Here is a 72089-nt window from a genome sequence, read left to right as displayed (position 1 = left end):
GTTGTGAAAGCATGGTAAAGTAAAGGAAATGGTGGAATGGCATGTGGAAGCATGGAAAGAAGATTCAAGTGTATGTTATGGCTTATGGAAGCCTATGTTGATGTGTTTGATTTATGAGATGTAATGTATTTCATTTTTGTAATATTTGATTTTATGTTGAAATGAGGCATTGGCTTAAGGCATGTTGAAGCCTAGGTTGGGTGAAAGCCTTATTGTTGGGTATGTTGTGGGAAGCAAACAAGATGTAAGTAAATGATTTTTGTTGGAAAAATTAGTGGGTGTTTGATGTATGTTGTGGAAGCATCAAGAATATTGTTTAAGTCTTAATTATGGAGAATAATAGGTTAAAATTGAAAGCATGTGAAGTATTTTTATTCTTTTTAATTTATGGAAATTTGGGGTTTTATAGCCCAAAGAAGAAAAAAAGAAAAAAAAGAAGTGAAGAGTCAGTTGGAGGTAGCTGAAGCAGGTAGTAGGAGGCTGCAGGCGCGCGCGCATGCGGCCCCGCGCGGGCGCGCGCTCGGGCGTGCGGCCCCGCGTGGGCATGCGGCCCCACGCCGCGGATGCGCGCGGGCGTGCGGCCCCGCCGGCCAAATTTTTTTAAAATTTGGAATTTTTGGGAGAAATTGGGGCATTTCTTAATTGATTTTGGGCCCCAGATAAATTTTCAAAATAAAGGGATTTTTTGGGCATTTTTGGAGAAAATGCCAAAATTTTGGAAATTTGAAAATGATGAGTTTTTCCTCCAAAATTGGTGATCCATCAATGGATTGGTTTAAATGGTGATTTTTGGAGCCCGGTAAAATTCTTGGTCGGAAAAGAGTTAAATTCAAATGAGAAAAATAATGATTGGGCGTCTTCGCAAGATTTCTTTTTAACCAAACGTGGTGTGGTTCAAAGCCCAATTCTGCTAGTAAATCCTGGGGTTTAAGGGAATGGAAGGACGAGCCTAGTTCCCACCTAGGGCGTTTCTTCTTGAAACATAGTCCGCCCTTCATCAAAGACCGGGCAGGTGGACAATCGTAAGTGGGAGTGGGGCGTTACACTTACGGACTACCAACACAAGCCAATTTCCAGCACCAACACCCCCGTGCATAAAGGAACCATGCAATGTAACATATAAGGAATGCAATGGCTCTTATGCATATGTTCACCTAACATACACAAGTCAGCACTCATAGGCCAATCGTGTCATGCTAATGCTCATGCTCCCATCACATACAAAGCATGACCCCCTCCCCCCCTCCCCAATGATTGTAACCCATGTTCCAGCATCAGAAAGTGAGGCAATATAGAAACACAATGCCATGCAACACCACCAATACAATGCTATAATAAATGGCATTCACACATCCTCACTTTGATTTCCCATTAGAGCTCTTGGCTCTTCCACACATTTCACATTGATTAAGGACAATTATTCATATAACGATGGTCATGCATCAAGCATGAGTTCCTTGGACATGCCAATCAAGATCAATTCTTATTAACTTCCAAAAGGATTATCATCATGCCTCCTCATGCAACTCAATTACATTCTTATCTTATGAACTCCACGAATATACATATAGGTGTCTTCCACCAAATTTTATCATTTTAGAGGATTGAGGGATACCAAAGGAAGCATTTAAAAACACTTTACATTAGCCATCTTACTTGAGTTGGAATAAGAAGAGCCTTAATGTAACGACCCATTAGAGGGTTTAGATTTTTATTTAGAAATTATTGAATTTCTTAATTAGTTTTGTTTGGAGAATTTTTGCCAATTAATTGTTAATGTGGCAATTTAGAGATTTAATTGAGAAAATAGCATTAATTATATTTAATTATTGAGAAGATTAAATGCAAGGACGTGTTGGTCATTTAAGGATTTGATATTAGAGTTTAATTGTTAAACAGAATTAGTGTGATTAAAGGATTAATGAATCCATACGTGAGAAGGATTCGGATTGGAAGACTCCTAGTTGTATAAGGAGATTGTGAAGGCTTTTTAGGGTTGTTTTCTCTTTATACATATATAAACTTCCATAAGCCACATGTTCTTCACGCCGCAAGAACAGAGAGCCAAGAAGCAATCAGTGAGTTCAAGGATTTGCATAGAAGGCTCTCGGGAGATCATTGAGTCGATTAAGGAGGTCGTAAGGCAAGTTATTCTCCCTGTAAACTTTTCTTACGAGATCATATATTAGCATTCGATCATCAGTTCCAGCAGTTCTTCGTTTAAGTTTCAGATTTATGTTACAGTCAGTGTATATATATATATAGGCACGAGCAGTGAGTTCAAGTCTTACATAGGAGGCTCTCGTGAGATCATTAAGTCGATCAAGAAGATCATAAGGCAAGTATCCTTTCCCTGTAATCCTTTCTTACAGGTTTTGATTGAGTTGGATATCAGATTTCCATAATTGAATCAGTTCCAGTGCATGTATATTCATATATGTGCGTTACAGTGAGTTATTTCAGTTCAGTGCATGTTTATATATGTATTTACATGCGTACAGTAAGTACCAGCCAGTTCATGTATATATTCCTTGCAATGTTTACATTAGTTATGATCAGTAAATCATCCCTCAAGTTGTTTATATATCAATTGGGATTGTTCTCCCAAGATTTCTTTTGGAATGGTGTAGTGAAGCTAAGTTTTGATTCAAGTTTTGATCTCTGTTATCGTAAGCTGTATATCTGATAAGAATCCAGTCATTCGAATAAGCCTTGAGTCATTCGAATGAATTTCAAAGCATCCGAATAAGTTTTAGTGTTATCGTAATGTTTTTCCTTGTAATGTATCAGTCATTCGAATGAGTGCCTTGTCATTCGAATGAGTCCTGAGATATCGTATCATTCGTATGAATTTTTGAGGTTTTTTTGACTGTCATTCGAATGAGCCTTGTTGTCATTCGAATGAGCCCTTGAAGATGTGAGTAAGTTGTTGCTTTGTATAGCTTAGCATTCGAATGAGCCTTCTTGTCATTCGAATGACCTTCAAATTGATTCGAATAAGGTTACTGTTGCATTCGAATGAGTCGAGTTTTGCCAGTTCAAATGTTGGAAATTTTCAAAATTCATTCGAATGAATTTGAGAGTCATTCGAATGAGTCCCAGATCAGATTCGAATAGCCTTTGAATATCATCAGTCATTCGAATGAGCCTTCTGTCATTCGAATGAGTTTTCTGCCATTCGAATGAGCTTGCTGAAATCCATTTTTTTTATTCGAATGAGCTGTTTTTCATTCAAATTTCCTCCTTAGACTTTCTCAATCATCCAAATAGTATCAAATGGCATCCAAATAGCTTCCAATAAATTCTTGATTCAAGTATTAAATTTAATATAAATATTCAATTATTCAAATATTGAATTTTTATGCCAAGATATGATAAAGCCTATACTTAGAAATTTCAGAATATTTGAATCTCAATATTTCTAGTAAAAATCATATACCATGTTTAGCAGTTCATTATGACATGGTCAGCATTATTTTGTGAGATTATGTGCATACACATTGTATGAGCATTGAGCATGACTTATGTGGAGCACTACATATCGTGTGCTAGCATTTATATGAGCATTGCATTATGCGCGCCAGGCGGCTTGTCCGCGGGGATCCCACTAGTATCAGTACAATTATATCTCAGTTATGAGATGCTCGCCTGATGTCGACCAGGGAGCTAGGGGCATATTGCCCAAAGTATGTGCTTACAGTTTTTATGTTTGCAGGACTCAGATCAGTCAGGTATGTGTTACAGTTACGTGGGCCTATGGGCCAAAGTTGCATACCTGCATTTAGTTTACAACTTATGTGCATTACATCTTATAAATGCCATCCAGTGATTATTATATCTCTCAGTACAAGTTCAGTAAGTATTTTTATCAGTATTGATATTCTTCGATTCAGCTTCAGTTATTCTTTCCAGTTTATTACTTGCTGAGCTTTGTAGCTCACCTTGTACTCTTCACCATTCCAAGTCCTAGTGGGGGAGTACCAGACGTGGGGCCTAGCAGCAGTGTCCAGTAGTGTGTGTACGTGGAGCCGCTCAAGACCAAAGATGTCTGGGAGTTATTAGTTATTAGTTATTAGTTGTTAGTTAGTGCTTGATCAGTTTAGATTCATTTTAATTTCCAGTTTAGGGAATTTCCCTTAAACGCAATTATGATTTCAGTTTTTGATGACTCAGAGTCTTATTACAATTAATTGATATATACAGTATTGGTATCAGAATTCAGTTATCAGTTGGTTTATTTTATTATCCCTAGTAACACCTCTTCTCGGGCAGTTCTAGGAGAGGGGGTGTTACACTTAACCCATTTAAATCATAACTAAAATATATTATATTGCATATCAAATCAAATCCCTCGAAGTCTAGTTTATGATGCTTCAAACGGATCGCAAATCTGAGTTCTACATCAAAATTTATGGTAGAAAAAGCGAAGCATGCGCAAAATAGTCAAAACCGTGGCCGAGTCGACTCGGGGAAAAATTGAGTCGACTTGGCCCGAGTCGACTCGTCCAAAATCGAGTCAACTCGGCCCTAGTCGACTTGACCTCCTGGGCGAGTCAACTTGGCCAAGAACGATGGAAAAAGGCCAAAAACCCCCTAAAACTCTCAAAATGGACACCAAACACTCCAAAACTTCCATTCTAGCTTCCTAACCCATCAAAGTCATTCCTTGAAGGAAGAATGGGGTGATCGAACCCCATCGAAACCATCAACAAGACTCAACGAAGGCTTGACATAACTTGAGATTTGAATGAAAATGAAAATAATATCATCCCTCAATATGAAAAATCATTTTAACATCAAAGGATGCAATACCAAGATATTTCTTTGACAATACAACCAAAAGCGATAAAGAACTTGCACAACATGGGGAAAAATAGTGCAAGAGGAACTTGCCTTGTTGAATAAAATTGTAGAGAAGAAAATCCTTTCGATGAAGCCAACCCCCCCACTTCTTGAAGCTCCAAACATGGAGATAAATGGAAGAAGAAAAATGAGAATAGAAGAAGAAGGAGGAAGAAGATGGAAAATGAAGAAGGATTCGCCAGTAGAAGGAGAAAATGAAGAAGAAGCATGAAGCCAACCACTCTTCCCATAGAAATTACCAAAACACCCTCATATACACACACAAATCACAAAATATCTCAAGCCCCTTTTTGTCATATTCTATTTTTCTTTCCCATTTTTTTTATTCCATCCCATTATGAAATTCCCTAATTACCCTCACCTTTTTCAATAAAGCAAGGATCATTTGGTCACTTTGCATTTTACATTTTCTTTCTTCTTTTCTTTTAATCCACATATTACACAAAATATATATATAATTCCATTTTTGTTTTTAAAACAACCATTATGCACATGGGCCTAAGCCCAAATCAATAGCACAACACATTCTTAGGCCCAATGGGCATTCTTTCAACTTGGGACACAACCCATTCCATTTCAATTCAATTAAACATATCACAATACACATGGGCTTAGGCTCAATTAAATAAAATTACCCACTTTCATTTTAGGCCCATGGGTTTTCTCTAACCCACCACTTTCATTTACTTTAAACACATCATAAAACATGTGGCTTAGGCCCAATCAAATCCTTTCCATTTAATTAAAACACAACCCAATCCATTAATTTAAATACATACATTCATTTACATACATTTGCCACATAAAATACTTCTCACATTTAATTTAATAGGGATAAAATTCCCAATGCTCATAAATAAAATATCAATAATTCCTAGACCCACTAACGGGTCGTTATATGTTGACTATTTATATCTGCATATTTAAAGATTAGGCGACTATCGATTTTCTTAAAACCCTAACATTTGTTTTATGGCCTAGTTGTTCTCTCTCTCTTTCTCTTCTTTGTTGCTCTCTCGACTATATCTCGCGGCTTCTCTTGCTCTCTTGATTGCATCTTTCTCATCACTCTCGATGGCACGAACGAAAAACTCAGGCAAGGATAAAGGCAAGGGGAAGGAACCGACCTCTTCAAGTCGCCCACCATCTCAACCTAGGCCTCAAATCCAATTTTTCAACTCCAAGGGTCAACAAGAAAGGTATTCCATTCTCTTTGAATCTTGAGAAGTCCTAGAAGGTCGTTACTTGGACTTAATGTTTCTAGAATCCACTGATTTTCCCTACATTCAAACATTTAAGGAATTTGGCTGGTGGGATTTCTTAACGATTCATAGATGTATATATGAAGATGTAGTTAGGGCTTTTTACTCAAATGCAGACAACACCTATCACAAGAGAAAGTCAGATAAAAAGTTTAAAATCAACATTAGAGATTCTCACATAGAAGTTATTTTGACATTAATTAACAATCATTTTGGAATTCCGTTAGATGGTGAGGATTATGCCTCCTAGACCCAAGACTATCTTCAGGCTAGTGAAGAAGTCATGGGAGATGACTCTATTACCTTTAAAATCATTGACATAACAGTATGGAGTTGAACACTAGACTTCTTCATCTCATTTGTTATCAGATGATCTATCCTAGGAGTGGCAATTTTTCTCTGGTTACTAGAATTGATTTATGGCTACTTCAATGTATTAAGGCTAAGAGAAGGCCAAATCTATGTCTACTGATGATCAACCTGATGATAGAATCATTCTTAGCCAAAACTAGGTCACTTCCCTATGGTATGGCAATCAATGAACTATTGGATAGTTTAATGGGCCAAATGGAAAGTGCCAGGAAAGTCTATCTTAGCCCCTCTCAGCACATTAATGATAAAACAACCATTAGGATTGGCTATGCATGTAAGGATGGGGAATGGGTCAAGGTTGATAAACCTGAGAATCCTAAGAAAAAGAAAGATCAAAAGGACCATCTTCATCTCAACCTGAGTCTCAAGATGAGTTAGTTGTTCAAGGAATGACAGACTTAAAATTGGATATATCAAGGGTTGAAGCAAGCTTGATTGAGTTCAGAGAAGAGGTCAGCTCAGATTTGCAGAATCACCATAGGCAGTAAGAAGATCTTTCATCTCATATGGGACGACTCATACATATGCTATCTTCTCAGTACCCTCCTTCTGCTTCATCACCATCTCTGCTATCAGCTTCTTCTCCTTCATCAGCTCAGTCTTCTCATCGTCCATTTCTCCTAATGTCTAGATGTTGCCCTCATCATACATTCTATTTTATTTTTTTATATATGTATGAACATTGCTTTTATTATGTGTTTTTGTTGAACTTCATTATCATTGTGTGGATGACTGCTTATTAGGTTCTGAAATATGGATATGTATTGACATTTTATTCTTGCCAATGAATGTTTTCATATGACTGCATGCTTCAATAGATGAATGATTTCTATGAGGATTTGGTTTAAGGGGGAGCCTCTTTTTATATGCTCTCAGTATGTTCCAAAAAGGGGGAGTATCAATCTTTTTGATTTTGACAAAAAGGGGGAGATAAAATGAATGAATTGATTTTCATATTTGTTTTTCCATCATTAAAAAAGGGGATATTGATATTTTACTCTTGGAAATTAAAATAGTTTTGATAATGACTCAATGTTATGAAAATCAATCTTTAAATCTATATAAATAAGTTTGAGTATTTAAATTCAATATCATAATTTTCAACTTGCGTGTTGAGTATTTGAAATTCAAAATCAATATCATTTTGATAATCTCAACTTTCTTTCAAAAGAAACAAAGTTAAAAGATGTTAAGTGTTTAGTTTTTCTAAGTGAATAGTCGACTATGTGTCTATTCTCTGTTAACTATACCTGTGAACAGTAGACTATGTGTCTATGCTCTGTCGACTATGCCTGTGAATAGTTGTAACGACCCGCTCCCACTTACGGGCGCCACCGGTAAATAATCGACCAGATTACTCACCCGACAACCACAACTGAAGGGTTGGACTATGTTTCAATAGGAAACGCCCTAGGTGGGAACTAGGCTTTGTCCTTCCCTTCGCTCCACTCAGGAATCGGTCCCAACTCAAATAAGAAAAATCCAGCGGACCAAGACCCGAAACCTGAGTGAGTTTCACCTCTCTTCAGCTCACCCCATAGCAAGCCAGAGGTGACCCAGGCACAAAGCTAGCATACAAACACTTCGCTGAGTATTGGGGATTTATGAGAACATACCTTGCTGATCTTAACTCGATCCGAAACTTGGCTTTACCAACTGTGCCACATTCAACAAGCAATCTCACAATCATCTATCACACTATGATGATTACACAATTGAATACATTTAAGCTCAAAAACACAGACATTTACTCACAAGGGTATACATACACCACGCCCCCCCTGGCTACATACAAGCAATATAAAAAATTACATAACTCGAGCAACACAGCTAGTTGCCACAACAGCCTCCTGGCGTCATCCCTGCTTGTATCCGGACTTGCATCATCTACACATGAGGTAAAACCTCATGAGTCATAAAGACTCAGTAAGGGTGCAATGCATGTAAATATGAATATAATCATGTTTATGTATGCCAAATGCATGCAAATGAGGCTAGGTTCACTCATCCTCACAACCCACTAAGGTTTGAGACATCAACCTATCAGCCCCCACCACACTAGTCCTCCATATGGCCATAGGTCCACTAGGTCTTGCATCACACAAGATATAACCACTACATGCCAATGCAACATAAAAACATTATCAAACACATTTATCAACTTGCAAGGCCACCTCCACATGGGGCCATCCCTTACCTGGCTCGAAGCCTTATCTCTGCCTCGGCGAGAACACCAGCCCGAATCCCGAGCTCTTTTAGGATCACCGCCTCCCCGGTCGAACCTAGATACAAATACACACAAACCCAACTCTATCAACATCCAGCATTAAACCAATGCCCTCAACTTCGCCACACACACCACCAAAACCATCCATCAACAATTTTCCAAACAACCCCGGCACAGGGTTTAATCTCGCAAATAACTATTTTACATTAACTCGCTTAATGCAATTAATTGGGGAAGAAAATATTAATTTACCTCGACTCATTTGGGGAGAAATTCAGAAACGCCCATGCGCGGCCACCCCCCTCACGCACCAGTTCGGCCAACCACGACGCTAGCCCTCGCTGGCTGCTCCCGCAGCCAGCCCCGTCGCTGTCGGCCGCCACCGAACCCAGCTTCTCCCGCACCTGAGCCGCTGCCAGCGTCGGCCTCCCCTGCGTGCCATGCTTCCATGGCCGACAGCACTTCATCAGGCCGCCCTTGGCATCACTTCAACAATGGCCGGCCACCATCTCAGGCGCTGCTTCAACTCTGCACGTCGTGACTGCCAACGGCCATCTACCTCGCTGTTAGAAGCACCGCCTGACGCTGTAGCCGCCATGCCCGCCTCTGCTAGCCTTCAATCAGCACGCGGCCACCGCCGCTTGGCCCTGCAATCGGCCACATCAGGCCAGCCCTCGGCCATCCTCTCTCGCGATCATCTCTCTCTCATAATCTCTTGATCAGTTTCCTCTCGAACTCATCTCGCTCTCTCAATCGCTCACTCTCCTCTGTTCGGCCATGCTCTCTCTCAGATTTCAAATATTCAGAGAACACATGAGGAAGCTTCAAGGAAGCTTCCTCCCCCTTTACACGCACACACCGAAATATATACATATATAAACATATAATTTACATATGAAACCCCCTTAATTTTTCATAATTTCACTTAAGGAAATATTAATTGCATTTGGGGAAATCTAATAATTATACTTTGACCCTCCTAGTATTTTAATTAATTTCCCACAAGCCACTAAAACATTAATTCTCCAAAATTAATAATTGATTTTTACTTGATAAAGCCAATTTCGCCCCTGCACCTGCACGGGACCTTAATTTGACCCGAAAACACTTAAGGGTTGCCTTACTCAGAAAACCGAACCACCCCCAGGGTCCCCTCAGCTTCCAGGAGGTCCTCTCCGACTATTCGGTATTGGCACCCACTCGGGCTTATACAAAATTTATTTCAAAAATTATTCCCGGTTGGACCGCTACCAGCGTCATTAATCTCATCTCGAGACGCTCATCAATCTTTTGCCCTCTTCCCTGGACATCCAAGTCCCGGGGCACTCCCTGCCGCCGACCCGGCAAACCTTAATGATTAATTACTCGAAACCGACTCTTGGGCTTCCCGGACCACACGAAGTCCTGTCCAAAATAATCAAAATTATTTATTTTCAATACCATGTAATACCGGGTATTACATTCCACCCTCCTTAAAGAATTTCATCCTCGAAATTCACTTTACCTTACTTTCTTGCCTAAGATGATCACATTTTGAGGCTACTCTCCTGCACGAGAATCTCGTAGCCGAACCATTTATCAGCTTTTACCTCGAGTTACACCCACCTCAAGGCTTCATTTAGGCATATGGTCCTCTACTTCTCGAGGACATTTACCAATCGAACACCGCTTTGGCCTCTCGCCAAACCGCACCACTGGTCGCTGGTCATGTTTACTGCAACAACATTCATCTCCAGATGAACTTTCTCTGCCTCAAAGCATCGCTTTGTAGGTTTATTTCCCATTTCCCCTTTTTTGCATCAACCGAAACAACTCTCACTAACATTGCATTACTGATCAGTCTACCACGATTTTACGCCGATCACACACGGCAACGTTTCCTACTGCTAATCACACATGGCCACGATTTTACGCTGGTCCAACCAGCAACGTCTTAGCACTGATCATCAGCCACAATGTTTCTTTTAGTGCCCACAAGACACTTAGACACCCATTTATCATGGCACACCGCCATTTATTACAAGCATGCAGAGTTTGAGTCGATCCTCATGGCAACCTCTCATTACCGATCAACTAACCATGCTAGCAATACATGGGAAGCACCCATTTAGCCCACCCTGCCAATTTCGACCATTTCATACATGGTCTACTACCTTGACCAGCCGACCCTCATTTATCGATACGATTACGCAAAATCGATATACCTAACACCATGTCAGGTAATTTCACATTTCAACCATACATGCATTACCCGAGTCCAACTCGAGCTTGGCGATGCACGCACTATTACAATCTCACCTCGAGCTTAATCATGCTCGGGCCACAACCATCTCCCAACCAGGAGTTCTTCGCATTAAGCACATAAGGATACTTACTAGCCGATATCGCACGCTAGTAGGGGTCTCTTACCCATACAAGGGAACTCTTCACTAAGCAACCCCTCTTCAATACTTCACCCAATTCAGCTTTCACAATCATACCCCATGCTAGGCCTTATCTTGGCTATTAAACCCTACCGCGAGTCAAGGATCCTACCATTGCGCTTAAGGTCGCGGAACCATTAATCAGCCCTCGTCATCACCCACGGTGCGTGGCACAAGTGATTGGCTTATTACCATCTGCACAATCACTTATTGCATCGCACTTGTAGGATGACTCGTGCCTTTGGTCCGCACCACAACAAGCTAACACGGTAACACCCCTACTCTTGTAGCGGTCTTTTAGCCAAATTTACTCGCCTAGCTTCAATTTCGTTAGGACTTTTTAAATCTCACATTTCTCAACAAAGCCTCTTACTCTTGAAGCATGGAACTTTTCGGCAATCCCAAAATCAGGTTCTTTCTCAATTTACGATAAACACCTGATTTAAACCATGCATAATGGTTCCCTTTGTCCTACTCGGCAGGGACAACGCCATGACAACAATGAATTCTCTTACAGCGACGATGACACCACCACGTCATCTCAAAAGACTCGCTGCTCCTTGAATCTTACTGGTCATCACAACAAACACGACCCCACCCTTAGGCCATTTTCCACAAATCACTTTGCTATACTTATAGCAGCTAGCTTATTCCTTGAGAGACTCTGGCTTCTCCCAGACTTCTTATAACTTTTGTTTCAATTAGCTCACACCTTAGTGAGCGACCACATTAGCCTTAACGCCAACATCATCAGCTAAGACGATCTCTTGCCATCGCTTAGCGCCACTTCCAACCGCAACCACGACTCAGGAGCCACCTATGCCACTGACTGATTACTTTCATGGCGCCACACGACCATGGCAGCCACTACTTGTCGCTGCCGATATCACCGGAAGATGCCTTCGGTCGCCACCGGCTACCCCTAGCCGGTCACCAATCGGCTCCACCGGCTGATTTCCTTTCACAACCGTTAACCTTTAGCCACGAGGTTAAATCCCATTAATTTCCCACATTCCAAGGCATCCCTCTAGCTGCATCACTCATAGCTTTCAGGTGATTTCATCACCTAAACACTATTCTTGGGATCCAATCTCATCCTATAAGCTCTTTCTTCGAGCTCTCTTTACCCATTGGCGACATTTTAAAGTCGCCCTCATCTTCCATTTAACCAACTTGATTAGCTCAAGTCGGGTCGCCCGACTCACAACCAACACATGCTTCCTCCAAGCATTACACTTGCAATCATTAACTATGACTTCAATTTAAAGTCCACCCACTGGAAATCACCCTTGCCAATCTTGTGGAACTCACACTTCCACTAGATGCCGTAGGACTCACATTCCTACTCAGGCACTTGCCATCACGCTGGCTTTCCCCGGGTGATGCATCCTGTTAGAGTGGTAGTGCCTTAGGAGGTCCATCTAGTGTTGTGGCCCCATGCCCAACTTTTCTTGGGAGAGCATCTCAAATTCTATCTAGGCCACATTTCAACACTACCCTCTATAACTCTCGCTACAGAGTAACACTCCTTCAAGCGGTACAACTTTGCCTTGACCAACCATCTTTTATCCCCTTGGATCTCTTTCTCAAAATTCGCCTGGTCTAACAACCAGGACCCGCTGAACCTTTATACTAGAGGCATACACAGCACCCAACAAGGCTTTACTTCACAGTCCTCGAGCCTCACGCTTTCACCATTGCCATCAGGTGCTACCACCTGGCAACTAATCCTGTGTCAACAACTGGAAACCCATCCAGTGCCACATGAAGATACTTCCTCAATTTCGCATCGACACATCAGGACTAATACTAGACCGTGCAATTGCAAGCCTTCACAAATTTCAAACCGTGCCTCAGCCACACGTTCAACCTACCACAACTCACATCACAGGATTAGAGATCCCCATACTTGAAACTTTTACACGCTTTAACATTCACATTCCATGGTTGGCTTCTAACTCGTAAGTCTCGCCCTTCACGACACTTACGTAACATCCTGGAGTCATTTATCGACTCCACCAATTGACCCATCTTCTTGCATCACCGTAAGGTCACACAGGGTCCATCATCTCAATTTATTCGATCAACTTCGATCAAATTCAATCACAACTGCGTTAGCATCCTTTAATAAGGAGCATCGCCACACGTCTTGTTTTCACACCACAAGATATCACTCAATCTATTCACAAACCTTCATGCTGCCAAGACAATAAAAGGCACTACGATGATTTTTTTTTTTTCAACCCTCACAGAAATTTAGGTCTGCCCCAGACATAACCTACAGCATACCCCAGGTCTTCACGTCTAATCATCTCCACCGCAGACAGGTTACTCCACATAGAGGGCTGCAGTCCCTCCCGTTAACTAACCGTCTATATCCAGTGGTCCTTAGCATTAGACCCGTCAACCGTAGGCATCAACTGTAGGGTTATTCCCACGCTAGACCCGTTTCTTTTCCTTGGGTTTCTTTCTCAAACATCTCGAAGCGCTACAACACCCAAACATTCCCTAAACCACTTCGACACTACTTATCGAAATAAAGGGCTTAACCCCTGACTCGGGTGCAATGCCCTAACCTCTCTTATTACTAGCGGCCGAGTTGTGGAACTGGCCACAACTTTCGTCACCCTACCGTATTTCACAAATCTTAGCCCCTGACCATCTGCATAATCACTGTGTTGCCCTGTGCTTTAGGCGAGCCAACACCTAGTCACCATCATCGTGTCACTCGCATACACTGGCTCAACACTGGTTCCCCATCGTGTTGCCCTATGCTTCAGAGAGTCAACACCCAATCATCATTACCGTGTGGCTCCCTTACACTGGCCCAACAACAGTTTCCAACAGCATGGTTCAGGCCCATCACTGATTTGCTTCGCACCTGTAGCTTCGCCCTACCAAGCTTCCTACTCGGCAACTAAACCATCAGAACGTTTTCGCATTCCACGATTTCTCCCTAGGACTACTCTAGATGTCCTATCCCTTGCAGGAGACTATCGATCTCACCTGACTAATTTTTCCTACGGTGCTGCTCCAGATCTTCAACATCCGACCGTCACCTGCAGTTCACTAAATCGCTCAGGCCTACGGGCCACTTGCCCTCAACGCGAGCCAACTCATTAGTCCTCTGCCACACAGTCCATAGCGTCGGATCCGTCACATCGAGCTTTGTACCCATAGCATCAAAGCTATTTAAAGCCTCCCGAGCTACGATGGTTCCACTACCATCTTACCCGAGCCATCTCACTTGGTTATCCTCGCCTTGATAACCTCAAGCTCGTACCATATGCCCCGCTTCTCAGGACTTTACATCTCTTATCACCTAAGAGACTCTCAGACCACTTCATAATTTGAGGCCTCATGATCTTACCCCACAAGATCATATTTCACGGCTCTTATTCAACATTTGGAAGCTCCAACTTTCCATGACAATGAACTCAAACCATCATGATTTATTTCATCACCTAGCTTATCCCAAAGCTTGGTTATCAATGATCTCTCAGTCCACAACCGACACGCTGAGCTTACCTCAAGCTCCTGCACCCATAACCACGGAGCGCCTTGCATTACCCTCTAGGTAAATTGAGACCTCTCGTCTCTCCATGCACACTCACATATGGATTTAGTCACTACGCCCGGTGTAATACCCTTAAAGAGTCATGATAATTTTTGTCATTTAAGAGAATTTTAGTCTATGAAAAATTCCAAAATTGCCCTTGAATTAAAGAAAATGCCATGAAATATTGGATGTCTTGTGAGGGGCAAAATGGTAATTTGGAATTTCATCCCAAAGGAAGATAAATTATTTTTGGAGAAATTATTTATATTGGAGAATAAATGTTGGAGAATTTAATTCTTGATTAAGTGCATGGATAATTAGGAATTAAATTGGAAAACCAAGTATGGCTAGATTGGTGACACTTGGCAAGTTCTTATGGAAGAGATTTAATTTAATTTGGAGAATAAAGATTTATTTAATTGAGAGAATTTGGTGACACATGGCATGATCTTGTGAACCAAGAGGGATATTTAATAAATGAAAAAGGAAAAAAGAAATTAGTCTCTCAAGCATTAATGAGAGCCATGATGGAGAAAATTAAAAAGAAAATCAATAATAAAAAGAAATTTGTCAAGCATTAATGTTGGAAAATGGTGGATTTAAATAAATGCTAAAGAAATTAGATTATGTCTTTCAAGAGCTTTTAAATTTAAATCAAAAAGAAATTATTTAAGTCTCCATTAAATGCTTGAAAAGTTGTGGATTTAAATTAAATGCAAATTTGGGAAATTAGTCAATCTTGGAAATTAGTCATGATTTAATTAAATGAAAAATGGGGAATTATGGAAAATTGGGATTGATCCAAGGGAGGAGATTTAGTCTCCAAAGAGAGATCAATGGAGGAGATTTAACAAGATAAGTCTCTTGGATTTGTGTTTCCTTTGTATCTAGGCAAGAGTTCTCCTAAAATCAAGGGTTAGGATTTAACTTGGGAGAAGCACAAGGATTGTGCTAATGTTCAAAGGTAGAGATTAGGTCTCTTGAAATAAGAAAAAAATCAATGGCTAGGATGTGATCTTGAGAATTGGCATGGATTAAGAAGAAAACTCTATAAATGGGAAGTGAGAAATTAGTTCCAAGCTTTTTCCCATTTGTGAAGTAGAGAAGCAAGAAGGCAAGTAAGAAGGCAAGGAAGTCTAGAGAAGGAAGAGAAAGTCTAGCAAAAGGTAATCTAGTTTTCTCTTTTGTTATAGTTTAAGGCATGTGTTTAAGAGCTAAAGTCTCTTTTATTATTTTTCTTTAAGGGTGAGTATTAGCTTGTGGAGGTGTTGAAGCTTCAAAGTCTAAGAGGGATTCTTGGCTTGTGAGAGTGTAAAGCTTCAAGGAAACAAGGTAAGGGATAGCCCCAAGTGGAGGGGTTTTGCTTGCATTTGTACATGTATGAATGAGTTGCATGTGATGGTTCTTTGCATGTTTTGTGCCCAAGTGTACCTATGGCCATAAGGAGGACTTGTGAGGGGAGTGAGGGGTTGGTTGGTGCCTTAACCTAAGTGGTTATGAAGGCATGGAGAACTACCCTTGATATGCATTGCATTGCATTACATGTTATGTTTCTCATACTTCATTTACATTTGCATAGCACCCTTACTGAGCATTGGCTCATAAGATCCTTTGACCTCAATGTAGGTGGAGAAACATCCAAGGGAAAGGGAGTTTTGCAAGGGTGAAGGTATTGAATCAAAGAGGAAAACTATGTGTAATGGTTATGTAGTTTGTATTTTTGTGTTGTATTATTTTGTTAAACTTGGATTGTATGTAAATGTGGTTAAAAGGGGGTAAACTTGAGTGTTTTGGAAGCCCCTTGATATGGAAATGTATTCTGGAAATTATGGTTTTATTTTTAAAAAAAAATATTTTTTTGGGAAAAAAAAAAATGGCCAGGCAGTGAGCTGGCCGGCCAAGGCGCGCCTGGGCGCGCTGGCGCGGCCGCGCGCGGGGCAGGCGCGGCCTGCGCGGCCAGCGCGCGCGGGGGGGGCGCGACTGCTGCTGCGCGCCCCCCCCTGTGGCTGCTGTGAAGTTCTTTTTTGTTTATTTTTTTTATATTTTTTGTGTTATTTAATTATTTCTGATAAATTGTGAAATTTTGAAATAATTTAAATAAATAAATAATTAAATGAGTATTTAGCCTCTAAATTAATTTTCTTAAATTAATGTAAATTTGAGGCAATTGTAGGAAAAATTTCTATATTTTGGGAAATTAAATAATGAGCTATTTTCCTTAAATTTTGAAATTGGATGAGGATGCTTGAGAATTGTATTTCAAAAATTATTTTCCTAATGATTGGAAAATTATGGAAATTTTGAAATAAATTAAAGGGAAAAATTAATGGAGCTTTAATGAGGAAAATTTTATTTAGATTTTTCTAAAGGAAGATTAATCCAAATATTTTCTAAAGGAATTGGAAATGAAATAAATGGGTTAATGGTTGGGGCAAAGATAAGAAAAACCTATTTTCTTATAATTAAGGCGTTATGACATAAATTATTTTAAGCTAGAGAGTTAGCTTAAATTCCTTTTCGATCCTGGTAAGTCACCCTTAGCCCTTCATTAAAGAGCTCAGGAAGGGGTGACGATTGCGAGGTTTCGGGTTTAATAGGTCGATCGATAATTCCCGGACCCTCGAGCGGAGCGAAGAGAGGGCAAAGCCTAGTTCCCACCTAGGTCGTTTCCAGTTGAAACGTAGCCGTCTCTTCATCTTTGCCCTAGCTTGTGAATAGTAAGTTGGCTATTCGTGAGTAACACCCGTAGGTGGGAGCGGGGCGTTACAGTATGGTATCAGAGCGTGATTCTAGTTTGAGATAGGATTTTCATGATTGTTGGGCATCATAGTTATGATGATATGATTGCTGTGGTGGTGATGTCTTTGGGTTGATACCTATGGTGTGGTGTTTTGTGCGTAGGTATGGAGAGACGAACCCCATTTCGTTCAGTGTGGCTAGTGCGAGACTACATCCGGAGGCTGAAGGCCCAGTGGACTTTAGCCATATCGGTGATGCGACCCGGAGAGTCCATCCAGCGCTACCTTAGCAGGGTGGAGGATGTCATTGCGGAGACCCCAGGCACAGCCTTACCTCCTGGATTGTTGGGTGAAGTGAAGGTGCACTATGTGAAAGAACTACTCCATGGCAAGTGGAGGCGGTACGCAAGAAGGATTGCAAGGCGACCAAGAGTATCCCAAAACTTCACCTTGTTCATTGAGATGATACGGGAGACAGACGCATGGCAGTCTAGAGAAGTCACCAGTGGGCATGCGGGACCAGACGAAGAAAGTGTGGGAAGCAATGAGACTATAGATGATTCAGAGGAAGACCTTAACAGGGAGGTAGACTCTCCCGAAGCCCCTTATGAGGACCCCTCGGAGGAGTCCGAGTCCCTGATTGGCATCTACTATAGCGACCTGGTTAGCCTAAAGCTTCGAGACGGGGTGATCCCAGGTAGGCCTCAAGGTAGCTATGTGGTTGATGGGCCTAGTGGCGAGGGTCATGATGTGGAGGCCATGGGTAGGGCTAAGTCATGCTAGGTGACTAGTGAGCTCTGGGGGTTGAATTTGTGGGGCTAATGGGGGAAAACTTGACGTATTTTGTTTTGTGTGGCTTTGGTTCATGATGACTATAAGCTTTTCCTCCTTTTGAATCATTTTGTAATGGGAAGCTCTTTGTAAGCCTATGTCTTGTTTATGCAAATAAATAAGCTATGTTGGAAACATCATCTTGTATGGCATTGCTCGGAACTTGTGTTATGTATGTATGTGTGGCTGTGGTGTAGTAGAAAAATGAATGTCGCTTGTGCCATTGTGCAGATGAGCCGTGAAGAATGACTTTGTAGGAGAAGGGGCCAGGCCCAGTCGTCGTCTCAAGACTTCCCAGAAGGAAGTGGCTCGGAAAGGCCAAGTGGTGATAGGTCGTTCGAAAGATTCGTCGAAATGATAATGAGTTCAATGAACAGACCAGAAACCCCTACTACAAATTGGCTGAAGATGTTTCGAGATTTACATCCGCCAAGCTTTAAGGGAGACCCAGAAATGGACCCAAGTGTAGGAGAATATTGGATGGAGCAAACTGAAAAATTATTGGAACACTTGGAGTGCCCCGAAGACCACTGGGTAAGGTGCGCTACATTTATGTTAGAGGAAGAAGCGGCTATCTGGTGGAAGTCGATGTCAGGAGTCCTAAGGACTCGAAATACCATCCAAGAAAACAAGGAGGTGCGAGTGACACCTATTACCTGGGAACAATTCAAGATTGCATTCAATGATAAGTACTTTCCTGAGTACTGGAGAGAGGTGAAGAAACAAGAGTTTTTGATGCTGACCCAATCGGAGGATATGTCCGTAGTGCAGTACGAGGCCAAGTTTTCCAAGCTGATAAAGTATGTACCTATGTACACTACGGATGAATTTGAGAAGGCCCAGAAGTTCTTTCAAGGACTTAGAAAGGAAGTGAAGCAAGTACTGTATGCGTGGAACATCCGTACTTTTGATGATGCAGTTGAGAAGGCTATTACTGTTGAGCGAAACATGATGGCTCAGGGAGAGCTGAAACTCCGAAGTGATGTGAAAAAGGAGGTGGAAAGTAAAGACAAATCAACAAACCCTCCAGTAGCACAATTCAAGAAGCCTGAAGGAGCCAAATTTAAGAGGGAAAGATATTGCAAGAAGTGCCAAAGGAGGCATGCTAACAACAAGTGTGGGACCAAAAGCAAAGGAGCGGGTTGCTTTGTGTGTGGAGAAGTTGGACATTTAGCAAGAGACTGCCCTTCGAGGAAGACATTGAAGATCGAGGAAGGGGCCAAAAGGGAAGTAACATGCTTCGCTTGCAAGCAACGGGGATACTATTCATGGAACTGCCCCCAATGAGACAAGGCTGACCCAAGGAAGAAGCCAGAGGGAAAACCAGGCCCACAACTAGCACGAGTATTTCAGCTAACAAAGGCGGAGGCTGATACTGACCCGAGCGTTGTGGAAGGTACGCTCTTCATCAATACTACTCCTGTACATGCATTGGTGGACCCTGGTGCCACCCATTCATTCATAGCAAATGAGTCTGCTAGGAGTTTGGGTCTTGCACCCTCAATAATAGGGCATGGAGTTAGAATTCAATCTCCAATCGGGGAGACTATGGAGACTAATCTAATGGTCCGAGATTGTGATGTGGATGTTGAGGATGAGAAATTTAAGATAGATCTTATACTTATGGAGATGCATGACTTCGATGTCATCCTAGGCATGGATTTCCTTTCTCGGTATTGCGCCAGTATGGACTGTTTGAAAAAGACAGTAGAATTGGGATGTCCGGGGGGAAAAGTAGTGAAGTTTAAAGGACCACGGTTTGGTAGGCCGTTAAAATTTGTATCGACCTTGAAGGCTTGCAAATGGTTGGAAAACGGAGCATATGGATTTATAGCTCACGTTATGGTCGTAGACAATAAATCAGAAATGAAGCCAGAAGAGGTAGAAGTAGTGAGGGAGTTCTTGGATGTTTTTCCAAAGGACTTGACAGAGCTACCTCCTGATCGAGAGGTAGAGTTTGCCATTGAACTGTTGCCGGGAACAACACCAATTTCTATACCCACTTATTGAATGGCCTCGGCTGAGTTGAAGGAGCTTAAGGTGCAACTTCAAGATTTGGTGGATAAGGGATTTATTCGACCAAGTATTTCCCCATGGGGAGCTCCAGTGTTGTTTGTAAAGAAGAAAGATGGCAGCTTACGATTGTGCATCGATTTTCGAGCACTCAATAAGGTGACTGTGAAAAATAAGTACCCATTGCTTAGAATTGGAGAGTTATTTGATCAATTGAAAGGTGCAAGAATATTTTCAAAAATTGATCTGCGCTCGGGGTACTACCAACTGAAAGTTAGAAATGAGGATATACCCAAGACGGCATTTCGGTGTCGATACGGACACTTCAAATTTTTGGTGATGCCATTCGGGTTAACCAATGCCCCTGCAACTTTTATGGATCTCATGAATAGAGTGTTTAAACCATTTCTAGACCAGTTTGTGATCGTCTTTATTGATGATATCTTGGTGTACTCAGCTAGTGAGGCAGAGCACCGTGAACATTTGAGGTTGGTGCTAGAAAGGTTGCGTAGCGAAAGGCTATATGCCAAATTTTCCAAATGCAGCTTTTGGCTAAGGGAGGTGGCGTTTCTTGGCCATGTAATTTCAAGTGACGGTGTATCAGTGGATCCATCCAAGATAGAGGCCGTTAAAAATTGGCACCGACCGAGTTCAGTGTTCGAGGTAAGAAGTTTTCTGGGGTTAGCTGGATACTATCGACAATTCGTTGAAGGATTTTCAAAAATTGCTTTGCCTCTGACACGTTTGACTCAGAAGAATGTGAGGTTCATATGGGATGACAAGTGTGAACGAAGTTTTGAGGAACTTAAGAAACGGTTGACCACAGCGCCGATTTTGACCCTACCTGAAGGTTCTGGAGGATTCGTGGTCTACAGTGATGCTTCAGGATCGGGATTAGGCTGCGTGCTGATGCAGCATGGTAAGGTGATTGCTTATGGGTCGCGTCAATTACGACCTCATGAGAAGAACTACCCAGTCCACGATTTGGAATTGGCTGCTGTTATCCACGCCCTGAAGATTTGGCGACATTATCTCTACGGTGAGAAGTTTGAGATCTACACCGATCATAAAAGCCTAAAGTATATCTTTTCCCAAAAGGAGCTGAATATGAGACAACGTCGATGGATGGAGTTCTTGAAGGACTACGACTGCACCATCCATTATCATCCGGGGTGGGCGAATGTTGTGGCGGATGCCCTTAGTCGTAGGGATCTTGCTGTCGCGGCCGGGATGATGATGCGGGAATGGCAGCTGATAGAGTTGTTCAGTAGCCTAACGGTGGGTGTAGCGCCTGGGAACGGTATATCCATGGTGGCTAGTCTGCGAATTCAGCCAGGTTGGTGGGAGGAGATACGTCAGGCTACCGGGGAAGATCGGAGGCTTCGCCAATGGGTGGATGAGAAAGGTGAGCCGGTGAAAACAGATTTTGAGTTCAGAGATGGAATCATGAGGATGAACGGGCGAATTTATATTCCCAGTAATGGAGAATTAAGGCAAAAGATTTTAGATGAAGCTCATCGATCAAAGTACACGGTACATCCAGGGGCGACCAAGATGTATAAAGACTTGAGAGAAGTTTATTGGTGGCCTGGAATGAAGCGAAGTGTGGCTCAGTATGTAGCCAAGTGTGATGCATGCCAGCGTATTAAGATCGAGCATCAGCGGCCGGCAGGATTGTTGCGACCGTTAGAGATACCAGAATGGAAGTGGGAGCACATTTCCATGGACTTCATTGTGGGATTGCCCAAGACAGGAAGGAAGAAAGACTCGATATGGGTGGTGGTCGACAGGCTAACAAAGTCGGCTCATTTCATACCTGTTCGGACTACTCAAGGTGTGGAAGAGCTGTCACGGATTTATGTTCAGGAAATCGTGCGGCTGCATGGAACCCCAGTCAGCATTGTGTCTGATAGAGATTCAAAATTTTTATCAAGATTTTGGACGTGTTTGCAAGAAGAATTGGGAACAAGGTTGAATTTTAGTACTGCATATCACCCCCAAACAGACGGCCAGACTGAGAGGGTGAACCAGGTTTTGGAAGACATGCTACGGGCATGTGTACTGGAATTTGGAGGAAATTGGGATGAGTACTTGCCGTTGGTGGAATTCTCATATAATAACGGCTATCAGAGTAGCATCGGCATGGCACCGTATGAAGCTTTGTATGGTAGGCGTTGTCGATCGCCTTCGTGTTGGCTTGAGGTGGGTGAAAAGCAGTTGGCCAAGACTGAATTAGTACAGCAAGCCTCTAAGAAGATTGATGTGGCAAGAAAGTGTATGAAGATTGCTCAAGATCGCCAAAAGTACTATGCGGATCACCGTGCGCGAGATTTGGAATTTCAAGAAGGGGATAGGGTATTTCTTCGGATCTCACCCCAAAGACCGTCAATGAGAAATCGGAAGCAAGGGAAGCTTAGTCCGAGGTTTATGGGACCGTATAGGATCATTGGGCGAGTAGGTCCTTTGGCCTATCGGTTGGCCTTGTCCAACGAATTAGCGGGATTTCATGACGTGTTCCATGTGTCTCAATTGCGAAAGTTCATACCGGATCCAAGAATGGAAGTTCCAGAGGAAGAGGTTGAGGTTCGTCAAAACCTAACCTATATTGAAAGGCCAGTAAAAATCTTGGACCGCAAGGAAAAGAAATTGAGAAGCAAATCAATTCCATTAGTTAAAGTTCAGTGGAACCATCACTCTGATCGGGAAGCAACATGGGAGCTAGAAGAGGATCTAAAGCGTTAATTTCCCGAATTATTTGTTGATGTAATGGAAGAGTAGCTTTGATGTATTAATACGTTGCATTAATGGAAATGAAATTTCGAGGACAAAATTCTTTTAAGAGAGGTGGATTGTAATACCCTTAAAGAGTCATGATAATTTTTGTCATTTAAGAGAATTTTAGTCTATGAAAAATTCCAAAATTGCCCTTGAATTAAAGAAAATGCCATGAAATATTGGATGTCTTGTGAGGGGCAAAATGGTAATTTGGAATTTCATCCCAAAGGAAGATAAATTATTTTTGGAGAAATTATTTATATTGGAGAATAAATGTTGGAGAATTTAATTCTTGATTAAGTGCATGGATAATTAGGAATTAAATTGGAAAACCAAGTATGGCTAGATTGGTGACACTTGGCAAGTTCTTATGGAAGAGATTTAATTTAATTTGGAGAATAAAGATTTATTTAATTGAGAGAATTTGGTGACACATGGCATGATCTTGTGAACCAAGAGGGATATTTAATAAATGAAAAAGGAAAAAAGAAATTAGTCTCTCAAGCATTAATGAGAGCCATGATGGAGAAAATTAAAAAGAAAATCAATAATAAAAAGAAATTTGTCAAGCATTAATGTTGGAAAATGGTGGATTTAAATAAATGCTAAAGAAATTAGATTATGTCTTTCAAGAGCTTTTAAATTTAAATCAAAAAGAAATTATTTAAGTCTCCATTAAATGCTTGAAAAGTTGTGGATTTAAATTAAATGCAAATTTGGGAAATTAGTCAATCTTGGAAATTAGTCATGATTTAATTAAATGAAAAATGGGGAATTATGGAAAATTGGGATTGATCCAAGGGAGGAGATTTAGTCTCCAAAGAGAGATCAATGGAGGAGATTTAACAAGATAAGTCTCTTGGATTTGTGTTTCCTTTGTATCTAGGCAAGAGTTCTCCTAAAATCAAGGGTTAGGATTTAACTTGGGAGAAGCACAAGGATTGTGCTAATGTTCAAAGGTAGAGATTAGGTCTCTTGAAATAAGAAAAAAATCAATGGCTAGGATGTGATCTTGAGAATTGGCATGGATTAAGAAGAAAACTCTATAAATGGGAAGTGAGAAATTAGTTCCAAGCTTTTTCCCATTTGTGAAGTAGAGAAGCAAGAAGGCAAGTAAGAAGGCAAGGAAGTCTAGAGAAGGAAGAGAAAGTCTAGCAAAAGGTAATCTAGTTTTCTCTTTTGTTATAGTTTAAGGCATGTGTTTAAGAGCTAAAGTCTCTTTTATTATTTTTCTTTAAGGGTGAGTATTAGCTTGTGGAGGTGTTGAAGCTTCAAAGTCTAAGAGGGATTCTTGGCTTGTGAGAGTGTAAAGCTTCAAGGAAACAAGGTAAGGGATAGCCCCAAGTGGAGGGGTTTTGCTTGCATTTGTACATGTATGAATGAGTTGCATGTGATGGTTCTTTGCATGTTTTGTGCCCAAGTGTACCTATGGCCATAAGGAGGACTTGTGAGGGGAGTGAGGGGTTGGTTGGTGCCTTAACCTAAGTGGTTATGAAGGCATGGAGAACTACCCTTGATATGCATTGCATTGCATTACATGTTATGTTTCTCATACTTCATTTACATTTGCATAGCACCCTTACTGAGCATTGGCTCATAAGATCCTTTGACCTCAATGTAGGTGGAGAAACATCCAAGGGAAAGGGAGTTTTGCAAGGGTGAAGGTATTGAATCAAAGAGGAAAACTATGTGTAATGGTTATGTAGTTTGTATTTTTGTGTTGTATTATTTTGTTAAACTTGGATTGTATGTAAATGTGGTTAAAAGGGGGTAAACTTGAGTGTTTTGGAAGCCCCTTGATATGGAAATGTATTCTGGAAATTATGGTTTTATTTTAAAAAAAAAAAATATTTTTTTGGGAAAAAAAAAAAATGGCCAGGCAGTGAGCTGGCCGGCCAAGGCGCGCCTGGGCGCGCTGGCGCGGCCGCGCGCGGCCGGCCAGTGCGCGCGCGGCCTGCGCGCGCGCGGGGCAGGCGCGGCCCGCGCGGCCCACGCGCGCGCGGCCTGCGCGGCCAGCGCGCGCGCTGGGGGGCGCGGCTGCTGCTGCGCGCCCCCCCCCCCCCCCCTGTGGCTGCTGTGAAGTTCTTTTTTGTTTATTTTTTTTATATTTTTTGTGTTATTTAATTATTTCTGATAAATTGTGAAATTTTGAAATAATTTAAATAAATAAATAATTAAATGAGTATTTAGCCTCTAAATTAATTTTCTTAAATTAATGTAAATTTGAGGCAATTGTAGGAAAAATTTCTATATTTTGGGAAATTAAATAATGAGCTATTTTCCTTAAATTTTGAAATTGGATGAGGATGCTTGAGAATTGTATTTCAAAAATTATTTTCCTAATGATTGGAAAATTATGGAAATTTTGAAATAAATTAAAGGGAAAAATTAATGGAGCTTTAATGAGGAAAATTTTATTTAGATTTTTCTAAAGGAAGATTAATCCAAATATTTTCTAAAGGAATTGGAAATGAAATAAATGGGTTAATGGTTGGGGCAAAGATAAGAAAAACCTATTTTCTTATAATTAAGGCGTTATGCCATAAATTATTTTAAGCTAGAGAGTTAGCTTAAATTCCTTTTTGATCCTGGTAAGTCACCCTTAGCCCTTCATTAAAGAGCTCAGGAAGGGGTGACGATTGCGAGGTTTCGGGTTTAATAGGTCGATCGATAATTCCCGGACCCTCGAGCGGAGCGAAGAGAGGGCAAAGCCTAGTTCCCACCTAGGTCGTTTCCAGTTGAAACGTAGTCGTCTCTTCATCTTTGCCCTAGCTTGTGAATAGTAAGTTGGCTATTCGTGAGTAACACCCGTAGGTGGGAGCGGGGCGTTACACCCGGCTTGGCCTTCCGCACGCCTCGATTGGGCTTCCTCCACTTGGAACTAAAATTCTCGGGCTTCCACATTGCTCACCATGCCCCTGCCCACTAGGCATCCAAAGTTGGCATTTCTTGTGCCCACATAGCCCACGGATGTCCTGTCGCCACAATTCACTACCTTCGGCCCACACACCGTTCATACCCTTCACTAGGTGACCTCCTCGTCTCCCATCAAGGGTTTCACAACCTTAGGCATCATCTCGACCCCAGGCATCATAATGAGGGTCTATTCACCTCTCATCTCCCGATCTTAGGCGTCTCGCCTGACCCCAAGCGTCAATGAGAGTTTTAATTGGCCCCTCATCCATCATTCACATGAACGGTCACTTGGCCTTACATAACTAGGACTTCTAATCCAATGGCTCTCACGCGCATATCAACACATGACCAACTCTTTAATCCCCAATCTGGATTCCCCTAGATTCCAGCTCGACTCACTTGGGACTTCCATCTCGTGCAAACACCCGCTAGGGTCCACTTGCCACACGCCTATCATCCCCACGGATAGACCTCGTCTCATCTAGAAGCCAACTAGGGTCCACTCATACCCTAGGCACATCCCCTCTGAGATCATCATAACAATACGATCACATCGCATCACATTTATCTAGCATCCCGACTCTCCTCAGAGTCCTTTCGGATTTTGGTTGATGTCAAGTCTTTTCCTTGAGCCTCGAGCTAACACCCACTTAGCTCATTTTATCTCAAGCGTACATGCCTTACTACACCACTTCCAAGGGACAACTCTATTCCCTCGAACATGCTCGGCAAATCCCTAACATAGGGACACTCCACTAATCCCCTCCCGGACTAGTCGTGCTTCGGCTTCGTGTCCCTACACGAGCCTCAACACTTCAATCTCAAGGAGTTCCCATCCCTAGAACACTTAATATCACCCAAAATTCCCAAATTCGGGTTTCTTGACATCGACACCCACACTCGGGTTTTCGGTTCCTCATTGCTCAACTCGTATACCTCTCACAGGTATATCTTCTCAATCCAGGGTATTTTCTCATCCCAAGAACAGGAATATCCAAACATGCCATTGCGGGCCTCAATGACTTGACCCAATCCCTTAGGGTCCTCGGTCTATATGTCCAACTTTCAAGGTTATCGGACCAACCGTACATTGAAATCTCAAAATTTCAAATCAATTGTTCTCAACCCCAACTCAGCAGACTCAGCAGTTAAGACATTTCGACTTACATTCAAATCATGCCAGACATCCTCTATTCCAAAACTCTAGCAATTTCTCACATTAATCACTTAATCGACCATATTTAACACTTAAGCACGCTAGCCTTCCTCACTTATATGCTAGCCATGCTCTGATACCAACTGTAACGACCCGCTCCCACTTACGGGCGCCACCGGTAAATAATCGACCAGATTACTCACCCGACAACCACAACTGAAGGGTTGGACTATGTTTCAACAGGAAACGCCCTAGGTGGGAACTAGGCTTCGTCCTTCCCTTCGCTCCACTCAGGAATCGGTCCCAACTCAAATAAGAAAAATCCAGCGGACCAAGACCCGAAACCTGAGTGAGTTTCACCTCTCTTCAGCTCACCCCATAGCAAGCCAGAGGTGACCCAGGCACAAAGCTAGCATACAAACACTTCGCTGAGTATTGGGGATTTATGAGAACATACCTTGCTGATCTTAACTCGGTCCGAAACTTGGCTTTACCAACTGTGCCACATTCAACAAGCAATCTCACAATCATCTATCACACTATGATGATTACACAATTGAATACATTTAAGCTCAAAAACACAGACATTTACTCACAAGGGTATACATACACCACGCCCCCCTGGCTACATACAAGCAATATAAAAAATTACATAACTCGGGCAACACAGCTAGTTGCCACAACAGCCTCCTGGCGCCATCCCTGCTTGTATCCGGACTTGCATCATCTACACATGAGATAAAACCTCATGAGTCATAAAGACTCAGTAAGGGTGCAATGCATGTAAATATGAATATAATCATGTTTATGTATGCCAAATGCATGCAAATGAGGCTAGGTTCACTCATCCTCACAACCCACTAAGGTTTGAGGCATCAACCTATCAGCCCCCACCACACTAGTCCTCCATATGGCCATAGGTCCACTAGGTCTTGCATCACACAAGATATAACCACTACATGCCAATGCAACATAAAAACATTATCAAACACATTTATCAACTTGCAAGGCCACCTCCACATGGGGCCATCCCTTACCTGGCTCGAAGCCTTATCTCTGCCTCGGCGAGAACACCAGCCCGAATCCCAAGCTCTTCTAGGATCACCGCCTCCCCGGTCGAACCTGTTGGAAATGTATGCCCTAAAGACACGTTTTGTTTAATTTATGGTAATGATGTTTCTTTTATTCAGTTTATGGCACATATATTATTTGCATTTAATTGTTGGAAAGGTGTCCATGCCATTAAGTAAGTGATTCATGTGATGGGTCGTTCTTCACAGTTAGGCATGAATCATGGGTACTTAATAAGCAAGAAAATATTACTCTTGATCTTTTGATAGAACTGGGCATTCTATCATGATAAGATCATTGTGCAATAGATCCTAATGGAGGATGGCTTGCCTTAGCCAGTAAACAGTCCGTTTACTCTAATTGTACAAGCGCATTTGGAATGCGTAGAGTGGACCTGTGATAGAAGCTAATGACAAAGTACTAATTATCATGGAGCTAGTCTATCACTGCTACTACGTGGACGAGTACTCTAATACTTGAGTATTAGTTGGTGGTCTAGTGAACCTAGAGCTATATTCTTAGATTCATTATAGGTGAGGTCTATCAAAGATCAATATCCTTTTGAGTTGGGAGTATGGTTTCTAATTAGCTAAGACAGACTAATACAAGATAGTTCTGTGATTCACCCCCTTGTGATTTTCCAAGAATAATCGAATAATCCAGGGCCCTGGGAACGTGACTTAAGAGTGTGTGCTTCTGGGTAGCTCCCAGTGATAAGCAAGTACATTCGAGTAGTCACGGATTATTGGACTAGTGATCTAAGGATGGTAGAAATCATTTAGAAAGGTGTTAGTACATTATTCCTTTCTAAATGATGGGTGTTACGCAGAGGGGTATTTTCGTCATTACACTAATAGGTCAAAGACATGGCATATGCAAAATTATTCGTGGGGTTAGTGTTACCATATGATGATAGTTGGAACACTTAGAATGACAAAATATAGCTACTAGGTAGCAGGGATATTTTGGTCATTTTAGTAGCCGTGAATAATTTGTCTTTTGGTCCCCGGGGTAGCTCGATGTAACTCATGTATTTTTTAATACATTTGGCTTGTTGGATTAATTACATTGAGAGAGAATTATTTTATTCAGAATGGTCCATAATTAATTGGGCTAGAATAAAATAATAGTTCATTAGGGTTTTAATTAATTAATTGGGCTAACCCAATTAGAAAATTAATTAAATGATCTTGGCCCATTAGGGTTTGGCCCACTAGGGTTTTAACCCTAGGGTTCTCCCTATATATTCTCTCATTATTTGTTTTTTCATCCAAGTCCTTTTTCATTCTTCTTCACCGAAGAGAGGCCACGAGTTCGAGTCATATTTCGGAAGATCGAAAGAGAGCCTCGAAGTTCTGATGCGAAGGAGCCGAAGGATAGCAGGACAGCCGTCGTCTCCACCACGCGAAGAAGCTACCGCGCATCCTACCCCTATCGCCCCATTCCGACCGGTAATCTGCCGTAAAAGTAAGTCTCCTAGATTCTAATCAATACGAGGAACGATTTTGATTTTAAACCGCTTCCGTTGCATGCTATGTTTCCTCGTTCATGATCCTTCAGAACCTAGATACAAATACACACAAACCCAACTCTATCAACATCCAGCATTAAACCAATGCCCTCAACTTCGCCACACACACCACCAAAACCATCCATCAACAATTTTCCAAACAACCCCGGCACAGGGTTTAATCCCGCAAATAACTATTTTACATTAACTCGCTTAATGCAATTAATTGGGGAAGAAAATATTAATTTACCTCGACTCATTTGGGGAGAAATTCAGAAACGCCCACACCGACGTTGCTTCACGAGTTGCCATTTGCGCCCAAAAATCTCATTTTTGAGCTTCCGACAAGCTCTTCAAGCCCCAAACTAATTTCCAGAACTTTCCCTCATTTTTCTGGAATTTTCCATATTTTCCATTTTTCTTTTTCTTTTTATTTTTTTTTTCTTTCCTTTCTTCATTCCCGCGCGTGCTGGCCCTGTTCATCATCTTCTTCACCATGCGCGGCCACCCCCCTCGCGCACCAGTTCGGCCAACCACGACGCTAGCCCTCGCTGGCTGCTCCCGCGGCCAGCCCCGTCGCTGTCGGCCGCCACCGAACCCAGCTTCTCCCGCACCTGAGCCGCTGCCAGCGTCGGCCTCCCCTGCGTGCCATGCTTCCATGGCCGACAGCACTTCATCAGGCCGCCCTTGGCATCACTTCAGCAATGGCCGGCCACCATCTCAGGCGCTGCTTCACCTCTACACGTCGTGACTGCCAACGGCCATCTACCTCGCTGTTAGAAGCACCGCCCGACGCTGTAGCCGCCATGCCCGCCTCTGCTAGCCTTCAATCAGCACGCGGCCACCGCCGCTTGGCCCTGCAATCGGCCACATCAGGCCAGCCCTCGGCCATCCTCTCTCGCGATCATCTCTCTCTCACAATCTCTTGATCAGCTTCCTCTCGAACTCATCTCGCTCTCTCAATCGCTCACTCTCCTCTGTTCGGCCATGCTCTCTCTCAGATTTCAAATATTCAGAGAACACATGAGGAAGCTTCAAGGAAGCTTCCTCCCCCTTTACACGCACACACCGAAATATATACATATATAAACATATAATTTACATATGAAACCCCCTTAATTTTTCATAATTTCACTTAAGGAAATATTAATTGCATTTGGGGAAATCTAATAATTATACTTGGACCCTCCTAGTATTTTAATTAATTTCCCACAAGCCACTAAAACATTAATTCTCCAAAATTAATAATTGATTTTTACTTGATAAATCCAATTTCGCCCCTGCACCTGCACGGGACCTTAATTTGACCCAAAAACACTTAAGGGTTGCCTTACTCAGAAAATCGAACCACCCCCAGGGTCCCCTCAGCTTCCAGGAGGTCCTCTCCGACTATTCGGTATTGGCACCCACTCGGGCTTATACAAAATTTATTTCGAAAATTATTCCCGGTCGGACCGCTACCAGCGTCATTAATCTCATCTCGAGACGCTCATCAATCTCTTGCCCTCTTCCCTGGACATCCAAGTCCCGGGGCACTCCCTGCCGCCGACTCGGCAAACCTTAATGATTAATTACTCAAAACCGACTCTTGGGCTTCCCGGACCACACGAAGTCCTGTCCAAAATAATCAAAATTATTTATTTTCAATACCATGTAATACCGGGTATTACAATAGTCGACTATGTGTGTATGCTTTGTCGACTATGCCCAAGCTTCTGTAGACTGTGTTTTGTTCTGTTGACTATTGTACAGGTTTTGTCGACTATGGAATTTCTTTTGTCGACTATTTATGTGTATGATGTTATAAATTTTCTTCATATTTTGGATGTGTCGACTATGTGAAAGTGTTTGTCGACTATCAGTAGATTTGGTTGGACATCTGTCAACTATGCTTACTTATCTGTCGACCATGCCTTAGTTTTATTTGAAAATATAGTCGACTAACCTATTTTATTTGTCGACAGTTTGTTTCTTAGAAATTTGTAACGACTAGTTTTTGGCGCATTTAATGCTCACTCAACTACCACAATGGTTAGATTTTTGTATTTATCTTCCATCAACTATAAATAGGGGTTGAGAGAATCGATTGAAGGCTGTTAGAAAACATTTAATATCTTCAACTACTGAGCATTCAAGTTTACATTGAGCGTTAAATTCTTTTCTCTCCGTATTTATATTTTTGAGGCTTTGTATCTACACTGTTACTTTCATTGTTAGCCTCGATTTTTTCAATTGGTAAGAGCTTGTAACTAAGAGTTGTACTCTTAGATTCTCATTCTCATTTATCTTGTATTTGACCTAGAGTAAGCTAAAGGGCCCATTATATTGGGAGGTTTGTAAGTTTTCCTAGTCACGGACTAGAGGACCTACTCGGGTTGAGTAGGGGGTTGATAGTGGATTTACTTCAAAATCCTTAGTGGGTAGCTAAGGTAGTGGACTAGGCTTGGAAAGCCAAACAACTATAAATCATTATCTCCTGTGCCTTCTGTTTTGTTTGTTCTTGTTAGCATTTTTATCCCTACTTAATTTGTTCTTTCATCTATAAGATTTCATATTCATTTTTCACAAAACGAGATTGTCTTTGCTTAGCGCGCCCCAGCACCCACGCGCCTGCTGCACCTGTGGGCCACCTGGTGGCCCTGCTGCTGCCTTCTTCACTCTTTCCCTTTTTTTTTTTTTCCTCTTGGGCTTCCTAACCCAAAATTTCCAGAATTTCAATACCCACTTTTAACATTCCAAAAAGCTTCATTTCACAAAAAAAAAAAAAATACTCATTACAACCACCCATGGAGCTTATTACAACATGAACCAAATTAACAAAAATAGGCTTTCATAAGCTATACAAAGATCTTGAATCTTCATTCCCATGCATCCACATACTATCCCATCTTTGCCTTGACTTTCCCATGCCTTAACAACCTATATGTGAGGGTAAAAACCTCATGACCTATACGCTCAATAAGGGTGCAATGCCAAGTAAATATGGACATAACAAGAATATATGATGCCAAATGCATGCAAGTGTGGCTAGGTCTCTTTGCCTTCACAACCCACTAAGGTTAGAGGCATCAATCCACCATTCCCACCATGTCCCAATCTACCCTATGGCCATAAGTCTCATGTACATAATAGAACATGCAAAATGCAACATACACATTTATGAATCATACTTAAAACCCATTGCAAGGCCACTTCCCCATGGGGCCATCCCTTACATCTTATCCTTTAAGCATTTCAACATCTTTAACTTTCAAGACTTTCTTGCTTTCCATCCCTCTTGAGACAAAATAGAAATTTTGATCATTGAAGCTTTCTTGAAAACTAGAAAAATAAGGAAACCATTTCTTTTTACTTGAAATTAACCAAATTAATAGCTGACCTCTTGCTCTATCTTTCTTCTTCTTCTTTTTATCTTTCTTTCTTTCTCTCTACAAATGGCCAAAGAAGACAAGTCTTCTTTACACTTGCCTACTTATATTAGCTCTCCCATCTTTCAAGAACCAATTCTAACCTTTGGATCTTTATGGATTTAAGAGAATAAATCCTAGCCCTTCACCAAAAGCACAATCCATGTGCTTTGTAAGAACAAATCTTGGCCATTCACTTTTCTTTAGCCTTTTAATCTCCACCACCCAAAATTATTCTTTAATTTAATTCATTATTATGTTGGCAATCCTTGCCAACTTTCAAGACTAAATGGTGGCCCTTAGATCACTTTCCAAACCCAAGAATAAATCTCATCCATTGAAATTTCATTTCTTTCTCATTTAAATTAATGAGACTATTTTCATCCATCATGCACATATATCTCTTGAAAGACATATTTCAATTTAATTTTTGGGAGACCAATTTCACCATGACACTTGAGAGACAATTATTTTTCATGGGCATTTATTTTATCTCTCCCATTTTCCACCATAAATGCATGACTAATTTCATTTTCTTTTTGTATTTTTCTTTATGCAACATAATGATTACACTCGCATGGACCAAAATGACCCATTTTTCCATTTTCTTTTTGATTTATATAAATCATTCTCCAACTCATAAATCCACATATATATATGCACCTATATTTCAAAATACATAATTTCTCTCAAATTTTCAAGATTTTGCCAAGTGTCACAATTCACCACTTACTTGGCTTTATCTCTTAAATCATGGCCATCCATTTATTTCTCCATAAATGATCACATCACTTATGATGAGGAGTTAATTTTTCTAAATCTTAATAAATTATATCCCTATTTGTTATCTTATATTAATGTTTAATTTGAATAATTATGCATATTATGTACTATTGTCAGGATGATATTAAGAAATTGACATTTGCCGAGTAATTGAAGATGTTAAAGAGTCAATCAGATGACCAACGTTACTACTCAAAATCTAGTGCAATTGGGTCAACTATTCAATGGAGTCCAACCAAGGAAGACCCAAGCATTTTAATTCCAAAGAAGGCCCAAGTATTTTAATTCCGAGGAAGGCCCAAATCCAACATAAAGAAGACCCGAAACCCAACTTTTAAAAATCTATTTTTTTATTTTTATTTTTAAATATTTATTTTATGAGTGTTTTTTTAGGTGTGTATCATTACAACAAAAACAGACATTAATGACCAAAATTTAGCGACGACATTAGTTTTGGTCGTTAATGTAGTACTATTAACGACTAAATATAAATCCCATCGTTATAAGATAACTTTTAACAAGAGGTAAAATAAGTCGTCGTTAATATACCATTTTCCCATCGTTAATGACTAAAATTTTTAATTCGAATCATAAAACAATAAAAATATTTATTAAAATTTAACTAATACTTATATAAGCAATTCTTAATATAATTATATTTTTCTATAAATGCACAAATATAATTATTAAATTATGATAATTGAGCATTAGTTATTTATTGATAATATAATATATTAAAAAAATATGAACATATTAAAAAGAATACAATTTATCAAACTAATTTATTATAATTATTAGATTTATTTATATTATAGTTATATTTTTAAATAAATATTAATTTGATGTAATAATTTAAATTATTTTATCAATTATTATAATCTTAAATTATTTTATTTTTATCAATTAAATAATTATTAATATTAATTTCATAAATTATTTTTCTATAAATGTATAAATATAATTATTAAATTATTATAATTGAACATTATTTATTTAATTTATTGATAATAAAATATATTAAAAATTTATGAACATATTAAAAATAATACAATATATCAAACGAATTTATTATAATTAATAGATTTATTTATAATATAATTTTATTTTTAAATAATTATTAATTTGATGCAATAATTTAACTTATTTTATAAGTTACCATAATGTTAAATTATTTTATTCTTATTAATTAAATAATTATTAATATTATTTTTATAAATTATTTTCATTTTTATTAATTAACAATTAAATATTTTTAAAAAAATCAAAATATTGGCAGACGCTGCCCGCCTTTTCCCCTCCAATTCCTATTCCCAAATTAGAATTCCCCCAAGCCCTAATCCCCCAAATCACAGCCAGACCCTCTATTCTCCCGGCCGCCTCCCTCTGCTGCCTCAACGTTGCTGCCGCTTCCAACTCCATCGCGGCCTCCTCGTTGCCACCTCCAACTCCATCGCCACCGCTAAATCTCCATCTCATAACGACTCATTCATCCACCTTCCTCCTCCACTGGATTCCCGCCAACAACGGACACCCCTAGACCTATGCCTTCGTCTTGCTCAACCCATGCCTCCCCCGATTCACTCCTCTACTTTGGAAGTATGGTACATCTTTCTTCTCTTTTGGTTCATTCGATATTGTCGTGTTTGTGCAATTTGGTTGTCTGATGCTACTGTCTCATTGTTCTTGTTGTTGTTGTCGGTGTAGAGCAGCATATCTTCATGTTTGGGCTAACGGTGGGGCCAATCGCGTCTACGACGAACTGCCCTAGCTTTTGCCTCACAAGGACGCCGTTGATGTTCGAAACAGGTTCTTTTCTTGTTCTGGATGTTTTTGTATATATATTTTGTGTGATATTTCTATACTTGTATATTACCGATTTAGGTTAGTTATATATGTTCCAGTAAATGTGCCCATCTGTTTGCAGAAGGGCAGCATCCAGTGTTTTATGCTACAGGTCCACCACCTGATTCATTTAGAGCCATGCCTTTTATGCCGCCAATATCACCCCCTGCAATGTTTTTCCCTATCCCAGACCCATAGTTGCCTATTAAAATATTGAATCTGATCGGTTATTATTTTAGGTATCTTATTAATGGCTTTCATTACTTTTCATTGGTAATCATTGCTAATTTGCTAGTTAATTATTTTTAGTTAGGAATTGAACGATCTATGCCTCTTATCTATTCCTTGCAGTAATGAGAATTTAATTAAAGATACATGTGGTAGAAGATGGATGACTAAGGTTGGGTTTCCATTAAATTAATAGCAACGTTCAAAAAAGTGAGTGTCGTTGGCATAACAAATGATTTTCTACTATGTCTTTTGGTTACTTAACTTGGTATTTGTTGTGTCCTCTAGAGGTATTAATGTAATAAGTTCCCCATCAAGGATTTTTTGTGTCTTGTAAAGGTATTAATGTTATGAATTACCCTACCCCCAAAAATTTAAGTTACACCTAAGGCATATCAAATTTGTTTTTGTTAATGAGTCATTGCTAGTGTACTTGCTATCATTAAGAATGCAGTTTGTTACCAAATTAAGTAGTTTTAATGATGCATTTAGAATGAGGGACCAAAACATACTGTTGTTGTATGGTAAGGTTCTTAAGCAATCTGATTTTGGATCTTGGCAGCTTTGTATTCAATATTAGGGCAATAAGATTTTTGTTCCCTGTAGTTTTTCTTTTTTACTTATTCTTGGTGATGGCCTTTGTTTTGTGTCCCCCCCCCTCCCCCCTAATTTATCTATTTAATCACTATCTTTTGGGGTGATTGTTGTGATATGATGCCTTCAATAGTTATGTACTACAGATTGAACTGTACCTCAAAGTAGTCTTGTCTCCTAGGGCTTTGTTGTTGTTTATTTGGAAATGAATCTTCATGGAGGCTTATATTGCTCATGTGAACCTCCTCCAATCACCTTCAGTATCTCATGCTTTTGTTATTTCCAATTCACTATGTTTAGATGAACATAAATTAAAAAAAAAAAAAAACTAGCATGTTAAAACCTTCACTTCTCCCAGAAATTTTGGTTGTACATCCCTTTAAAGGCATTGTTTTGTTCTTTTGCATTGTTTGGGTTTAAGGATTGCATCATGTCTTAAGACATGCTCTGATCTATTTTGAGCTTTGTTGTCTCTGTATTTTGTTAAAGAAGCTTTAAATGGGTTTTCGTGGCAACTACAATAAGCTTTTAGTTATTTCCATGCAAGGTTTCTGAATATGTTATGTCTCAAAATGCATTGTTTCAGTTTGTATGAGGGACTTTTATGTTTTCCAAGAAAGTTAACATTTGCATTGGAATCTCATTCCTTCTATGGCTTTGTCCCTGCTTGACAGCTTAATTATCTGCTTCATTCAGGGATTATCCTTGTTATATATATACATTTTGATGCACATAATTATAGTTCTAAGTTTTTAATTTTATTAGCATTGTAAACAATTGTAATCCTTTTTGATAGGATAAGATAACGCACTAACCTCTTTTCATTTCACTGTTTGCATGTCTTTTTTTTTTCTTTTTTTTTTTTTAATCTTGATTAGTTGTGTTTAGGATTTCATATGTTCTTTGGTATGAAATCCTAAATTTCCTAAGGTTACTGCATATTTTGACTTGCTTATATGATATATAACATTGCTGAAATTATAAAGCTGTTAGCTAGTTCAATATGCCAAAATTTGGATTATTCAGGGGATTGTAGGCATTTTTAATTTGGTTTATCTTTTCATTTATAAACAATGGGAGGAATGGATTAGCCCACAATTCTTAGCTGATAGATTAGAGTGTGAAATGTATGCACTATGCAATGGTTTCCCGTGTTTCATGTGCTATCCACTGGACAATGTTTGCATTTATTTTCTTCAGTTTTTTGCTTTTATTTGCTTTCTGTTGTTTTGTTTAGTCTTTTTTACTTCTCAATCTGTTTCCTCTTGTTGGTGACCTACTGGTGGTTGTCCTTAGTAAGATATCATCTTATTTTCCTTTCTCTAATTAATGCTTGATTCTGGGAGTAGGTAAATCATTTAGTGCAAACACCACTGGTAGTATCATTTGCACATCATCTACCCATCTATGGTAATTTAGACTTTATTTTACATCATTTTACATAAACCTTCAACAAAATATTAACGTGAAAGTTATTGATAATATTGTTCCAAGTATGACAAATTTATTTATATAACAAAGGACTTATGAACACTGGGAATGTTGTAGATTTTGTTTTTTAACAAATTATATTACAATAATTGTTATCCTGGTAAGTGCAATTTTTTTTACTTAGAAGCTTATGAGCATTTAAGTCTTGTACAGATAGCATCAATTACAAAATTTAGAGTGTGTTTGTGAAATTTTGTTGTGTTTTGGTGCATTTTAATGGTTGTATGTTTTGTAGCTTGTGATGGAGACATTTTTGTGCTTTATTAATTCTATTTCTAATCTTTTATAAAGAAAACATGAACACATCGATCTTTGACTCTAATTTCATGTTTTATTTTCTTTTTGTAGGTCAATGAAACAACAGAACTCTAAAGGAAGCAACTTCTAAGACTACATGAACAGTTCTATAATTATAATTTCAATCAACTATTTGACTACAGTGTTTCGGTGTACATTTTTGTATAGTATATACGATTGTCAAAGTGTTGCTTTTAGTTAAACATCTTTTTTGGTGTAGTTTGTTGGCAATTAACACTTGTATAGATACTACTTTTAGTGTGTAAATGCTAATGGATAATGATACTTTTTATTTTGGTTGAACATATATTACTTTGAAGTTAATTAGTTGAATGACGGGTTTAATTTTATGAGTTTTATTCCAATTTGATATGGATAATGATATATAGGTTTGGTGGTTTTCATTAAAACAGGATGTCGTCGTGATTGATGACTAATCGTTGATTTTACACTATTAATGATGAGAAATACTATCGATATTGTTCTATATTTTGGTAGCTAAATAACATTTTTTAACGATAAAAATCATATAGTCGCTAATTGTTTACACTATTAACGATAGAAAATACTGTCGTTATTATTAAAGGATTTGGTAGCTAAAAATTATTTTTAACGATGAGAATTATACTGTCGTTTATTATTCACACTATTAACGACAGGAAATATTGTCTTTATTGAGTTATAATTTGGTCGCTGATAATTATTTTTAACAACGGGAATCATACGGTCTCTAATATAATTAACGACGGGTTTATCATTCTCGCTATTAAAGACTTTTATTCTCGGAGGCAATAACAACAACTGACGACAAGAAAATTCCCATTGTTACAACTTTTTAACGACCGAAAATTAACTTTCAACGACTGATTTTCCCATCGTTAAAGCCCGTTTTTCTTGTAATGTATTTTAGCTAAAATCCATTTAACTTTAGGTGTGTGAGTGCCCATTAGATATAATTGTGTCTAGTTGAATAATTGAAATTGTGTGGTTTATCTTGCATCTTGTGGGTTATAAATAACTCACTTGGTTGTATTTGTAAGAGTGATTATTATTCTTGAATCAAAGCTTAGTTGTTTTTTTATAATTTTCTCTTTAAGAATTGCTCTTGTTCTCTCTTCTTTTCTCTATTATTTTCTCTTGTGATCTTACTTTCTTTCTTTCTTCTTTTGAATTCTTATGTCATTTATTGTTACTTTATTATCCACCATCTTAATGGCCAGTTAATTTTTGTTATTTTAATTCCTGTCATTTAAATTCTGTTGTTTAAATTATGCCATATAAATTCCTGTCAATTAACTTTCAAATGGAGATGAGTAGTTAAATCCAATATTGGGTTAAGGCAAGGATAGTGTCCAACGCCAATGATTCCCAAAGAAAGCTTATGAGTGATATTAATTTAAATTTCAGTATGGGTGAGTAGTAATTATTGAGAAATCACTAGGTTTGGATTGGAGCGTAAGCCTAACTTAGAGCTTTCATGCCATGTATGGGAGTTACTAGAACTGGAAACGCTATCATACCCAAATCCGGATGATTAATTTAGTTATTTTGTGCATTAATTGCAATCGAATTTATGATAGTTGCTTAAACTAGAATCCCGCATATCATGTATGGGGATTGCTTAAACTAGAACTATCATCATCTCTAATTGCATTTAATAACAAACCCTCATATCTGAAATTAAATTAATGTTGCTAATATTTTCTGCTAAAAATTGGGGATCAGCAGGTTGGTGCTGAAATTGTCTTAACTCAAGTGCTATCCAATTTCATATTTTCACATTTAGTGTTTATTTTAATTTCTGCCTTGCTATATTTCCTAGTATTCGTTATCTGAAAATCCATAAAAAAATCTTATTGCCAATTCGTCCAAATGCGCGCGTGTGTGTGTGACATTCTTTTTCTTTTGCCATAAATAAATCTCTCAGTGGACGCCCTGTACCCATCCAGAAAATACAAATTTAAATTTAGACAACAGCTGCACTCGTACACTGACGAGTATAAACCTCTCACCAAAATAAAGAAAAAAATATAAAATTTTTATTGTGTTTTAATTATAGGGTGAGAGTGCAGCCAACTTACCATAAATATGAGGAGAATTTCCACATACATAAATATATACACATTCTCCTTAAATTTCCATGTACTCAACCACTTTTCATGGAAAATTATATGCCAAATTACCAAAATGCCCTTAATGAATTTTTAATCCCATTTGTCTCCACATAATACAAAAATGGGAAATTAATTCATTTTCATACTTAATTCCACCTAGGAATTATTTTCAATTTACCAAATTACCCTTTATTGGACTTCACTATCCAAATTATCAAAATACCCCTCTCATAAGGCACCATCGCTCACCCTGCATTTATCACTTTTTGTATTTTTCTTTTACTAACTCAACTGATTTAGTAGCTATTTATGTTAACAGAAAGGATGAGGCGTTTAGACTCGCCAGTGCACGAGTGTGATTGTAGCAGAAAATTTATATGTAATCTTTCCAGGCAAGACCGGGTCGACTCACAGGGAGATTACTCATGGAATGAGATAACCATACCAGTTCTTTTGATTAATGAAATAATAAGATGAGATCAAACTAAATGTGATATGACTGTAATATGGATATGTAGAGGTCTTGGGTCAAGACAAATCTTGTGCCAAACCAAACTGATTTACCATATAGCTTTCTGTGATGTAACCAACAGCTCAAATAGCTTGGATTTTAACCGTTAAATATACTACTGAGATGATGATAACTCTTTGTTCAAGCAACCTCCATACATGGCATGGAGACTCTATGTTAAGCAGCTATCATAAATTAGTGTATAAATAACATTTTGACAAAATAATTGCTCGGGGCTTGGGTATGAGAATGTTTCTAGGTCAAGCAATTCCCATACGTGGTATGGAAACTCTAAGTTAGGCATACGAACCAATCCAAGCCTGAGGTTTTCATTAATAACATTTCCCACACTACTTTTGCTTTGGTTACTTTAACATCTGAGGTTCTGCTATATTGATTCATCAGTGGCTTTGGGCACCGTCTTTGCCTTAACCTAAGGATCGAATTAGCCACACATCTTCATGGGAAGTGCACGACTAAAACTAATCTCAATGGATGAATATGAGATTTACAAAGAAAATACATTGGATCAAACAATAAGAATTAGATAAACTATTGCTGTATTGATTATTGAAACGAACTACAACTTGAAACAGAAAACAAAATGGACTTGTAATATGCTTGGAGCAAACGCTCAGAACTAGCAAGAACAAGAAAAATGACTGAAGTGCTATTCGTTTAAAAAGACAGACAAGAACTAAAGCGAGATAAACAAACAGAATGAAAAGACTTGCAACTTTCCAATGATCTTTGTGTTTTTGTGGTTTTTTCTGAGTATCCTCTACTCTCACCACCCACTGATTCCAAAGAATGTTGGTTCCTTTTTAAGCTTACCGCGCATGGAAGTGGGGGCCACTTAATGAAAAGTTGTTCAAAAAGTTGGTTGAATTTACCTTAGAGCCACCGTGTTTATTTGCGCATGTCAGAGTTTTTTTTCGGATCCTCATTCGAATATGCTAGCAGAGATATTCGAATGCATGCTGAGTTTCCCTTGGCCGCTCAGGTCATTCGAATGAATCTTAATCCCATTCGAATGAATTTCACACTTTACTGTTCCTTATACGGTGATTTTTTCTACCATTCGAATGCAACAGTACTTTCATTTGAATGAATTTCTAATTTTCCTCTTAACTTCTTCATAAGATTCAAATGACTTGGGAAGCATTCGAATACTATTATTTTCATCTGAATGAATTTGGGAGAATACGAATCTTGAATTCTTTGGGTTACTTCTTGTTCGAATTACTCATCCTTCATTCGAATAGGTTTTCTTTCTTCTTCAATTACATTCGAATGACTTGGTCTTCATTCGGATAGACACCATTTCACCTGGAGTTCTTGATTTTGCTACTTCTTATTCGAATTGGGCCAAGCTTATCCGAATACATACCCGATAGTTTGCATATTCGAATGTTCAAATGATTCATTCAAATGATTAACTAGCTTCCATTTGAATTACTCTATATTTGAATATCTTCTGAAGACTCATTTGAATTACTCAGCCTTTATTCGAATGGTTTTGATTCTATCAGAACACCTTCATTTCTTGGTTTCTTCTTCGTCTTTCGATCATGCCTTTGGAGGGTTAAATCATTCCTTTCATCTCTTTTCCTTCTTTTGGGCTGCAACAAGAAATTTTTAAGTTTTTTAAGCCGATCAAATGGATTAAGAGGTAATAAAAATATAATAAATTTTTGCATTTTTGAGCATCAATCACAACCAACAATGACAAATAAAAATATAATGCCTTGCAATAATTATTGATTGAGGATAAAGAGTCACAATGTAAAATATGATCAATTACATGTAAATATAATTGGCTTGTGGGGCATAACTATAACAAATGAAGGTCTATTCATGTAACGACCCATTAGAGGACCCAATATTTATTTAAGAATTATTTAATTAATTGTTGAAGTATTTGATTAAGAGATTTTGTCAATTAATTATTTAATGTGGCAATTTAGAGATTTTGAAGGAAAAGAATAGCATTTATTTCTTTTTAATTTTGGAGTTAAAGAATTTGCCAAGGTGGCAAACTAGTGATTTTTAATTGAGATAATAGTATTTAAATAGATTTTAAATGGCATTTATTTTGTGGATTAAATGCAAGGATATGAAGGTAATTTTGGAGTTTTATTATTATTTGAGAGTTTTAATAATAATTTTTGTATTATTATTAATTAAGTGGGGTTATGTATTTAAAGAAGAATGAGAATCCATGTATGAGACAGATTTGGATTAAGAGACTCCTAGTCCCAATAGGAGAAGATTTTGAGAGTCTCCAAGTTCAATTGGGAGAGGGATACCAAATTATAAAAGGAAAGAGATCTAGGACTTTATGTCTATATATAGAGCCCAGTAGCTTAGCTTTTCTTCGTGTCGTGTGAAGAATAGAAAGGCTAAGAGATAGCAGAGGCTTGCTAGAGTCTTCAGGATCTCTCCAGGGTTCGATCAAAGAGTTCTATCAGGCAAGTATTCTTCCTGTAATCCCTTCCATTACAGGTTCATATTAGTTTTTCAGATTATTCAAGTTCTTCATTGAGTTCTCAGATTTTATATCAATAAGAAGAGACGTATATATATATATGCGTATAATAGTGAAGTTATGAGCAAGTTTTATTAATCCTTATCCATTTTGGATTGCAAGGTCTATTAATCCTAATCCATTTTGGATTGCAAGTTCTATTAATCATTATCCATTATGGATTGCAAGTTCCTTTAATCCTTATCCATTTTGGATTGCAAGTTCTATTAATCCTTGTCCAATTTGGATTGCAAGTTCCATTAATCCTTATCCAATTTGGATTGCAAGTTCCATTAATCCTTATCCATTTTGGATTGCAAGTTCTATTAATCCTCATTCAATTTGGATTGCAAGTTTCATTAATCCTCATCTAATTTGGATTGCAAGTTCCATTAATCCTTATCCATTTTGGATTGCAAGTTCTATTAATCCTTATCCAATTTGGATTGCAAGTTCCATTAATCCTTATTCATTTTGGATTGCAAGTTCTATTAATCCTCATCCATTTTGGATTGCAAGTTCTATTAATTCTCATCCATTTGGGATAGCAAGTTCCATTAATCCTTACCCATTTTGGATTGCAAGTTCTATTAATGCTTATCCATTTTGGATTGCAAGTTCCATTAATCATTATCCATTTTGGATTGCAAGTTCTATTACTCTAAGTTCTAATATCCGGATACCTTGTATCGTATCCAGATGTATCTAAAGTTCTTCAAGTATGATATCTGGATGGTTTGTTTATACATCTGGAAAGGTCAAGATAATATCCGGATGTCTCGCCTGATATCTGGATGCCTCCCTCAAAAGTTAAAATTTTCATTCAAATATTCCCCAGTTATATCTGAATGCATCAGTGAGATATCCGGAGGACCAAAATCATATCCGAATGTCCTAGTGATTAGTGATCAATTTTGTAAAAAATTTATTATAATTTCACCCTTATTTTGATCTTAAAATGGTTTAAATTGAATATTATTATGCATTTTGTAATTTTGTGCATGTTTAAAAATATTAATATAAAAATATATAAAATATAAAAAAATTAAATATAATATATATAATAATATAATATATATATAATAATATAAATATGAAAAAGCCCAGGCCCAAGCCCAACACATGGAAAGCCCAGGCCCAAGCCCAACACAAGGAAGGCCCAAGCCCAAAAATATGAAAAGCCCAAGTCCCACAAATTGATGACATCATCGCTTACATCATGGGTTGGAGTGACATCATTGCTTACATCATGAGTTGGAATGACATCATCGCTTACATCATGTGTTAGATATTTTATTTATCTTTGTATTTTTAAATTAGTTATTTTATTTTTCTTTAGATATTTTGTATTATTAAATTATATAATTGAGTGGTCTCTATTGCATCTCTTACCCTATAAATAGAGCACTTAGGGTGCATTTGTAACCATTCAATTTTCCTATAATGAAAGTATAGTTATGTTCTTGAGATTTCTCTCTCAAAATTTTCACTTTAGTTTCAATATGATTTCGTTCTTAGAATTTCTCTCTTAAATCTTCAACCTTTGTTTCCATATAGTTGTATTATGTTATTCATATTATCTTTTTATTATATACGGCCTATATGGTCGGTTGAATATTGTCTTTAAATATTGTCTTTTCATTATAAACCGCCTATATGGTCAGTTAAAAAAATAGTCTTTCAATTCTTGTCTTTTCATTATATACCGCCTATATGGTCGGTTAAAAAATAGTCTTTCAATTCTTGTCTTTTCATTATAAACCGCCTATATGGTCGGTTAAAAAAATAATCTTTCAATTCTTGTCTTTTCATTATATACCGCCTATATGGTCGGTTAAAAAAATAGTCTTTCAATTCTTGTCTTTTCATTATAAACCGCCTATATGGTCGGTTAAAAAATAGTCTTTCAATTCTTGTCTTTTCATTATATACCGCCTATATGGTCGGTTAAAAAATAGTCTTTTAAATACTGTCTTTTAATTCCCGTCATTTAAATTCTTGCCAATTTATTTTAAAAATGAAGATGAGTAGCTAAATCCGATCTTGGGTTAAGGCAAGGACAGTGTCCAACGCCAATGATTCCCAAAGAAAGCTGCGCTTCAATTGTGTAATATTAATCTGATTTAATTTGAGCAGTGTGCGTATAGTGTATCTTTGAGTTTGAATTGGAGCATAAGCCTAACTTAGAGTTTCCATGCCACGTATGGAGATTGCTAGACCTGGAAATGTTTTCATACCCAAGCCCAAATGATTAATCTGTACCTATAAATTCTATCTGTGGGATATAATTCAATTTATGATAATTGCTTGACTTAGAATTTCCATGCCATGTATGGAGATTGCTTAAACAAGAATTATCATTATCTTGAACTAAAATTACTCATAGATCTGCAAAACTTAATTCAGATGAATATTATTGATCTTTTCTATTAAGTTGGGAATTAATTGGTTTTGACACTGAAATTGTCTTGACCCAAGCTACTTAAACTCATTGTTAATTTAGTTTTAATCATTTCCTTTAGATTATCTTAATCACCTCTTAAAATCAAATATTCAGTGATTTCTGTTTTCATCCAAAATAATCTCCCTGTGAACCGACTCGGACTCACCGAATTATAAATTTAAAATTGTACTACACGCACACTGGCGAGTATAATCGCCCTATACCTGCTTTAACAAAAGGATTAATGTTTGATAAATTTGGTTGTTGTTTTGATAAATAAATGTGCAGGGTAGCGTAGCAGTCAGTTTTTGGCGCCGTTGCCGGGGAGATTAATTGGTAACTTAGTGTGTTATTTTTGTTGTTTTACTACTTTTAAAAAAAAAACAAAAAAAAAAAATATTTTAAAGATAAAGAAAAAAATCTATATACTTAAAAAAAAAAAAAAAACTTGTTAGGTAACTTTTAGTTACTAAACAGTGTATGAGACTTAGATCAGGTAGAGTGCTAGAACAAGAAGTCCATTCACAATCTCTAATGTCTCAACAAAATGATAACATGTCTGCTCAAGGGGGTGATCATGTTGATCAAGATCCCTTGGGAGCTGAAATGCTTCGACCTCTCAGGGACTATTTGCACCCTCCGAGGCAAACTACTCCCTCTTGCATTGTACTTCCAGTTAACCATCATAGATTCAACTTTAAACCGGGTACCATTCAGATGTTACCTACTTTTCATGGTATGGATTCGAAAAATCCGTACACTCACATGAGAGAATTTGAAGAGGTCTGCGGCACTTGTGTCGATCAGAATGTCAATGAGGATACTGTGAGGCTAAAATTGTTCCCATTTTCATTAAAAGACAAAGCTAAAATGTGGTTAAACACATTAGAGTCGAGATCAATAGGAACATGGAGAGAAATGCAAACTAAATTTTTAAAGAAATATTTTCCGACCAATAGGACAGCATCCCTTCAAAGACAAATGATGAACTTTGCTTGTAAACCCACCGAGTTATTTGCTCAAGCTTGGGATCGTTTCAAAGATCTACTTCTTACTTGCCCACATCATGCTTTTGAGCAGTGGCGGGTGGTTAGTTTTTTTCATGATGCCTTAACCCCTAACCTTAAGATGTTAGTGTCGACCATGTGCAATGGTGAATTTTATGAGAAGACACCTGAAGAAGCTTTTCACTTTTTCGACACTTTAGCTGAGAATACTAGGAATTGGGAGGTAAGTCCATTGTCTTTGGAAGACTCAAGAGAGCATGTCAGTCCACAACCTCGAGGAAAATTTCAAATAAGTGAAAGTGATAACATCAATGCCCGGTTAACAGCATTAACAAAGAAGATGGAAGAATTAGAGTTAAAAAAAACCAAGGCCGTCCATGAGGTGGAAGTCCTTTGCGTGGTTTGTGAGACGAATGGCCATATGACAGAAGATTTTCCTACCATTCCTGCTTTTAAAGAGGTCCTCTATGGCCAAGCATCTGGAGCACAACCACGTCAGACAGAGGGTAGGCCTTATCAGAATCAGAATCAGAGTGGGAACTACTTAGGGTACAATCCTAATTCCAATACATACCACCCCAACTCCCGTAATCACCCTAATTTTTCATGGAGAAATGATTCTGCCGCCCAACCCCATGCACCATTCCCCTCACAGCCACAGTCTTACCAACCAAACCAAGGGTCATCTGGTGCATATCAACCTCCTCATAAGAGATCTCTAGAGGACACCCTACAACAATTCATGCAAGGTCAAATAGGAACTAATACCCAAGTAGCCAAGTTTCAAGAACAAACAAATAGGGCTCTAGAAGACATGAGAAGTCAGCTAACTAAGTTGACTCAGACCTTGAGTGTTAGAGAACCAAGAAAGTTTCCCTCACAACCAAGTCCGAACCCCGTAGGTCAAGCCCATAGAGCCGAAGGGTCATCTAGTGAGAATCATGAACAAGTCCAGTCTGTCACTGTCCTTAGGAGTGGGAAAGTAATTGAGAAACCTAAGGACCCTAGGACAATGTGGCCTACCACTAGTAAAAAAGACCAAGGGCATGATGAAATGAATGATGAGGAAGTGAATGAAGGAAGTAAAGAGGGTAAAAAGAAAGCTGAGAAGGAAGAAAGAGAGCAAGAGAGAAAGCAAAAGGAAAAAGGGAAGAGTGTTGAAGAGAGATCCAAATTTGAACCTCGACCACCCTTTCCTCAAAAATTAACCCAATCAAAAAGAGATAAAACAAATGCAGACATATACGAAGTATTCAAACAAGTAAGGATAAACATTCCTTTATTGGATGCAATTAAGCAAACACCTTCGTATGCTAAGTTTTTAAAGGATCTCTGTACAGTCAAAAGAAAAATCAATGTGCGGGAAAAAGCATTCTTAACAGAACAAGTAAGTGCTATCCTTCAATTTAAGACCCCTCCAAAGTACAAGGACCCAGGATGTCCTATCATTGCTTGCATAATTGGAAGCCAAAAAGTCGACCAAGCACTTCTTGACCTAGGGGCTAGTGTCAATCTGTTGCCTTTCAGTGTCTATCAGCAACTAGGGTTAGGAGAACTCAAGCCCACTAGGGTCACTCTTCAATTGGCTGACCGATCAGTAAAAGTTCCTCGTGGGATTGTGGAGGATGTCCTAATCCAAGTGGACAAATTCTATTTCCCAGTGGACTTTATTGTCTTAGATACCCAGCCCCACCAGGGTCCTCAGTCACCTATTCCCGTTATCCTAGGGAGACCATTCCTTGCTACTTCGAATGCAATCATCAATTGTAGGAATGGGATAATGAAACTATCATTTGGGAATATGACGGTGGAGATGAATGTTTTCAAGGTAACTAAGCAACCAAATGACGAAATGGAATTGGAGGAAGTAGATTTAATCCAGATCTTAAGTGAAGAATACTTTGAGGAGGCTCTTTATGAGCAGGTTATTTATAAATTAGAGAAGCAAACTTCGAAAGGGATAGAGCCTGACGTTGAGTCAGCCAAGGTGATCACACAACTGATGCTTGGCCTAGAGCCATTGAAATTACCTGGGAATGAAACCACACCATCTTTGGTTCGTCCACCCCAACTTGAGAGAAAACCATTGCCGAATCACCTTAAGTACGCATTCTTAGGTGAAAGGGAGTCTTTGCCAGTAGTGATTTCATCAAGCCTAGAATTGCATCAAGAGGAAGCATTACTAGATCTCCTCAGAATGCACAAAAAAGCTATAGGATGGTCTATCTCTGACCTACATGGCATTAGCCCCCTCACCTGCACCCATAGGATATTCTTAGAGGAAAATGCGAAACCTGTAAGGCAAATGCAAAGGCGTTTGAACCCGAACATGAAAGAAGTTGTCCGGGGAGAGGTTCTTAAACTGTTAGATGCAGGTATCATCTACCCCATCTCAGATTCCAAATGGGTCAGTCCGACTCAAGTTGTACCTAAGAAGTCAGGAGTCACTGTGATAGCAAATGAGAACAATGAGCTCATCCCTACGCGCATCCAGACTGGATGGCGTATGTGCATTGATTATAGGAAGCTCAACTCTGTGACAAGGAAGGATCATTTTCCGCTTCCATTTCTAGATCAAGTCTTAGAGAGAATAGCGGGACATGCCTTCTACTGCTTCTTGGATGGGTACTCTGGGTATAATCAAATAGAAATTGCGTTAGAGGATCAGGAGAAGACCACATTCACTTGTCCATTTGGGACATTTGCTTACAGACGAATGCCATTCGGTCTATGCAATGCCCCTACAACATTTCAAAGATGCGTGATGAGCATTTTTAGTGAATTGGTAGAGAATGTAGTGGAAGTTTTCATGGATGACTTCTCAGTGTATGGAGATAGCTTTAATAGTTGTCTGAAAAATTTAGAAAGAGTCTTAGAGAGGTGCAAGGAAACGCATTTAGTGCTAAATTGGGAGAAGTGCCACTTCATGGTCACTCAAGGAAGTGTCTTAGGACACATTGTTTCTTCTAAGGGTATTGAGGTCGATCAGTTTAAGGTTGAATTAATTCAAAAATTACCCGCCCCAAAGAATGTGAGGGATGTTAGGTCTTTTCTTGGCCATGCTGGTTTTTATAGGCGCTTTATTGCTTCATTCAGTGCCATAGCCAAACCTTTATGTCACCTTTTAGTCCTAGACATGCCCTTTGAGTGGACCAGTAAGTGTCAAGCTGCTTTTGAGAAATTAAAAAACTCACTTGTTTCTGCACCTATCATTCAGTCCCCTGATTGGTCCCTACCATTTGAGCTGATGTGTGACGCCAGTGATTACGCGATAGGAGTCGTGTTAGGTCAGAGGAAAGACAAGAAACCTTATGTGATATATTACGCTAGCAAAACTCTTAATGAGGCTCAAAAGAACTACACCACGACAGAGAAAGAGTTGCTAGTAGTTGTCTACGCCCTAGACAAATTCCGGTCTTACCTCGTGGGGTCACTGGTGATTGTTTTTACTGACCATGCTGCTCTTAAATATTTATTAACAAAGCAAGATGCAAAACCCCGTCTCCTTAGATGGATCTTATTGTTACAAGAATTCCATATCGAGATCAGAGACAAAAAAGGGGTAGAAAATGTGGTAGCCGATCACTTGTCTCGTCTACCATGCCAAAATCTTAATCAATTTGAAAACCCAATCCAAGATTCCTTTCCTGACGAACAATTGTTTCAAACAAACACTCAAACTGAACCACTCACCTTTCCATGGTACGCTGATATAGCAAATTATCTAGTCACTAGACAGATCCCAGATTATTGGTCCAAACTAGATAAAGAAAATTTTTTTAGGAAGGTGGTGACATTTTTCTGGGATGACCTGTATCTGTTCAAATATTGTCCTGACCAAATCATTCGCAGATGCATCCCTAATCATGAACAACAAAGTGTCATAAATTTTTGTCACACTCTTGCTTGTGGAGGCCATTTTTCCATCAAGAAAACAGTTGCAAAAATTCTACAAAGTGGATTTTATTGGCCAACATTATTTAAGGATGTGTACAGATTTTGTTCAAGTTGTGATCGATGTCAAAAACTAGGCAGTCTATCCAAGAGAAACATGATGCCATTACAACCAATCCAGGTGTTAGAAGTCTTTGACTGCTGGGGTATAGACTTTATGGGTCCATTTGTTAGTTCGTTTGGGCATGAGTATATCTTACTTATGTTGACTATGTGTCCAAATGGGTTGAGGCAATCCCGACAAGGAGCAATGACCATAGGATTGTGGTGAAATTTTTAAGGGAAAACATTTTTAGTCGGTTTGGGATGCCACGAGCGATCATTAGTGATGGGGGTTCCCATTTTTGTAACAAGGTCGTGGCAGGTCTCATGAAAAAATATGGTGTGTTGCACAAGATTTCCACGCCGTACCATCCCCAAACCAGTGGTCAGGCTGAGCTAGCTAATAGGGAGATTAAACATATCTTAGAAAAGACCGTTGCCACCAATCGCAAAGATTGGTCTTTGAGATTAGTAGACGCTCTTTGGGCATATAGGACTGCATATAAAACGATATTGGGAATGTCTCCATATAGATTAGTGTATGGTAAACCTTGTCATCTTCCCGTGGAAATTGAACATAGAGCATATTGGGCAATTCAAAGAATCAACAAAAGTTTGACCGAAGCAGGCTTCTCTAGGAAGCTCCAATTAAATGAGCTTGATGAAATAAGAAACGATGCATTTGAAAATGCACGACTGGCTAAGCTTCGCATGAAAGAGTTGCATGATCGACGCATCATTAGGAAAAGCTTTCATGTCGGGCAATAGGTACTTTTGTATGATTCTCGATTGCATTTATTCCCAGGAAAATTAAAATCAAGATGGGTTGGCCCCTTCATAATCAAGTCCATCTCGGAATATGGGGCTTTCGAAATTGAAAATCAAGAGTCAGGGCAATGCCTTAAGGTCAATGGTCATAGGTTGAAACCTTATCAGTATAGTTATGAGGAAGACGAAGGAAGTGTGGATTTAGGGGATCCACCATTAAATGAGTAAAAGAGGTTTCGTATCGTCTGGGAATCTGACGTTAAAAGACCACCTTTCCATTTAGGTTAAATGGATGTCTTTAGGTCCAGGACATTAATAACAACCCCTGTAGCTATTCAGGGTAAAGAAAACATCACATATTCATGCATCGATGACCGCCAGGTATGTCTATCCTCTATCTTTTCTATTATTGTCGATTGAGGACAATACGCAATTCAAGTTGGGGGGTAAGGTGGGAATTGTTGTTTTGTGTGGTATATGTGATTTTGATTTTATGAGGCCCCTTCAAAAAAAAAAAAATTATTAAAAAATATATAATAAAATAAAAACTTTATTTTCTTAATATATATATATATATATAACGATATAAGAAGGAGACAAACTCAACGCCGATGACAACTATTTATTTATTTTTTGGGCAGAGCAATCACACTGCCCTATAAAGGAAACGACACACTGCCCTATAAAGGAAAAGGAGACGCGGAACGTTGAAAAGAAACACCGAACGTTGAAAAAGGAGACGCCAGACGTGACCCTGCACTTGTGGCACGTCTCAAGCCAAGTGTAGTTGTTGGAATGGTGACTTCCACAGCCCTATAAGAGACCCCGTATCTGCATGAGGCAAGCCACACTTCTTTGAGCTCAGTCTTCTCTCATTTGTGTTGTTCTCCAATCAGGTACTCTCGTTCCTTTTGTAAGGTTCATTATTTTGTTTTACTTTTCTTTTACTATAGTTCTGTTTTAAAAAAAATGAATCTTCAGCTCTTGAAAATTCGTAAGTACTATCCATCTCTCCCACAAAATGATTTAAAAAAGATTTATGCCACTAGGTGTGAAAGACTTCGGATGTTGATGTATAAAAATATCCCTGAGGATATTCGCTGGTTAATTGAAGCAAAAGTTCGATTTCTTGGCGAAACCTCACCTAGTTTTAAGTATTTTCCAGGATTGGGAAAGAGTAGTTTTTCGAAAAAAGAAGAGCGAAAAGATTAAATGGTTGTCACAAATGTGCTCGATGGACTTGTAACACACGATGTAAATCTGTGGGGTTTACTTCCATAAATCGAGATGATAAAATTTGTTTCATAAAGGATGGGCAGAGTAAGGAGTCTTTGGATGATATCCGATTGACTCTTGAGACGCATCCGTGTGGAATAGTGCAACGAGAAATTCTTGCTTTATGGACCCAGTTTAGAAGTGACCACCAACGCTATAGTCTTGGGAATCTGACTATAATTGACCCTGTTTGCCAATCTATAAGAAAATTGGATGGGAAGCCTATCCCCGCTTCATAGAAGGTGTTTAAGCCGTTTCTGGACGTAAAACCAGAGGAAGATGTGAGCCACAATCACAACTACTTGTATATACGCATGATTTTTGTTTATGTTTATTTATTGTTGAATTTCTATGTAGTTACTTTTGATTGCCAAACCTCTTTAACCAGTTCTACTTTCAGGGCATACATAAAGAACTAACATAAATGGAAGGCCAGCCAGTTCGTCGAATCAATACCATATGTGTACTATGTGGCTCTCAACCTGGGAGCGATATTTGTTACACACTTGCAGCAAGCGAACTTGGCATAAAATTGGGAGAGAGAAAAATTAATTTGGTCTATGGAGGGGGAAGTCGTGGATTGAATGGATGTGTTTCACAGGCTGCACATCTTGGGCAATCATATGTGGTAGGTATTATGCCAATCCCTTTGGCTGATCCACAGATTTCCGGGTACACACGAGGTCAACTTATAAGAACGACTTCTATGTCTGAGCGCATGGCTTGTAAGATTTATCAGTCAGACGCCTTCATTGCTTTGCCAGGAGGTTTTGGTACACTTGAAGAAATCTTTTGTATAATCTCCTGGGCCAAGAGCAATCTCCATACCAAACCCATTGGACTTTTAAATATTAACCATTTTTTTGATGGGTTGCTTTCTTTTCTTGATCAGGCTATGGAACAAAAGTTCATTTATCTTTCTGCAAGAAATATTCTCATTTCCGCATCCACCATTGAGGAGCTACTAGAGAAATTACACACTTATGTTCCACAGCATGATCCTTACGAGCCTCGGATAGACTGGTCTAAGGTAATTGGAAGCAAGCGCAAAAGGGGTCCGATTAATTTAGATTTATCCCTCTAAGGAGAGCAAGTCTATGATAACATGGCTGAGTAAGGAGTACTTTTCTGTACTCTTGAGACGCATTTGTTTATTTTGACTTGCATGAATTTTTTTATGTTTTGTTTTAAAAAATTATGGAATGTTGTTAGGCAAGTCTATGATAAGATGGCTGAGTAAGGAGTATTTTTTGTACTCTTGAGATGCATCTTTTTATTATATGACTTGCATGAATTTTTCTTATTTTGATGTGAAAAAGAAAAAAAATATAAAAAATATACGTAGGGTATTCTCACTTGTTTGTTAAAGATTTAGCAGTTCACAGTAAACTTACAGACTCGTGGAGTTACAGGTATTCCTAACAAACTCTATTTTATTACTGCAATTCAAGTTGGAGGGAGTAAGGTATATTTATGAACTATCTAGTCCATGTTTAATTGTGAATTTGTAACTGCATGCTTGTAATTTTATGTGAATTATTTACTTTTATCTACTCCTATTAAAAATCAAAAAATTGTGCGTGCTTTAAATAATGCTATCCCTAAAGCTTTGGAGTTATAAACTGATAGCCAGTTGAATTTGCAGTATGAATCATGAATGCATTAATTTCTTATTTGAAACCGTAGATATGTGGGATTAGAATAAGTGATTTGCATGCATCGGGTGTTTAATAATTAGAAATTGGTTTATCGGTCATAAAGTCAAAGGCAATGGTAATTAGCACACTGCATGATCCCTTAACAGAAGTGGAGACTATTACCCGAGTGAGTGTTTGAGCCTAATGATCATTAATTCTGAGTGAAATAACACTTATTCTAAATGCGTTTTATTGTTGATCTCATATTTTCAATAGCTTCAAAACATCAATTTGCTTTGAATGTCTAGTATGATGGCGGATGAATTTGGCTGATTTCAAACTCTGAATTAGTTGACTGAGTAACATCGTTTTATAGAAGCATGATAAGGGATCAATTTCTTTCAATTTGGACCAATTAACCTTTTTCTTTCTTCACATTAACCCCCTTGCTAGCCCATTTGAGCTGTTCTTAGCATAATTCCTTTCATTACCCTCGTCTAACCTAGAACCATATGAAGTTTATCCAACCTGGTGTGTTTTTAGGAATCAGTCTATCTCGGTACTTTCATATTAAAAAGAAACAAAAAAAAAAAAAAAAGAGAAAGAAAAGAAAAAAAAAAGAAAAAAAGAAAAAATGGAAGTTCTCTTAGCTTTTCAGCACGAGTGTTTCAAAATAAATGCTGAAGAAAAAAATATGTTTAATTTGATATTAGTGTCAAAAAAAAAAAAAAAAATCCCAACACACCCTTTGCACACTTTACCCTTTTCTTTGACAACCCGTATTAACCTCATAGCCCCATTACAACCCAGTCTGGTCCCTCTTGATGCTATAAATCATGTGATCTTAGGATTCGAGTTCAGAGTAAAGAATTCTGTTTAAATTCAGAAGTTATTTATCTATGGCATTATTCCAGTCATGAAGCTATGTTAAATTCCCTATTCTTTCATGAAAATACGTTCTTTGTATTTGGGACGACACCGAGTTTGAACTTGTTTTACATTTACTCTTAAAACGGTGGCTCCCTTGTGTGTACACCCAAGGAATCATTTTTTTTATTTGAGGGAAAATCCATAGTAAGGTTTGAAGTCGAAACTTCGACGGAATAAAGTAGAATAATGATCATCCTAATTGCCATTCCTAAGATTGTATAACCTTTGACCGAAATCTAATTTAGAATATTCGACTGTATGATAGATGGCTTGTTCTGTTCTATGTATTTCTGTTTTGAATTTGAAATTTTTATATTCATGTGATTATTGTGAATAAATCTGGCCAGTGTAAAGTTTAATTGCTATGGGACTAGCAATGTTTAAGTTGAGGGGTGTGATTAGTGATCAATTTTGTAAAAATTTTATTATAATTTCACCCTTATTTTGATCTTAAAATGGTTTAAATTGAATATTATTATGCATTTTGTAATTTTGTGCATGTTTAAAAATATTAATATAAAAATATATAAAATATAAAAAAATTAAATATAATATATATAATAATATAATATATATATAATAATATAAATATGGAAAGCCCAGGCCCAAGCCCAACACATGGAAAGCCCAGGCCTAAGCCCAACACAAGGAAGGCCCAAGCCCAAGCCCAAAACAAGGAAGGCCCAAGCCCAACACAAGGAAGGCCCAAGCCCAAAAATATGAAAAGCCCAAGTCCCACAAATTGATGACATCATCGCTTACATCATGGGTTGGAGTGACATCATTGCTTACATCATGAGTTGGAATGACATCATCGCTTACATCATGTGTTAGATATTTTATTTATCTTTGTATTTTTAAATTAGTTATTTTATTTTTCTTTAGATATTTTGTATTATTAAATTATATAATTGAGTGGTCTCTATTGCATCTCTTACCCTATAAATAGAGCACTTAGGGTGCATTTGTAACCATTCAATTTTCCTATAATGAAAGTATAGTTATGTTCTTGAGATTTCTCTCTCAAAATTTTCACTTTAGTTTCAATATGATTTCGTTCTTAGAATTTCTCTCTTAAATCTTCAACCTTTGTTTCCATATAGTTGTATTATGTTATTCATATTATCTTTTTATTATATACGGCCTATATGGTCGGTTGAATATTGTCTTTAAATATTGTCTTTTCATTATAAACCGCCTATATGGTCGGTTAAAAAAATAGTCTTTCAATTCTTGTCTTTTCATTATATACCGCCTATATGGTCGGTTAAAAAATAGTCTTTCAATTCTTGTCTTTTCATTATAAACCGCCTATATGGTTGGTTAAAAAAATAATCTTTCAATTCTTGTCTTTTCATTATATACCGCCTATATGGTCAGTTAAAAAATAGTCTTTTAAATACTGTCTTTTAATTCCCGTCATTTAAATTCCTGCCAATTTATTTTAAAAATGAAGATGAGTAGCTAAATCCGATCTTGGGTTAAGGCAAGGACAGTGTCCAACGCCAATGATTCCCAAAGAAAGCTGCGCTTCAATTGTGTAATATTAATCTGATTTAATTTGAGCAGTGTGCGTATAGTGTATCTTTGAGTTTGGATTGGAGCATAAGCCTAACTTAGAGTTTCCATGCCACGTATGGAGATTGCTAGACCTGGAAATGTTTTCATACCCAAGCCCAAATGATTAATCTGTACCTATAAATTCTATCTGTGGGATATAATTCAATTTATGATAATTGCTTGACTTAGAATTTCCATGCCATGTATGGAGATTGCTTAAATAAGAATTATCATTATCTTGAACTAAAATTACTCATAGATCTGCAAAACTTAATTCAGATGAATATTATTGATCTTTTCTATTAAGTTGGGAATTAATTGGTTTTGACACTGAAATTGTCTTGACCCAAGCTACTTAAACTCATTGTTAATTTAGTTTTAATCATTTCCTTTAGATTATCTTAATCACCTCTTAAAATCAAATATTCAGTGATTTCTGTTTTCATCCAAAATAATCTCCCTGTGAACCGACTCGGACTCACCGAATTATAAATTTAAAATTGTACTACACGCACACTCGCACACTGGCGAGTATAATCGCCCTATACTTGCTTTAACAAAAGGATTAATGTTTGATAAATTTGGTTGTTGTTTTGATAAATAAATGTGTAGGGTAGCATAGCAGTCACCTAGTTCATATCCGAATACATCCCAACATATCCGAATAGCTTCTGCTTTGAATGTCAGTGTATCTGGATGAGCCTTCTTCATATTCGGATGTCTTTCATCATATTCGGATATCCTTCCTAATATCCGGATGACTTTTCTAGAAATCTAATTTAGCTTTCAGTGAGTCCTAATTCAAGTTTAATTCAATTAATGTATTTAATACCTTCCAACACTGAATTCATAAGCCAGAACATGACAAGTTAATCAGACCCATACCCTAAACCATAGTTCATTGAATCTTTGTATTTTAATATATAGATGAAGATCATATCATGTTCAGCATTATTATAACATGATTAGCATTATTTTGTGAGATTATGTGCATACATTTTGGTATGAGCATTGAGCATGACATTATATGGAGCACTACATATCGTGTGCAGCATTTATGTGAGCATTGCATTGCATTATGCGCGCTAGGCGGCTTATCCGCGGGGATCCCATTAGTTTCAATTTCAGCTCAGTTTATGAGTTGCTCGCCTGGTGGCAACCAGGGGGCTAGGGGCTTTGCCCACAGTATGTGCTTACAATTTTTATGTATGCAGGTTTCAGATCAGACAGGTATGTATTATCAGATTATGTGGGCTTATGAGCCAAAGTTGCATACCTGCATTTAGTTTACAGTTTATGTGCATTACATTTTTTATGAATGCAATCAGACAGTGATTATTCAGTACAAGTTCAGTAAGTTATTTATCAGTATCGATATTTTTCAATTCAGCTTCAGTATTCCTTCCAGCTTATTACTTGCTGAGATTTTGTAGCTCACCTTGTACTCTTCACCCCTCTAGGTTCTAACAAGGGAGTATCAGATGTGGGAGCCTAGCAGCAGTGTTCCGTAGTGTGTGTACGTGGAGCTGCTCAAGATAAAAGATGTCTAGGAGTCTGTTGAGTTTTATAGTATTTTCTCAGTTTAGATCTATTTTATATTTCAGTTGAGGGATTGTCCCTTAGACAGAGTTTGTACTTTTCAGTTTGTAATGTCTCAGAGTTTTTATTTCAGTTGATTGAGATGTTCAATCATGGTATCAGATTTCAGTTTGTCAGCCAGTTTATTTTATTTTCCCCAGTAGCACCTCTTCTCGGTTAGTTCTAGGAGAGGGGGTGTTACAATTCACCTCTCATCTCCCCCAAGCGTCATAATGAGACTTTAATTGGCTTCTCATCCATTAATCACATGAACGGTCATTTGATTCTTCACTACTGGGACTTCTAATCCAATGGCTCTCACACGTATACCAACGCATGTTCAACTCCTTTATCCCCAATCTAGATTCCCCTGGATTCCAGCTCGACCCACTAGGGATTTTCCATCTCATTAACACGCCTGCTAGGGTCCATTTACCACTCACCTATCATTCCTTAGGATAGAAATTGTTTCCTCATGAAACCAACTAAGGTCCACCCATACCCTAGCCACATCCCCTCCGGGATCGCCATAACAATACGATCACCTCGTACCATATACATTTATCATGAATACCTCACACCTGACTCCCCCTTGGAGTCCATCCAAAAGCTACTAACGTCATGCTTACCCTGGCCATGACATGCATATGCTTCACATGCTTGCTCCACCTAGAGCCTCACTGCAAGCAACATTATCTTACTCCCTTCTTGGAGCTCGTCACATAACCCGTTGACGACTCATTTCCATGAGCTTCGAGCTAATTTCCACTTTAGCTCATTCTATCCCAAGCACATAACCCTTATCATACCACCTCTAAGGGGACAACTCCATTCCCTCATACATGCTTGACCATTTCCCCAACATAGGGATGCTCTACTAATCCCTTCTCGGATCAGCTATACCTCGGGCTCTCCTTGCCCCTTCATGACTCGGCTTTGTGTCCCCACACGAGCCTTAACACTTCAATCACAAGGAACTCTCTTCCTTAGAATGCTTCATATTCCCCCAATTTTTCACATTCGGGTTCTCAACACCAACACCCATACTTGGGCTTTTGATTCTTCTTTGCTCGACCCATATACCTCTTACGGAATATCATCTCAACCCATGATATTTTCCTATTCCTATAGCAAGAATATCCGAGCACTCCATTCACATCACCATAGACCTAAATGCCTCGACCCAACTCCTAGGGTCCTTGGACATGTGGTCCTACTTCCAAGGTCTTCAGGTCATCCTTCTTCCATATCATGCCAAACACCTTCACTCGGCACTGTAACCATCGCTCTGATACCAACTGTGATGCCCCGCTCCCATTTACGGGTGCCACTGGTGAACAATCATCTGAACTGCTCACATGCCCAGCCATTTGTGAAGGGCAAACTATGTTTCGACACAAAACGCCCTAGGTGGGAACTAGACTTCGTCCCTCCCTTCCATCAATCTCAAGATCAACTAGGAGACTTGGGTTTTAACTATACCACACTTGGTGAATTTATTTCCATTAAGTTTGCCCAATCATCATTTTATTATTTTTATTCTTCTTCTTTCCAAGAATTCCACTAGGCTCCATATAATTTAAATTTCCAAATATCCCATTGGTTTTCCCAAAATTCGAGGAAAAATCCATAATATTTTCATTTTCAAAAATTCGGTATTTATCTCCAAAAATACTCGAAAAATCCCTTTATTTTGAAAATTCCTCTGGGGCCCAAAATCAATCAAGAAATGCCCCCAAAATTCCCATTTTTTCAAAATTTTTAAAAACAATTGGGTAGCGGGGCCTGCTGGCGTGCCCAAGGCCTAGTGGTGCGCCGGCTGCACGTGGCCACACTCTCGCCCGCTCGCCTGCTGCCACTGTGGTCCTACTACTGCCTTCTTCAATCTTTCCTTTTTTTTTTTTTTTCCTCTTAGGCTTCCTAACCTAAAATTTTCAGAATTTCAATACCCACTTTTAACATCCCAAAAAGATTCATTTCACACAAAAAAAATACTCATTACAACCACTCATGGAGTTTATTACAACATGAACCAAATTGACAAAAGTAGGCTTCCATAAGCCATACAAAGATCTTGAATCTTCATTCTCATGCATCCACATGCTATCCCATCTTTGCCTTGACTTTCCCATGCCTTGACAACCTATATGTGAGGGTAAAAACCTCATGAGCTATAAGCTCAATAAGGGTGTAATGCCAAGTAAATATGGACATAACAAGAATATATGATGCCAAATGCATGTAAGTGTGGCTAGGTCTCCTTGCCCTCACAACCCACCAAGGATAGAGGCATCAACCCACCATTCCCACCATGTCCCAATCTTCCCTATGGCCATAAGTCTCATATACATAATAGAACATGCAAAATGCAACATACACATTTATGAATCATACTTACAACCCATTGCAAGGCCACCTCCCCATGGGGCCATCTCTTATCTTTTATCCTTTAAGCATTTCAACATCGTTAATGTAATGCCCCATTTTTCCAAGTATGCAATAACCTGAAATAAAAGAAGACATCACCTATGGACGTTATGGAAACCCTTACCAACGGAAGCATTGGATCGAACCTGAAAGCTTAATCAAAACTAAACAAATGGGGTTTCCATTAGATTTTCTTTATAAGTACAAGAAATGCTCCTGACTTCCAATACTCCAAAAATGACTCAACACATCACTGTAGGTACAGTTGTAGGACACCCACATAAACACACCTCTTACAATCTTTAGAACCCTAGCTGCTATTACAATACATCATTTTGGTTTACAAGGGTACATAATGAAATAAAGCCAAAGGTGGTTGCAAAACCCAAAGCTAGTCTAGCACCACCTCTCCGCCCCTGCTTAAACTAGAACCTGGATCACCTGACACGTCTGATATACTTGGGACGTTGAATATCCCAGGGGTATGAAACACCTGAGTTAGATAATGACATCTAAGTGAGTGGTGTAAGGAAAGAAACTATGCATGCAAGAGCAATATCTAGCTTTGCTAGGAGACATGTAGAAATGGAAATGAAATCTCCCAAGATCATGGCCCACTGCAAGAGCACGAGGTCTAGGCTCACTGTAAGAGCATGAGATCCCCTATGATATCCCAACAACTAGCCACAACTACGAATACTGAGATGCATATAAAATAGGCAAGGTTTGCTCAAAAGCAATAAAACATGAGATGTAACCTCTCGGCCCCCTTACACAGGCACGAGATATCCTCCTTACTTTCCATGTATGAACCCCTCGACCCCTTTACACAAGCTCGAGGTAGCCCCCTTACACAGGCCCACATGGTCAGCCCCCTTACACAGGCCTCAGTGGTAGTTTAGACACGACAAGCCACTAACTAGCCACAGTCACCAAATGACAAGATGTATGACAAAGCAAAAGGAATATAATCACAAGCCACGCACGAAATCTATCATGGTCAAACTCGATGCAACAAAGTAGAAAGGATATGCGCGAAACAAAGGGAACATAAGACGTAAGCAACAAACAATCCACAATTGGAACAAAGTGTAACCTAGAGGAAATAAGAAGCATGCATAAACCACTCACCTTTAAGGTTTACCTTGTTGGGACACTATTCACCGTCTACGGGAATGGGTTTTCTCGCTGTTTTTGGGTAGTTTTGGTATGAACTCTGAACTTTCCGGAGCGGTTGTTTCCACTTTGATTCCGACAAAACCTCCCCCTCTTTTCTTTAGAAAATCTCTCTAAAATCCTGACTTTCTTCTCTCTCAATCCCACCAAAATTCCCCCAAAGTTTCCCTTGAATTCTTGAACGTTCAATTCTATAACCCAAAGTCTCCTTTTATAAACACCTTCGGCCAATCATATTTCATCACGTGTCTTGCCACCCAAGCACCCTCATCATGACTCATAATTATCTTCCAAATTGTGGCTAATCACTTTGTGCCACTTGTCCCATCATCATGAGGCCTTAACTTAACTTTCAAGTAACCCAATGGTTGCTTGCCACGTGTCCTTAAAGATAAGGTTTGGGGACTTTGGAGGATAAGTAATCTTGAAGGCTAAACAAAAGACTTGGAGAAGACTTGGGGAAGACTTTGAGAAGACTTAGGGAAGACTTTGAGAAGACTTGGACTTTAAGCAAAGACTTGGAGAAGACTTTGGACTTGGACTTCAAAACGACCCAAAACTACATTTGATTTGAGTTTGAAATCCAAGATATTTTGAAGAGATATTTTAAGGTTTCAACAAATGATGCTTTAGCCAAAACTTTTCACGTAACTGCACTTAGACCCTTTGCAACTTGGTCCCCAGGCCATTTTTAATTGCACTTTTGGTCCCAAAAAAATGGACTTATTATGCCAATACCCCGAGGTTTTAGGTAAATTATACTTTTACCCGAACTTCGATATTTACGATTTTGCCACTGGTTCAGAAACTGAATTTTTCCTTCAAGGCTTCCACAATTCCTTGAAAAGACCTATGTCCTCAAGTATTTGAACTTGAAAATCTCGAGTAATACCTCAAATTTGAGTATGAAAATCTTGGGTATTACATTTAACTTTCAAGACTTTCTTGCTTTCCATCCCTCTTGAGACAAAATAGAAATTTTGATCATTGAAGCTTTCTTGAAAACTAGAAAAATAAGGAAACCATTTCTTTTTACTTGAAACTAACCAAGTTAAGAGTTTACCTCTTGCTCTATCTTTCTTCGTCTTCTCCATTTTTTCTTTCTTTATTTCTCTCTTCAAATGGCCAAAGAAGACAAGTCTTCTTTACATTTGCCTATTTGTATTAGCTCTCCCATCTTTCAAGAACCAATTCCAGCCTTTGGATCTTTATGGATTTAAGAGCCTAAATCCTAGCCCTTCACCAAAAGCACAATCCATGTGCTTTGTAAGAACAAATCTTGGCCATTCACTTTTCTTTAGCCTTTTAATCTCCACCATCCAAAATTATATTTAATTTAATTCATTATTATGTTGGCAATCCTTGCCAACTTTCAAGACTAAATGGTGGCCCTTAGATCACTTTCCAAATCTAAGGATAAATCTCATCCATTAAAATTTCATTTCTTTCTCATTTAAATTAATGAGACTATTTTCATCCATCATGTATATATATCTCTTGAAAGACATATTTCAATTTAATTTTTGGGAGACTAATTTCACCATGACACTTGAGAGACATAATTATTTTTCATGGGCATTTATTTTATCTCTCTCATTTTCCACCATAAATGCATGACTAATTTCATTTTCTTTTTCATTTTTCTTTATGCAACATAATGATTACACTCACATGGGCCAAAATGACCCATTTGTCCATTTTCTTTTTGATTTATATAAATCATTCTCCAACTCATAAATCCACATATATATATGCACCCATATTTCTAAATACATAATTTCTCTCAAATTTCCAAGATTTTGCCAAGTGTCACAATTCACCACTTACTTGGCTTTATCTCTTAAATCATGGCCATCCATTTATTTCTCCATAAATGATCACATCACTTACCATAAATATGAGGAGAATTTCCACATACATAAATATATACACATTCTCCTTAAATTTCCATGTACTCAACCACTTTTCATGGAAAATTATATGCCAAATTACCAAAATGCCCTTAATGAATTTTTAATCCCATTTGTCTCCACACAATACAAAAATGGGAAGTTAAATCATTTTCATACTTAATTCCACCTAGAAATTATTTCTAATTTACCAAATTACCCTTTATTGGACTTCACTATCTAAATTACCAAAATGCCCCTTTCATAGGGCACCATTATTCTCGAAGATCCATTATCTTCTCAAGGGTAAATTTTGGAAGTTTCTCACTTCCTTTCTCAATCTCTTAACACTAGTAACACAGGGTGTTATAGTTCTCCTAGATTTTTTTGTTTTTTATCCTCACCTAACTTGCTTGTGGTGCATATGTACTAAAGATATTCATAGTCATTCTTCTTAGAAAAACCTTCACCATAACAATCCTATCCCCTATTCTCTTTACATCCACTACCTCATCTACTAACCTTTTATCCATAATAATCCCCACTCCATTTTTCTTGATCATTTTCTGTGTACCATATTTTATATCCAGTTTTTGATAAAGTTTTTTTCTTTTTTTCCCTACACATCTCGTCTCTTGAAGGCACATAATATTAATGTTTCTCCTAATTATCACATGTACCACTTCTATAGCTATTCCTGTTAATGTTCCTATATTCCATGACCTAATCCTTAATCTATGATTTTGATTTTGGATTTGACTTTGACTTTGAATTTGATTTTGTTTTTTATTTTGATTTTGGTTTTGATTTTGGAGTAGATTCTTTACTTGCATCCTTCCAACAAAATGCATGGACCCTTGCTCATTTGTCACTACATCCGAGCGCATATGTAGTTGCCCTAGCTCACTTGACACTACACAAGGTGTAACACCCCAATTTTCTTGAGTGTGTTATAACTTAGGATTTCGGGAATATAAAAAGTTTTAATATCACAATAGTTGTTGCAACACCCCAGTTTTCTTGAGCGTGTTATAACTTAGGATTTTGGGAATATAAAAAGTTTTCATATCACAATAGTTGTCACACATGACACAATATCCCAAAAATCCTAATTTTTACTTTCTCAGCTTAACAAACCCAATAATTGAATAGCTAAGACAGGCATTAAAATTTCAAATGCGGAAGCTAGATCGAACTTGATATGGTTCCCAACCATAATGCTTTATCATAACATTATTCAAGACGTCTACAAAATGTATTGCATCAGCTCTCGCAAATGATAACTGAACATCTTAAACATATCCAAAATTACATAGGTTCTCACATAAGCATACAACAACAGTAAATTAAGCTTATTCTTCAGCTACCTCATTTCCCTTAGAGCCGCTCGTCGAACCTGGAACGTTTGAATATTCCAAGGACATAGTCCAATTAGAAGATGAATCTTCTAGCGAGAAACTCCAAAAAAAAAAAAAATAGTTTATATCGATGCATGATCAGGTATAAGATGTATGAGAAGACAAGGAGAACTACTCCGAAGTGCCTCGTGAACACGTTAGCCTCCTCCAACAAGAGCTTTCTTAATGGCGCACGCATAGCGCCTCTCGGGAGGTCCCTAACCATGTCACTTCGGCCCGACCTCATAGCACTCATGCAAGCACCACATCCGTTGTCCCTTAGGCTCACGGTCTTCCCCATGAGAGCTTTCTCGATGGCGCACGCATAGCGCCTCTCGGGGGATATCCGACTTTTGCCTTCCCCCAACAATAAATAGGTACAATAGTATGGCCACACGAATTTTATAAACGCAACAGTTAAAAAGCCAATAGCATATAATTTTCAGAAAAATACATTTCATATATGCATCATGATTTCACGTAAGAGAATAACATGCATTTATGTGTAAGAACTTCATGAAACAGGTCTCATGCAATAAAAAATAGGATTTGGAGTATAGGTGTCTCACCTTGTTGGTTTATCTCTTCGATGGTATAATTTCACATCAAATGGCCTAGGTTTCTGCAGAAAGTACATGTTTCGGTAAACCTAAACCCAAATATTTTTATATCGGATTGAAGGGTATTAAATTAGGGCATAACTGGAAAATTTGAAGGAAAATAGAACCCTCACACGCCCTCACGTGCCCAAAGAAGGTTGGCCACGCGCCTTCACGTGTAGGTGCTCTAGACCCAATCAGATTGGGCATGTTGTACACTGACAATTGTAATCATGTTATTATTTGAATAAAGAGTTATTCAAATTCACAAGAAGTCATTCTATTAGTTTCTTGTTATTATTGTAATAACCGAATGAAACTAGATAGAAGTCCATAATATGAGCTTATGTGCAAAATACTTGTTTATATGTGCCTTGTCTAAACGTCTTATTTTTCCATAAATTGTACAGGAATGTCAGGTGGAGGTTCTTTCAGTCCCCTTGCTATGATCCTCAAGGATTCTAAGCTGGATGGGGGTAATTATGTTGACTGGAAGAGGAAGTTGAACATAGTACTCACAGCTGAAGGGTACAAGTATGTTCTGACTGACCCCTGTCCTGTAATTGGGAGAGACTCCACTGACGAGGAGCGCCAGGCAGAGGCGGAATGGAAGAATTCTGACGAGATGGCACGATGCTACATGTTGGCTTCCATGTCCGATGTGCTTCAATCGAAGCATGAGCATACGCCCACTGCTTATGATATTGATCTGTCGTTGCGCACCATGTTCGCTGATAAGAGCCGGCCCGCGAGGCAGGAAGCTCTTAAGGCGATTATGACTACCAGGATGGCTGAGGGGGCATCAGTTCGAGAGCACATGCTCAAGATGATTGCTTACTTCGAGGAAGCTGAGGTTCTGGGAGCGACGATAGATGTTGAGAGTCAGGTAGACATGGTCTTAGAGACTTTGCCAGATTCATACTCGCAGTTCAAATTGAACTATAACATGAATAAGTTAGAGATGAATCTAGTGGAGCTCATGAAAGAGCTTCAGGCGGCAGAGAAGATCATGAAGCCTACCTCGAAGGCTCTAGCTATTCATTCTGCATCTTCTCCTGGAGTTGGCCCTAAAGCCAAGAACTTCAAGAAGAAGAAGGGTCAGAACAAAGCAGGGGGCAAGCCCAGAAAGCCCGGAGCTAGTCAGGCTGATGCCAAGCCCAAAGGCAAGTGCTTCAAATGTGGGCAGAAAGGACACTGGAAAAAGGATTGTCTTGCCCTCACGGTGAAAGCACCAGGTATTGCTCTTTACTTAGAATCCATCAGTATGGTAGGATCTTCATCCTCTTGGATAGTTGATTCAGGAGCCACTGATCATGTCTGTAACTCTTTGCAGGGGTTCAGAAAGACAAGGACTCTACTTGAAGGAGAGCATGGAATGCTGGTAGCTAGTGGAGCTCGAGTATGGGCTGAAGCAGTGGGAGTTTTGCATTTGTTTTTTGATTCTAATAGGATTTTAATTTTGAAAGATGTTTTATACGTTCCTGCTTTGAGACAGAATTTAATTTCAGTTTCTAAATTGATTTCTTATGGTTATTCTGTTTCGTTCCATTCTGGTGTCACCATCAGTAGAAATGGACAGGTTATTTGTCCAGGCAACGTATTTGGGAATCTTTATTATATTAATCCTATTAAAAGTCAAATAAACAACTCTGAGACTGAACCAGTTAATAAGAAGAGAACATTATCATCTAATGACTCTTATCTATGGCACTTAAGATTAGGGCACATTAATCCTAATCGGATTCAGAGGCTAATCCATGATGGGCCCTTGGGCTCATTGAGATTGGAAGAATGGCCTCAGTGTGAATCATGCCTAATGGGCAAAATGACCAAAAGGCCATTTACTTAGAAGGCAGGTAGAGCCAAAAACATATTAGAGTTAGTTCATAGTGATGTTTGTGGTCCAATGACTACACCTGCTAGAGGAGGTTACGAGTACTTCATCACATTTACGGATGACCACACTCGTTTTGGTTATATTTATCTGATGAGGCGTAAGTCTGATTCTTTTGATAAATTCAAAGAGTTTAAGGCTGAAGTGGAGCGTCAAACAGGTAAATTGATCAAAATTTTGAGGTCAGACCGTGGTGGAGAGTACCTTCTTGGAGAGTTTAAGGACTACTTAGTACATCACGGTATAGTTTCTCAATTGACTGCGCCTGGGACCCCCCAGCAGAATGGAGTCAGTGAGAGAAGGAACAGGACTCTAATGGAGATGGTAAGAAGCATGATGAGCCATGCATCTCTTCCTATTTCCTTTTGGGGATATGCCTTAGAAACGGTGGCATACATTCTGAACTTGGTACCTTCCAAGTCTGTACCTAAGACACCCTATGAGATGTGGACGGGACGAAAGCCTAGTCTAAATCATCTCAAGATATGGGGTTGTCCAGCTTATGTATTGACTAAGGGGAGTAAGTTGGAACCAAGGTCAGAATTATGCTACTTCATAGGATATCCAAAAGGCACTCGTGGTGGATATTTCTATTATCCTAAGGAGCAGAAAGTACTAATCAGTACTCATGCTAGATACTTGGAAGATGATCAGAGTATGTCCACTAAGGGTTCAACCAGAGTAGAACTAGATGAGAAGTTATCTTCTGAACAAACTTCAGGTACATCTAGTGTCCCAATTGAGGAACCAAAAGAGACACAATCGAGTGTTTCTATACGCACAGAGCCTCGTCGTAGTGGGAGGGAAACTAAAGTTCCTGATAGATGGACATGAGAAGCTTTCGAGCTAGTCTCTGACAATCAGGAACAAGATCCTACTAGATATGAGGAGGCTGTCCTTGATGTCGATGTAGACAAGTGGCGCCTTGCAATGGATGCTGAGATTGAGTCTATGCATCTCAATCAGGTTTGGGATCTTGTAGCTACACCTGAAGGGGTAAAACCTATAGGGTGTAAGTGGGTATACAAGAGGAAAAGGGGAGCGGATGGAAAGGTGCAAACCTTTAAAGCAAGGTTAGTTGCAAAAGGATTTACTCAGAAAGAAGGGATCGATTATGAGGAAACCTTTTCACTAGAAGCCATGCTTAAATCCATTCGCATACTCCTTGCCATAGCATGTCATTATGACTATGAGATATGGCAAATGGATGTTAAGACGGCCTTTCTTAATGGCCATCTTAGTGAAGACATCTATATGTCCCAACCAGAAGGCTATGTTGTGAAAGGCCAAGATCACATGGTCTGCAAGCTTAAGAAGTCCATTTATGGACTTAAGCAGGCATCAAGGGCATGGAACAAACGTTTTGATGAGTCTATAAAATCTTATGGATTTATTCCAAACGTAGATGAACCATGCGTGTATAAGAAAACAAATGGTGAAAAGGTGTCTTTTCTGGTGTTATATGTTGATGACATTCTCATCATAGGAAATGATGTAGGGATGTTGTCATCAATAAAGATTTGGCTATCAAGTCAATTTAGCATGAAAGATATGGGAGAAGCTAGTTACATTCTCGGTAAAAAGCTTCTTAGAGATAGGAAGAAGAGAATGTTAGGTTTATCCCAATCTTCTTATATTGACAAGATATTGGTCAGGTTCAGTATGGATCAGTGTAAAGGGGCATTAATTCCTTTTAGACACGGATTGGGCTTATCTTCCAGGGACTGTCCGAAGACAGAGGAAGAAAAGGCGCGCATGAGTAGGATTCCTTATGCTTCAGCTGTAGGAAGTCTCATGTCTGCCATGCTGTGTACCAGGCCAGATATCTGCTTTGCTGTAGGCATGATAATAAGATTTCAGTAAAATCCAGGGGAAGCACATTGGCAAGCTGTAAAGCATATACTCAAGTACCTTAAGGCTACTAAGGATTATATGCTAGTCTACAGAGCTGATGACTTAGTTCCAGTAGGCTACACAGACTCAGATTTCCAGGCTGATAAGAATGAAAGAAAATCCACTAGTGGATATGTTTTCACCTTGTCTGGAGGAGCTATTTCATGGCGGAGTATCAAGCAATCTTGTATTGCTGATTCCACCATGGAAGCTGAGTATGTAGCAGCATCAGAGGCGTCCAAGGAAGCAGTTTGGCTCCGAAAGTTCCTTATAGAACTAGGAGTTGTACCGCATGTGGAAAAGCCTATTATACTTTATTGTGACAACACTGGAGCAGTCTCACAATGCAAAGAACCAAGGAACCATAGAAAGGGCAAGCATATTGAGAGGAAGTACCACCTCAATCGGGAGTTCATCTAGAAGAATGGGATAGTGGTGGACCAGATATCTACATCAAACAATCTAGCGGATCCTTTCACCAAGCCTTTGGCAGAGAAGGTCTTTCGAAGACACTTAGATGTCATAGGGGTGGGAACTTATGGATTTTCATAGTCTTTGAGTGCAAGTGGGAGATTGTTGGAAATGTATGCCCTAAAGACACGTTTTGTTTAATTTATGGTAATGATGTTTCTTTTATTCAGTTTATGGCACATATATTATTTGCATTTAATTGTTGGAAAAGTGTCCATGCTATTAAGTAAGTGATTCATGTGATGGGTCATTCTTCATAGTTAGGCATGAATCATGGGTACTTAATAAGCAAGAAAATATTACTCTTGATCTTTTGATAGAACTGGGCATTCTATCATGATAAGATCATTGTGCAATAGATCCTAATGGAGGATGGCTTGCCTTAGCCAGTAAACAGTCCGTTTACTCTAATTGTACAAGCGCATTCGGAATGCGTAGAATGGACCTGTGATAGAAGCTAATGACAAAGTACTAATCATCACGGAGCTAGTCTATCACTGCTACTACGTGGACGAGTACTCTAATACTTGAGTATTAGTTGGTGGTCTAGTGAACCTAGAGCTATATTCTTAGATTCATTGTAGGTGAGGTCTATCAAAGATCAATATCCTTTTGAGTTGGGAGTATGGTTTCTAATTAGCTAAGACTCACCCCCTTGTGATTGTCCAAGAATAATCAAATAATCCAGGGCCCTAGAACGTGACTTAAGAGTGTGTGCTTCTGGGTAGCTCCTAGTGATAAGCAAGTACATTCGAGTAGTCACGGATTATTGAACTAGTGATCTAAGGATGGTAGAAATCATTTAGAGAGGTGTTGGTACATTATTCCTTTCTAAATGATGGGTGTTACGTAGAGGGGTATTTTTGTCATTACACTAGTAGGTCAAAGACATGGCATATGCAAAATTATTCGTGGGGTCAGTGTTACCATATGGTGATAGTTGAAACACTTAGAATGACAAAATATAGCTACTAGGTAGCAGGGATATTTTGGTCATTTTAGTAGCCGTGAATAATTTGTCTTTTGGTCCCCGGGGTAGCTCGATATAACTCATGTATTATTTAATACATTTGGCTTGTTGGATGAATTACATTGAGAGAGAATTATTTTATTCGGAATGGTCCATAATTAATTGGGCTAGAATAAAATAATAGTTCATTAGTTTTTAATTAATTAATTGGGCTAACCCAATTAGAAAATTAATTAAATGGACTTTGCCCATTAGGGTTTGGCCCACTAGGGTTTTAACCCTAGGGTTCTCCCTATATATTCTCTCATTTGGTTGTTTTTTCATCCAAGGTCATTTTTACTCTTCTTCACCGAAAGAGAGGCCACGAGTTCTAGTCATACTTCGGAAGATCGAAAGAGAGCCTTCAAGTTCTGATGCGAAGGAGCCGAAGGATTGTAGGACAGCCGTCGTCTCCGCCATGCGTAGAAGCTCCCGCTCATCCTCGTCCTATCGCTTCATTCCGTCCGGTAATCCGTAGGAAAAGTAAGTTTCCTAGATTCTAATCAATACGAGGAAAGGTTTTTTTTTTAAAAAAACCGCTTCCGTTGCATGCTTTGTATCCTCGTTTATGATCCTTCAGTTCTACCATCCAAATGACCATGATTTACATTATTTCCATGATTTCCATTA

At 38.7% G+C, this 72089-nt stretch overlaps 2 protein-coding genes and 2 long non-coding RNA genes across 4 annotated transcripts; all 4 read left to right on the top strand.

The window, feature by feature from the left end:
• Window positions 1–15232: 15232 nt before the first annotated feature.
• On the top strand, window positions 15233–16370 carry LOC127798499 (uncharacterized). Its single transcript, XR_008022405.1, has 3 exons — window positions 15233–15872; window positions 15951–16038; window positions 16333–16370. It is a non-coding gene; the product is annotated as an uncharacterized LOC127798499 (long non-coding RNA).
• Window positions 16371–18629: 2259 nt separating this feature from the next.
• Window positions 18630–20285, top strand: LOC127808617 (uncharacterized). The gene is made up of 2 exons (XM_052347190.1): window positions 18630–19505; window positions 19569–20285. The coding sequence occupies exons 1-2, from the start codon at window positions 18630–18632 to the stop codon at window positions 20283–20285; spliced, it is 1593 nt and encodes a 530-aa protein (XP_052203150.1).
• Window positions 20286–23579: 3294 nt separating this feature from the next.
• On the top strand, window positions 23580–24852 carry LOC127798496 (uncharacterized). Its single transcript, XR_008022404.1, has 3 exons — window positions 23580–24224; window positions 24303–24390; window positions 24685–24852. It is a non-coding gene; the product is annotated as an uncharacterized LOC127798496 (long non-coding RNA).
• A 21656-nt stretch (window positions 24853–46508) lies between these two features.
• On the top strand, window positions 46509–53848 carry LOC127808534 (uncharacterized). Its single transcript, XM_052347108.1, is given in 7 exon segments — window positions 46509–47466; window positions 47509–47974; window positions 48227–48347; window positions 49242–50829; window positions 51333–51862; window positions 52724–52859; window positions 52994–53848. Coding segments are annotated over 7 exon segments (4044 nt in total). The 3' UTR covers window positions 53239–53848.
• The last annotated feature ends 18241 nt before the right edge of the window (window positions 53849–72089 follow it).

This window comes from Diospyros lotus, chromosome 1 (assembly GCF_014633365.1).
Source record: "Diospyros lotus cultivar Yz01 chromosome 1, ASM1463336v1, whole genome shotgun sequence".
Taxonomy (NCBI): Eukaryota; Viridiplantae; Streptophyta; class Magnoliopsida; order Ericales; family Ebenaceae; genus Diospyros; species Diospyros lotus.
This window is presented reverse-complemented; position numbering and strand designations above follow the sequence as displayed.

Coding starts and splice junctions, on each gene's coding strand:
- LOC127808617 (XM_052347190.1), top strand. CDS start 18,630: ATGATAATGAGTTCAATGAACAGACCAGAAACCCCTACTACAAATTGG. Junction 19,506..19,568: donor AGGAAGGGGCCAAAAGGGAA/GTAACATGCTTC, acceptor CAATGAGACAAG/GCTGACCCAAGGAAGAAGCC.